Below are 72,089 nucleotides of genomic sequence, written 5' to 3'. Positions count from 1 at the left end.
GTGATGTGGGTTGTAAGGAACCTGAAAAAACAAAAATAAGAAAAAGAGGATATGAGGGTCCAGGTAGAGTCGAGCCGTATTGTGGACTTCATCTTTGATATGCCTTCATCCTTGCCCATGGTGTTTTCAATGCGTAGTTATGTACGTAGAGTACATATGTTGCGATTCAGTTGGAGCTAAGATGGAGGCCAAATTGCTAATCGAGCTACTGACGAGCTGGACTAACATTCTGCGGGGTAGTCCGGACTCGTCTGACAGTGTCCGGGGGCTTGACGGCCGTTGTAGGGTTTGGCTTGATAAGACCACCCTGTACTTCTGCTGCGAGGGCCACGGTGTGTTCCTCGGTATGGAGGGAGCACTCCATGTTTCCACTGATTGTTATAACACCAGGTGGTCCTGGCATCTTAAGTTTTAGATAGGCATAGAGCGGGACCGCATTGAAGCAAGAAAACGCGGTTCGTTCGAGCAGTGCATGATAGCCACTGCGGAAAGGGACGATGTCAAAGATCAGGTCTTCGCTTCGGAAGTTGTTCGGCGAACAGAAGACGACTTCCAATGTGATGGAGCCCGTGCAGCGGGCCTCTACACCGGGTATTACTCCTTTAAAGGTAGTTTTGGTGGGCTTGATTCTTGACGAGTCAATACCCATTTTGTGGACCGTGTCCTGATAGAGCAGGTTAAGACTGCTGCTGCCGTCCATGGGGACTCTTGTGAGGTGGAATCCATTGATAATTGGGTCGAGGACCAACGCGGCTGAACCTCCATGGCGGATACTGGTCGGATGGTCTCTGCGATCAAAAGTGATTGGACATGCTGACCATGGGTTGAATTTTGGGGCGACTGGCTCTATCGCATAGACGTCCCTTGACGTGCGCTTGCGCTCCCTCTTGGGGATGTGAGTAATGTATATCATGTTCATCGTTTTGACCTCAGGGGGAAATTTCTTCTGTCCCCCTGTGTTCGGTGGGCGAGGCTCCTCGTCATCGTCCTTGTTGGGCGACCCTTTCCCCTTATGCTCGGTGTTTAACTTACCGGCATGTTTAAATACCTAACAACTTCTGTTGGTATGGTTGGCAGGCTTGTCAGGGGTGTCGTGAATCTGGCAAGGTCGGTCGAGTATTCGGTCCAGGCTAGATGAACCATCTTTGTTTCTTTTCAATGGCTTCTTCTGCTGACCGGATTTGGAGCCACTGAATACGGCATTGACCGCCGTGTCTTCGGCATTGTCATTGTTGCTTCGACGCTTGTTTTTGTTGCATCAGGACCTGCCGTTGCTATTTCTGGGGAAGTTCCAGGGTCGCTGGTACTGTTGCCGCTACGGGCTAGCCAGCTATCTTCGCCCGGGCAAAAGCGGGTCATGAGTGTTGTGGGGGCTGCCATGGACTTCGGCTTCTCTTGCCCGAGGTGTCTGGCGAGCCATTCGTCGCGGATGCTGTGTTTAAAAGCTGCTAAGGCTTCGGCGTCCGGACAGTCGACAATTTGGTTCTTTTTAATTAGGAACCTGGTCCAGAATTTTCTGGCTGACTCTCCAGGCTGCTGGACTATGTGACTCAGGTCATCGGCGTCTGGAGGCCGAATATAAGTGCCTTGTAAGTTGTCTCTAAAGGCATCTTCCAAGTCTTCCCAGCCTCCAATAGAGTTTTTTGGGAGGCTGTTTAAACAGTGCCGAGCTGGTCCCTTAAGTTTTAGGGGTAGGTATTTGATGGCGTGAAATCGTCATCGTGAGCCATGTGAATGCGGAGAAGAAAGTCTTCAATCCATACTACGGGATCTGTTGTGCCATCGTATAATTCAATGTTCACGAGTTTAAACCCTTATGGGAACTGGTGCTCCATTACCTCAGCGGTGAAGCATAGGGGGTGTGCGGCGCCTCTGTATTGGGCAACGTCACGACGCAGTTTGAATGAGGTCCGTATGTGGTTTTAGGCCCGGGTGAGGTTGTGCTTATCGCGCCAGGCCTTATGGCCATCTTCTCGCGCTGGGACACGCCCCCTTGATCCGTAGATTGATCTGGTCTGACTGGCTCTATTGTCCAGGTCCTGTTATAGGTCATAAGTGTATCATGCAGCCGTTGTTTCTCTGCCTCTACGGTGGGGTGGTGCGGGCTAGTGTTCGGTTTGAGCTACCGCTCTGTCTTGGCCACATGGTGGTCGGTCAGGTCGGTCAGCAGCGTTACGCATTGGCAGTATGGGCTCCAGGGCCTCATCATCGCATTGGGATAGCAGCTTGCGCTTTGGGTAACTCTTAGTTGGGCGTTCGAGGCCGTATTCCTCGGCTGCCAGGACAGTAGTCCATCTGTCATTGAGTAAGTCCTGATCAGCTTGGAGCTGCTGCTGCTTCTTTTTCAAGCTTCTTGAAGTGGCTATTAGCCGATGCTTAAAGCGCTCTTGTTTGAGGGGTCCTCTGGCACGATGAAATCTTTGTCGCCGGGGCTCTCATCCTCTTCGGAGATTGGTAAGTAGTTATTATCCTCCGAGCCCTCGTTCCCGACAGGATCGTCGGGGTTAACTTGCCCATCCTCACAATCATCCTATTCGGATGTTGGTTTGATAAGGGCTTCTTGGTCTTCGGCGTTCTCCGGAGTATTATTGTCTCCGGTGCCGGTTGATACGTCCATTTTGCATCATGCTTTTATATCGATATCTATTGCATTATGGGCTGTTATTACACGTTATGTCACAATACTTCTGGCTATTCTCTATTATTTTATAAGGTTTACATGAAGAGGTAGAATGCCGGCAGCTGGGATTCTCGGCTGGAAAAGGAGCAAATATTAGAGACCTATTATGCACAACTCCAAAAGTCCTGAAACTCCACCAAAGTCATTTTTGGATTTAATAAAAAATACTAAGCGGAAAAAATACCAGAGGGGGGCCACCCACCATCCACAAGGGTGGGGGGTGTGCCCCCTTGCCTCGTGGGCCACCTGGCAGCCCTCCGGTGCCCATCTTCTACTATATGAAGTCTTTTACCCTGGAAAAAATCATAAGCAAGCTTTTGGGATGAAAATCCATTGCCACGAGGTGGAACCTTGGCGGAACCAATCTAGGGCTCCGGTGGAGCTGTTCTGCCGGGGAAACTTCCCTCCGACATATGATTTGTCCGATGGAAGATCATATGTTCAGATCCTTTATGCATATTAATACCCCTCTAATTATGAACATGGATATGATTTGTGAGTAGTTACGTTTGTTCCTGAGGACATGTGAGAAGTCTTGCTATTAGTAGTCATGTGAATTTGGTATTCGTTCGATATTTTGATGAGATGTATGTTGCCTCTCCTCTAGTGGTGTTATGTGAACGTCGACTACATGACACTTCACCATTATTTGGGGCCTAGAGGAAGGCATGGGAAGTAATAAGTAGATGATGGGTTGCTAGAGTGACAAAAGCTTAAACCCTAGTTTATGAGTTGCTTCATAAGGGGCTGATTTGGATCCATATGTTTGATGCTATGGTTAGGTTTACCTTAATACTTCTTTTGTAGTTGCGGATGCTTGCAGTACCCAAGCACCGATCCACCCACATATCAAATTATCAAAGTAACAAACGTGAATCATATGAGCGTGATGAAAACTAGCTTTACGATAATTCCCATGTGTCCTCGGGAGCGCTTTTCTCTATATAAGAACTTGTCCAGGCTTGTCCTTTGCTACAAAAAGGATTGGGCCACCTTGCTGCACCTTATTTACTTTCATTGCTTGTTACCTGTTACAAATTACCTTCTCACAAAACTATCTGTTATCGATAATTTCAGTACTTGCAGAGAATACCTTACTGAAAACCGATTGTCATTTCCTTCTGCTCCTCGTTGGGTTCAACACTCTTACTTTTTGAAAGGACTACGATAGATCCCCTACACTTATGGATCATCACCGGTATTGTTGTCTTTTTCGCGACGCGATTTTGAGCGACGCTGCTGACGTCGACACTTTGGTGGTGCCTCCGAAGGCTTGTCCTCGACTGGATGCTTCCCACCATCGTCGTCATCCTCTTTGGTTGTGTCCACCATGTACATGTCATATGTGGAAGTGGCCGTCCAGCATCCGGTGAACGGCGGGTCCTAACTTTGCTCATCTCCGGCATCGTCATCCATACCATCGATGTCTTCGGAAGCATAGTCGAGCATTTCGGTTAAGTCCTCGACAGTGGCTATGAAGTGGGTGGTGGGTGGGACATAAAATTCCCTGCTCTCAGCCCCTAGTATGGGTTGGGCATAGTTTGGCAGTGATTTTTCTTCAATGGCGAGAGATCGCATTAGGTCCAGGGCCTCGTTTAAGAGCGAGGTTTGGACGGGGAAGCAAGAGTCCGCAGATTTGGGCGGGACAGAAGTTCCCTGGCCAAGCTCACATGACGCGGACCTCGAGAGTTCGGAGCTAGTGTTCGAAGGAGAGTATGGCTTCATGAGGATAGAGGGAGCCTGGCGTAGCTCCGCGCCTGCCGGTGGCGCGATCCCTTCCGGTTCTCCAGTGTCAAGCTCTATAGCCGCAGAGGGTCCGGCGAGCTCTAAACTCCCGTCTTTGGACCTGGTGATGCGCTCCAGATCTAAGGCCAGAGCAGTGGTTGGGGCCGCGAACCCTTGGAAGATCAAGTCTCCTTGGATATCAGCGACATAGTTCAGATTTCCAAAACTGATCTGATGACCATGGGTGTAGCTGTCGATCTGCTCCAGATGGCCAATCGAGTTGGCGAGCAGTGCGAAGCCGCCATACGAAAATTTTGCCAGGGAAAAAAGTCTCCCTCAAGGCGGTATTGTTGTGGATGGTCGATGGAGCCATCGAGCCTTCTAGCGACGGCACAGTGGAACTCTCAATGAAAGCACCAATGTCGGTGTCAAAACTGGCAGATCTCGGGTAGGGGGTCCCGAACTGTGCGTCTAAGGATTGAAGGTTACACGAGGCAGGGGACACGATGTTTACCCAGGTTCGGGCCCTCTTAATGGAGGTAATACCCTACTTCCTGCTTGATTGACTTTGATGAGTATAGGGGTTACAAGAGTTGATCTACCTCGAGATCATAATGGCTAAACCCTAGATGTCTAGCTTGTATGACTATGATTGCCTCTACGGACTAAACCCTCCGGCTTATATAGACACCGGAGGGGCCTAGGGTTGTACAAAGTCGGTTTACAGAGAAAGGAAAATACATTATCTGAACGCTAAGCTTGCCATCCACGCAAAGGAGAGTCCCATCCGGATACGAGGGTGGGCCTCCTGTCTTGTATCTTCACGACCCATTAGACTGACCCATGTAACATAAGCCGGCTCCCCGAGGACCCCATAATCCAGGACTACCTCAACACCCACTTAGTTTCTTTTTGAGCTTTCATAAACTTATACATCTAGTGCATCTGTTGCCTAGCAATCCCTACTCGCTCACATTGATATCTATTGATGGGCATCTCCATAGCCCATTGATACGCCTAGTTGATGTGGGATTATCCTTCTTTTTGTCTTCTCAACAACCACCATATTCTATTCCACCTGTAGTGCTATATCCATGGCTCACACTCATGTATTGCATGAAAGTTGAAAAAGTTTGAGAACATCAAAAGTATGAAACAATTGCTTGGCTTGTCATCGGGGTTGTGCATGATTTAAATATTTTGTGTGATGAAGATGGAGCATAGCCAGACTATATGATTTTGTAGGGATAGCTTGCTTTGCCCATGTTATTTTGAGAAGACATGATTGCTTTAATAGTATGCTTGAAGTATTATCTTTTTATGTCAATATAAACTTTTGTTTTGAATCTCATGGATCTGAATATTCCTGCCACAATAAAGAGAATTACATTGATAAATATGTTAGGTAGCATTCCACATCAAAAATTCTGTTTTTATCATTTACCTACTCGAGGACGAGCGGGAATTAAGCTTGGGGATGCTTGATACGTCTCCAACGTATCTATAATTTTGTATTGTTCTATGCTATTATATTATCTATTTTGGATGTTTTATATGCTATTTTATATGATTTTTGGGACTAACCTATTTACTTAGAGCCTAGTGCCAGTTTCTGTTTTTCCTTGTTTTTGAGTTTTATAGAAAAGGAATGCCAAACGGAGTCCAATTGACCTGCCAATTTACGAAGATTTTTTATGGACCAGAAGAAGCCCCCGAAGCAAAAGAGTTAGGCCAGAAGAGTCCCGAGTCATCCACGGGGGTGGAGGGCGCACCCTACCCCCCTGGGCACACCCCCCTACCTCGTGGCTGACTTAGAGACCCCCCTGACGTGAAACCGACGCTAAAAATTCCTATAAATACAAAAACCCCTGAAAAGAAACCTAGATCAGGAGTTCCGCCGCCGCAAGCCTCTGTAGCCACCAAAAACCAATTGGGACCTTGTTCCGGCACCCTGCCGGAGGGAGTAATCATCACCAGTGGCCATCTTTATCATCCCGGCGCTCTCCATGACGAGGAGGGAGTAGTTCACCCTCGGGGTTGAGGGTATGTACCGGTAGCTATGTGTTTGATCTCTCTCTCTCTCTCTCTCTATCTCTCGTGTTCTTGATTTGGCCCGATCTTGATGTACTGCGAGCTTTGCTATTACAGTTGGATCTAATGATGTTTCACCCCCTCTACCTTCTCGTAATGGATTGAGTTTTCCCTTTGAAGTTATCTTATCGGATTGAGTCTTTAAGGATTTGAGAACACTTGATTTCTGTATTGCATGTGCTTATCTGTGGTGACAATGGGATATCCACGTGATCTACTTGATGTATGTTTTGGTGATCAACTTGCGGGTTTAGTGACCTTGTGAACTTATGCATAAGGGTTGGCACACGTTTTCGTCTCGACTCTCCGGTAGAAACTTTGGGGCACTCTTTGAATTTCTTTGTGTTGGTTTGAATAGATGAATATGAGATTGTGTGATGCATATCGTATAATCATACCCGCAGATACTTGTGGTAACATTGGAGTATCTAGGTGACATTAGGGTTTTGGTTGATTTGTGTCTTAAGGTGTTATTTTACTACGAACTCTAGGGCTGTTTGTGACACTTGTAGGAATAGCCCAATGAATTGATCGGAAAGAATAACTTTGAGGTGGTTTCGTACCCTACAATAATATCTTCGTTTGTTCTCCGCTATTAGTGACTTTGGAGTGAATCTTTGTTGCACATTGAGGGATTGTTATATGATCTAATTATGTTATCATTGTTGAGAGAACTTGCACTAGTGAAAGTATGAACCCTAGGCCTTGTTTCGAAGCATTACAATACCATTTTTGCTCACTTTTATTGCTTGCTACCTTGTTGTTTCTTATGTTTTCATATTACAAAAACCTATATCTACCATCCATATTGCACTTGTATCACCATCTCTTTGCCGAACTAGTGCACCTATACAATTTATCCTTGTATTGGGTGTGTTGGGGACACAAGGGACACTTTGTTATTTGGTTGCAAGGTTGTTTGAGAGAGACCATCTTCATCCTACGCCTCCCATGGATTGATAAACCTTAGGTCATCCACTTGAGGGAAATTTTCTACTGTCCTACAAACCTCTGCACTTGGAGGCCCAACAACGTCTACATAGAAGGTTGCATAGTAGACATCACTGTTCATCCACGGGCTCCTATTCATCCAGCCTCCACCGGCTACTGTTCAGCCAGCCCTCTCTACAGGGTCCTGTTCAACCACCCCTCCACGGGCTACTGTTCATCCATCCCTCCACCGGCTACTGTTCAACCAGCCCTCCACGGGGTCCTGTTCATCCAGCCCTCCACGGGGTCCTGTTCATCCAGCCCTCCACGGGGTCCTGTTCATCCACCCCCAACCGGTCGATCAATCGGGGTCCTGTTCATCCAGCGGCAACGACCTCTACTACCACGGGGTCCTGTTCATCCAACCCCACTGGGAACTGTTCATCCAACCCCCCAACAACGCTCACTGTTCATCAAGAGGCAGAAGGTTCGATTGGCTTCAGTTAGCGGCAGTAGCAAAGGAATCGCTCGATCGGGTTCAGTTAACAGCCAAATCGATCGATCGCTCGGGTTTAGTAATGTGTAGCCTATAGTGCAATCGCTCGGGTTCAGTAGGCGAATGCCTCGCTTGGGTTCAGTTAGAGCCCAATGCCTCGCACCCACGCGCGTACGTGTACGATAGAAATATGCACCGCTCAGCCCCGACCACCCACCGTAACCGGGAACTCCCCGATATTTTCCTCGGCCTCGCTTCTACCATGGTTTTTTCCGTCATGGAAGACCCAAAGAATGCCATGCAACTGCGTCTCCGGCCCGCCCAGGATAAAAAGCCCATTTTCTGTCATGATTTTTTGTCATAGAAGTATGAGCCCACCACATCTATGATGATACCGGGTTTTGTCACAATTATCGTCATAAAAGTGTCATAAGCATGACAGGGAAAAAATTCATTCGACCCAAAATGTCATGGATGTGTCTTTTTTTGTAGTGATGTTTTACCTAGGTTTGGGCCTTCTTAAAAAGGCAAAACCCTACATCCTACTTTTGTTATATTTGATTGTGGATGGGGTACAAAATACAGTAATCTACCTTGGGATCGTATAGATGAGTTCTAAGCTCTGAGACCTTGAAGTCCTCCCTATAGACTAAAATCACTCGGCTTATATAGGCACTTGAGGTATCTAGGGTTTACACATGGTCAGTTATAATCTAGGGATAAGCATGCCGATCATTTAGATATGCCTTGAAGTGTACGCCAAGTCTTCAGAGAATCAGTCTTGATCACGCCAAGGGCAAGGCATGTGGGGCCCATTCTTTAGTTATCGGTGGGTTCTCAGCCCGGCCAAGAATGGCGGGCCGACGTGGTGTGCACCCCATAGTCTAAGACACCATCAGTATCCCCTGAACTAGTGTTCAAGTCGAGGGCATCCAACATCTTCTTCAGGGCAACTTCATAATTTTTAAGTCTACGACTTCATAGACGAGTTCTATCTTCCATGTCGGCTCCCTATTCCGAGGATATTCTCGGCTCCGAGGTCTTCTTGGCCTTACTCTGGATTGCCGCCATGTGCTGATTTACTAAAGGTATTTGGGGTTATCTTTTAACAAAGCCATTTTCAACACAGCTTATTATACAATAGGACTGAAGTCTCCCTTAGCCTAGCTGTGAAGGTTTGTAACGAAAGGTAGGACGACCGGGTCAAACCCCGGCAGCTTTTTCGGCCGAAAACCAAAGTGTCACCACCAATGGCAGGGTCAGACCATCTCGTCAATAGACATTATTGGGTGTGGCATGGCCCCAACCCATTTCCATTGGTACGCCTCATCAAAAGAGATCGTGCCCCAGATTTTTAGTGATATCATTAATGAAATAATGCCTTAATATTCGTGCACATATACTGCACAATGTGTTGGGAAACGACGCCTTCATTTTGAGGTGAAGCAACCCTAGTCTTTGACTGACCTATAAAAAATGGAAACGGCTAATTGATTCCACCTATGCTCTCATTCCCTACTCCAACGCCAAGAACCTCATGCAATCCAATGGCTCTGAGATCCGTTTTGAGCTCTGACGCTTCCCTTCTTCTCCCCCACCGCCAAAGATGGACGGAAAGGGAGGGCAGTGGATGTATTCCAATGTCATCACCAGCACCATCACGAAGCTCCAGGCCGACAGATATCTTCCCCTTACGGTCAGGTGTCAATCCCCCATTGAGGTGGGCGCAAACCACTCGGCTTCTTCCATTCCCAGCCCTCACAAAGGGGAGCGGGTAATCTTTTTTTCCTACCTCGTCTGAGGTATGGGTTTTCCCCTTCATCCTTGTATGGGGTCTCATGTTTTATTATGGGCTGGATTTCCACCATCTTGCCCCAAACTTGATTCTCCACATCTCCATGTTCATAATCATTTGCGAGGCCTACCTTCGCATCGAACCACATTCGGGTTGTGGCTCTCGGCTCGTAGATTATGGCGGGGCCATGATCAGTAAACTCACCAATGTCATCTAACTGGAGGGCACATTTGTCGAGGCGGTGAAGCTCTGGCAACAATAATGGTTTTACGTGGCCGACCAATCCTCGGAGAATCAAGGAGAGGTCCATGTCTTCTCGGCTAGGCCACCGAGGAGGTTGTTCTCTTGGACAGACAAGGGCCTCGACTAGAGGAACCAGAAGGAAGTGAAGGCACTTCAGGGAAAGCTCAAGGCCGTGGTTGGAATGGGTGTCCAATTGTTGTACGTAGTCCATGTAATACTCCATCGCCAGATTCATCCGCTCCTGATCCGAGCTGCTCCTATATGGGAGTACAAGTCGGAAGACGGGGCAGTGTCCAGAGGTTTTTCCAAGGAGTGGACCTCGGCGGGATGTGGAGGCTTCTGTTCAAGCCCAAGAAGAACACATTTCCCTCCAAGTCCGAAGACTTTGATTTAAGCCATGCCAAGCTTATTGCCGAGGTAACCTCCACTCTTAGTTTGTTAAGTGTATTTCCACCATTCCTTTTTTCCTTAGAACAATGGCCGACTTTATGCCTTTTACACATATTTGGTGTGTGCGATCCGTGAAGATGAAGCCCTTGGCTCCGCTCCCAGAGGACCCCAGGACCCCTAAGGTGATGCTAAGCTTGCGATTGAGCCTGTCCATCACATGATTCTCCTAATGATGTGATCTCGTTATCAAATGACAACTCATGTCTACGGTTAGGAAACCTTAACCATCTTTGATCAACGAGCTAGTCTAGTAGAGGCTCACTAGGGACGCGGTGTAGTTTATGTATCCACACATGTATCTAAGTTTCCGGTCAATACAATTCTAGCATGGATAATAAATATTTGTCATGAACTGGTAAATAAGATTAAATTGCCTCTAGGGCATATCCCCAACACTATGATGACCACTTCATCTTGAAGGAAGACGCCGTCGAAGCTACTAGATTCTCTGGTTACAAGAAGTGCACGTATGTGTTGAGGATGCTTGCATATGGCATGTCCGTGAGTCATGGGACGAGTACATCCAGATGTCCGAAAGCACATGCCTTGAATCCATGGTCAGGTTTGCTACTACGGTAGTCAAGGTGTTTGGACCGAAGTACTTGAGAGAACCAACTACCGAAGACACCACGAGGCTCATGGCACTGTTAGAGGCAAGAGCATGGCCATGTATGCTCACATCCCTAGATTCATGCACCGGAAATGGAAGAATTTCCTGTATGCTCACCAAGAGCAATATCATGGTCATTATAAGAAGCACACCATCATTCTTAAAGTAGTTGCATCACAAGACCTCCAAAATTTGGCACTCTTTATTTGGGATGCTCGGGTCTCACAATGACATCAATGTGTTGCAGTGATCTCCATTGTTTACAAATATGTGCGCGGGAGAAGCCCCTCCATGCAACTATACCATCAATGGTCATTACTACAACATGGGCTATTTATCTTTGTGATGATATCTATCCTCCATGGGCGACCTTCATCAAGACCATCTCCAAGCCAAGGGGTGAGAAAAGATCTCACTTTGCCCAAAGACGAAGGAGCTAGGAAGGATATCGAGAGGGCATTTGGAGTGCTTCAATATAGTGGCGGAGCCTAGGCAAGGTAAGCCGAAGCGTATAATCGAGAAATAAAAATCAGGTATTCAAATACACAACATATACATACCACCAAGCTTCGGAATAACAAATCTGCATTAATAATCAAATAAAAACAGAACCATAATAGTCACTCAAAATTTAATTTTGAAGTGAGCTAATATATCATTATCCACTTCATACATCAAATAAGGTGGATACATGACAACAAAAAATACAGAGCCAGCTTGCATAGAGTAAAACTCGCCATACCATATGTCACTAGATGTGATTGTGTAGTTTCTTCCACCATGGTCAAAAGCATCTCTCACTTGTTCATTTTTGCCAAAAGATGGGCATACAATCAGCATTGCGTAGAGGCAAACTCGCCATGTTTGCAAAGGTCTTAGAAGGCACTACAATTTAAAAAATGAATTTGTAATTAAATAAATTTTGTTGTGAGATGTAAAATCGAAAGCATGCAAGAATATATATGGTTACATGAAACATACCGACAAGACACTAAAGAAAATCACAAGGCAAATACCCTTTCCAAGATCTCATTGCAGTAAATGTTCGAATAATATCCTTATCATCAACTGACTTGAATAACTCCCGCTTGGTGTAGCATATCATCAAGTCACTGAACCATTCATTATTGATCTTACTACGCAGTTTAGTCTTTATAATCTTCATTGCTGAAAAAGCTCTCTCAATAGATGCCGTTGACGCCGGCAATATCAACGCCAACTCAATAAGTTTGTATACCGACGGAAATACCAAATGTTTCTCAGTTCCAACCATCTTCATGGCCAAACTTTGAACATCATCACAAGTAGAAGAAGAAGCATGCCTTTTCACTTGACTTATATATGTGAGAAGTCGCTCTCTTATTGTTGCACGATCATCATTGGAAAAATTATCATGATAAATTTCAGCAAGACGCGCAAGCTTATCAACATTAAACTTGGAGAAAGAATTATTGGGGTCAAGACATGAGAAGCAATCAAGCACACCATTAGCTCCTTCACTAAAGAGGTGATCCATCTCCAGGCATATTTTGTCAATGGCAACATAAAAAATCTCTGCACAGTAATGGTGAAGATTAGTGACAGTCCTCCCCGCTCTCCTTGAATGGCCATGAACTGGTATTACTTCATCCATGTTTGGCACTGGAATACTATTAGCAGCACAAAGTTCTTGAACATCACAAAATAAATCATCCCAACCACTCTCTCTTAATGTTGCCAGTCAAGCTTTGACATCATCCACTAATTCCATGGAAAGCACAATATTAAGATCTTTTCTTTGCAAGACTTTTGAGAGCTCATTTGTGATGCCAAACAACTTCAACATAAGCTATAGAATGAAAGCAAATTTAAAGCTCTCCGTTTTTTCTATCAAACCTGCTGCTTGAGATGGCCCACGTCCATGTTCATCAACTGTACCAAGCACCTGTAACACGGAGGAGCACATTTGATTCAAACGAAGCAAAGTAATATGATGGGAACCCCATCTAGTATCACCTGGCCTAGCAAGAGTAGATGATTGGTGCAAGACCCTTCCTGTATATATCTCACCACTCTCAAGTCTGTGAAGAATATCTTGGTGTTGTGCCTCTGTCAATTCATCCCTTGTCTTGCAAGATGAACTTGTTGTAGTCATAATTAAGGAGATGTACTCAAAGAAATCATGAATATATGAGCAACTACTAGCAACAAAGACAACCACCAACTGCAAAAAATGAGCATAGCAATGAACATAGAAAGCAAAAGGGTTTTCATCTATGATCTTTCTCTGCAAACCATTAAACTCGCCTCTCATATTTGAAGCACCATCATATCCTTGCCCTCGTATCCTTGAAATAGATAACTTATAATGATCAAGAATTGCATAAAGAGCATTCTTTAGTGCCTCAGATGTAGTATCTTTGACATGATGCAGAGCAATAAATCGTTCCACAACCTTTCCTTGGTCATTCAAAAATCAATATAAAAACAAGGTTAGTTTACAACATCGAGAATAAATGGCAAGCAAATAATGAAAGTAAGAGAAATTACTAACCTCAACATCACTGCCATTTGCTCTTTCACAGATATATCACGTGATTCATCAATAAGCATAGAGAATTGTTTATCACCAAGCTCAGCCATGATCCTCTTGGTAAATTCATGTGCACAACACATTTCAAGCTCCTTTTGAATGTCACCAGATGTCATTGTGCAATTTCTTCCACCACGGTCAAAAGCATCTCTCACTTGTTCATTTTTAGTCTTTTCCAAATCTATCATCTCTCTAAAATTTCCCTTTGTGATGCCTGGATAATCAAGCTACAGTAAACCTTTGCTAATGATGCCATGTCACCTCGATTACTGTTGCTAATCTCGTGTTAGTTCGAAACCAATTATAATTCAAAATTCAAAATCAAGCAAACAATAAAAGTTTTCAAATATTAAAACTAACATGCTCAATAAATAGTAGATAAATCAGAGGCTACGATAAAATTGTAAACAACATTATTGAAATTTGATAAGTGACTTAAACAACCTCAAACAGTGACTAAAAACTTTATTTAATAACCTTTTTATTAATACAAAATAAATATGAAATGATATTTACCCCAAACTAGTTTTTGGTGGTAGGATTTATTGTGCTGTGATTTGTGGGTCAGCTCTCATATTTTACAAAACTCATTTGGTGCACAAATAATTAGCCAAAATAGAAAAGAATAAATAAAAGAAAATTAAATAAATAAAACAGAAAAATAAAAAGTTTAAAGGCCTATTCTACTGGCACTACGGCCCAAGTAGCAAACTAGCCGGCCTAGCCCACCTCGCTCCATCCCCTCCTCACACTACAGAGGACAGAGGAGGGTGTGGCGGCCATCTGCCGGCCATGGCCGCGCCAGGCCGTGCGTGGCGCCATCCCCGACCTCCCTGATGCCTTTAAGGCATCCCCCGCAGCCCCCCAAACCCTAGCACACCCTAGAACCACTTGCCTCTCGCTCCCTCTCGCTCTCCCTCTCGGTTCCCCTCCCCCACCATGGCTGTCGTCGACCTCGCGACCACCGTCGCCCCCGCGCCGAGCTTGGGAGCCCCGCGGATCCGCCTCGACGCCCTCTTTCTCCTCCCCAACGCAGGAGAGACCGGGCACTCTACATCGTCGCCATCGACTTCGTCTTCTTCGTCGGTGCCCGGAGCTCGCCACCGATGATTCACCGCCTTCTGCAGCTACTAAACTTCCACCGGCCTTTCTTGCGCCTCGTGGTGAGCTCCGCCAATAAATCCACCCTATTCCCCCCCCCCCCCCCCCCTCGATTTTGTCGCACTAGTTGTTTGTGCATCGCCATGGCCACCATGCCGAAGCTTCGTTCCCGCGCCCGGGGTGCTTTCTGCCGCCGCCGTATTGCTGCTCCTGCTGCCGCCCATGGAAACGCACCCGCGCACGTCCAACCTCGCCCCAGCCTCGCCTTGTGGCCTCCCCGCGCCTTGCAGGGCACGTGCCCGCATGGCCCACCGCGGCAACATCCCCTGGTCGCTCGCGCCGCTTCCCCCTGCCCCGTTCGCCCACGACAGTGCCCCTGGCTGCGCTCAACGCTCCCTGCCAGGCGCCCGTCCGCGCGGCCCCACTCCGGTGCCGCCTCCGGCTGCCGCGCGCACCACCGCGGCCTCGCCCCGCTCCGGCCATGGCCACGCCGTGGCCACCGGCCTCCCCTGTTCCCGTACCCTCCCCGGTCTGCATGGACCAGGGCGTGCGCCCGTTCGGGTTGTGCGGTGTGCCCGCAACCACTAGCGACCAGACCCGTTATGGCCCCTGGGACCTATGACTGATGGGCCCCACGCCCCTGGAATGTTTTATAAAAAAAGAAATTTAAAAAATATAATAAATAAAATATTATTAATTAATGAATTAACTTAATTAATCCTGATTAGATTAACCTAATCACTTAGGTTAGTTAATTAATCTGTTAGGTTAATTAACACTCAATGACAGCTGGGACCCACATGTCAGTTTGACCCAGTCAACGCCCTGTTGACTGCTGACATCATGATGACGTCAGCATACACTATTCTGGATAATGTTGAATTAAATCAATTAAATAAGTTTTAAAAATGATTTAAAACTTTAGAAAATCATATAAAATAAACTGTAGATCAGATGAAAAAACTTTGTACATGAAAGTTGCTCAGAACGACGAGACGAATCCGGATACGCAGCCCGTTCGTCCGCCACACATCCCTAGAATAGAAAACACGCAACTTTCCCCCTCCGGTTCATCTGTCCGAAAACGCGAAACACCGGGAATACTTTCCCGGATGTTTTCCCCCTTCATCGGTATCACCTACTACCGCGATTGGGCACACCTAGAATCGTTACTTGTCATGTCATGCATCGATATGCATCTGTTTGTATGGTATTCATTGTTTCTTCCCCCTCTTCTCTCCGGTAGACTACGAGACCGACGTTGCTGCTGCCCAGTTCGACTACGGAGTTGACGACCCTTCCTTCTTGCCAGAGCAACCAGGCAAGCCCCCCATTTGATCACCAGATATCGCCTATTCTATCCTCTACTGCTTGCATTAGAGTAGTGTAACATGTTACTGTTTTGATTAATCCTATTCTGTTGCATAGCCTGTCATTGTTGCTACAGTCATTGATACCTTACCCGCAATCCTAAATGCTTAGTATAGGATGCTAGTTTATCATCATTGCCCCTACATACTTGTCAGTCTGCCTTGCTATACTATTGGGCCGTGATCACTCGGGAGGTGATCACGGGTATATACTATACATATATACATACTATACAGATGGTAACTAAAGTCGGGTTGGCTCGTTGAGTGCCCGCGAGTGATTCACAGATTGGGGGCTGAAAGGACCTTTGTCCCGACGGCCCTTTGTGTGGATCTTTGTGGCGGAGCGATAGGGCAGGTTGAGACCGCCTAGGTGAGAGGTGGGCCTGGCCCTGGTCGGTGTCCGCGGTTACATCAATTAACACGCTTAACGAGATCTTGGTATTTGATCTGAGTCTGGCCATTTGGTCTATACGCACTAACCAACTACGTGGGAAAGATATGGGCACTCGACGTCGTGGTATCGGCCGAAGCCTTCTTGACGTCAGCGACGGAGCAGCGCACGCCGGATTGGACTGGAACGCCTGCTCTTGTATTAGGGGGCTAGGTCTGCTTGCGGCCGCCCTCGCAACGTGCAGGTGTGCAATGGGCGATGGGCCCAGACCCCTGCGCGCATAGGATTTAGACCGGTGTGTTGACCTCTCTGTTGTGCCTAGGTGGGGCTGCAATGTGTTGATCTTTCGAGGCCAGGCATGACCCAGGAAAGTGTGTCCGGCCAAATGGGATCGAGCATGTTGGGTTATCTGGTGCACCCCTGCAGGGAAGTTTATCTATTCGAATAGCCGTGTCCCTCGGTAAAAGAACGACCCGGAGTTGTACCTTGACCTTATGACAACTAGAATCGGATACTTAATAAAACACACCCAGACAAGTTCCACAGACAACCCGATGATCGCTTTTCCACAGGGCGACGAGGGGAGGATCGCCGGGTAGGATTATGCTATGCGATGCTACTTGGAGGACTTCAATCTACTCTCTTCTACATGCTGCAAGATGGAGGTTGCCAAAAGCGTAGTCTTTGATAGGACTAGCTATCCCCCTCTTATTCTAGCATTCTGCAGATCAGTCCACCGATATTGCCTCTTTACACATATACCCATGCATATGAAGTGTAGATCCTTGCTTGCGAGTACTTTGGATGAGTACTCACGGTTGCTTTTCTCCCCCTTTTCCCCCTTTCCTTTCTTCCTGAAGGAAATATGCCCTAGAGGCAATAATAAAGTTATTATTTATTTCCTTATATCATGATAAATGTTTATTATTCATAATAGAATTGTATTAACTGGAACATAATACATGTGTGAATACATAGACAAACATAGTGTCACTAGTATGCCTCTACTTGACTAGCTCGTTTATCAAAGATGGTTATGTTTCCTAGCCATGGACAAAAGAGTTGTCATTTGATTAACGGGATCACATCATTAGGAGAATGATGTGATTGACTTGACCCATTCCGTTAGCTTAGAACTTGATCATTTAGTATGTTGATATTGCTTTCTTCATGACTTATACATGTTCCTATTACTATGAGATTATGCAACTCCTGTTTACCGGAGGAACACTTTGTGTGCTACCAAACGTCACAACGTAACTGGGTGATTATAAAGGAGCTCTACAGGTGTCTCCAAACGTACATGTTGGGTTGGCGTATTTCGATATTAGGATTTGTCACTCCGATTGTCGGAGAGGTATCTCTGGGCCCTCTAGGTAATGCACATCACTATAAGCCTTGCAAGCAATGTAGCTAATGAGTTAGTTACGGAATGATGCATTACATAACGAGTAAAGAGACTTGCCGGTAACGAGATTGAACTAGGTATTGGATACCGACGATCAAATCTCGGGCAAGTAACATACCGATGACAAAGGGAACAAAGTATGTTGTTATGCGGTTTGACCGATAAAGATCTTCGTAGAATATGTAGGAGCCAATATGAGCATCCGGGTTCCGCTATTGGTTATTGACCGAGAATAGTTCTAGGTCATGTCTACATAGTTCTCAAACCCGTAGGGTCCGCACGCTTAATGTTACGATGACAGTTTTATTATGAGTTTATAAGTTTTGATGTACCGAAGGAGTTCGGAGTCCCGGATGAGATCGGGGACATGACAAGGAGTCTCGAAATGGTCGAGACGTAAAGATCGATATATTGGACGACTATATTCGAACTTCGGAAAGGTTCCGAGTGATTCGGGTATTTTTCGGAGTACCGGAGAGTTACGGGAATTCGCCGGGAGAAGTATTGGGCCTTATTGGGCCATACGGGAAAGAGAGAGGGGCTGCCTAGGGCAAGTTGCGCCCCCCCAAGTCCTAGTACGAATTGGACTAGGGGGAGGGGCCGCACCCCCTCCTTCCTTCCCTTCTCTCTTCCCTTTCCTTCTCTCCTACTCCTACTACATGGAAGGGTTCCTAGTTCTACTAGGAAAGGGGGAATCCTACTCCCGGTGGGAGTAGGACTCCCCTAGGGCACGCCATAGAGAGGGCCGGCCCTCCCCCTCCTCCACTCCTTTATATACGGGGGCAGGGGCACCCCATAGACACACAAGTTGATCTACATGATCGTTCCTTAGCCGTGTGCGGTGCCCCCCTCCACCATATTCTACCTCGGTCATATCGTCGCGGAGTTTAGGCGAAGCCCTGCGCCGGTAGAAAATCATCATCATCACCACGCCGTCGTGCTGACGGAACTCATCCCTGACACTTTGCTGGATCGGAGTCCGGGGATCGTCATCAAGCTGAACGTGTGCTGAACTCGGAGGTGCCGTACGTTTGGTACTTGGATCGGTCGGATCATGAAGACGTACGACTACATCAACCGCGTTGTCATAACGCTTCCGCTTACGGTCTACGAGGGTACATGGACAATACTCTCCCCTCTCGTTGCTATGCATCACCATGATCTTGCGTGTGCGTAGGAAATTTTTTGAAATTACTACGTTCCCCAACAGTGGTATCAGAGCCTAGGTTTTATGCGTTGATGTTATATGCACGAGTAGAACACAAGTGAGTTGTGGGCGATACAAGTCATACTGCTTACCAGCATGTCATACTTTGGTTCGGCGGTATTGTTGGATGAAGCGGCCCGAATCGACATTACGCGTACGCTTACGCGAGACTGGTTTTACCGCCGTGCTTTGCACATAGGTGACTAGCGGGTGTCAGTTTCTCCAACTTTAGTTGAACCGAGTGTGGCTACGCCCGGTCCTTGCGAAGGTTAAAACAGCACCAACTTGACGAACTATCGTTGTGGTTTTGATGCGTAGATAAGAACGGTTCTTGCTCAGCCCATAGGAGCCACGTAAAACTTGCAACAACAAAGTAGAGGACGTCTAACTTGTTTTTGCAGGGCATGTTGTGATGTGATATGGTCAAGACGTGATGAGATATAAGTTGTTGTATGAGATGATCATGTTTTGTTGAAGTTATCGGCAACTGGCAGAAGCTCTATGGTTGTCTCTTTGTTGCATAAGATGCAAGTGCCAAATGATTGCTTTATTTTATCGCTATGCGATAGCAATAGTTGCAAGAGCAATAGTTGGCGAGACGACCATGTGACGACACATTGATATAGATCAAGATGATGAAGATCATGGTGTCATGCCGGTGACGATAGAGATCATGACAATACTTTGGAGATGGAGATCAAAGGCGCAAGATGATCATGGCCATATCATGTCACATATTTTGATTGCATATGATGTTTATCTTTTATACATCTTTTTTTGCTTAGTTTGACGGTAGCATTTTAAGATGATCTCTCACTAATTATCAAGAAGTGTTCTCCCTGAGTATGCACCATTGCGAAAGTTCTTCGTGCTGAGACACCACGTGATGATCGGGTGTGATAGGCTCTACGTTCAAATACAACGGGTGCAAAACAGTTGCACACGCGGAATACTCAGGTTAAACTTGACGAGCCTAGCATATAACAGATATGGCCTCGGAACACGGAGACCAAAAGGTCGAGCGTGAATCATATAGTAGATATGATCAACATATTGACGTTCACCGTTGAAACTACTCCATCTCACGTGATGATCGGACATGGTGTGGTTGATATGGATCACGTAATCACTTAGAGGATTAGAGAGATGTCTATCTAAGTGAGAGTTCTTAAGTAATATGATTAATTGAACTTAAATTTATCATGAACTTAGTCCTGGTAGTATTTTGCAAATTATGTTGTAGATCAATAGCTCGCGTTGTTGCTTTCATATGTTTATTTTGATATGTTCCTAGAGAAAATTGTGTTGAAAAATGTTAGTAGCAATGATGCAGATTGGATTCGTGATCTGAGGTTTATCCTCATTGCTGCACAGAAGAATTACATCCTTAATGCACCGCTAGGTGACATACCTATTGCAGGAGCAGATGCAGACGTTATGAACGTCTGGCTAGCTCAATATGATGACTACTTGATAGTTTAGTGCACCATGCTTAACGGCTTAGAATCGGGACTTCAAAGACGTTTTGAACGTCATGGACCATATAAGATGTTCCAGGTATTGAAGTTAATATTTCAAGCAAATACCCGAGTTGAGAGATATGAAGTCTCTAGCAAGTTCTATAGCTAAAAGATGGAGGAGAATCGCTCAACTAGTGAGCATGTGCTCAGATTGTCTGGGTACTTCAATCGCTTGAATCAAGTGGGAGTTAATCTTTCAGATAAGATAGTGATTGACAGAATTCTCTAGTCACCATCACTAAGTTACTAGAACTTCGTGATGAACTATAGTATGCAAGGGATGACGAAAACGATTCCCGAGCTCTTCGTGATGTTGAAATCGATGAAGGTAGAAATCAAGAAAGAGCATCAAGTGTTGATGATTGACAAGACCACTAGTTTCAAGAAAAGGGCAAAGGGAAAGAAAGGGAAACTTCAAGTAGAATGGCAAACAAGTTGTCACTCCCGTGAAGAAACCCAAAGTTGGATCAAAGCCTGAAACTGAGTGCTTACACTACAAAGGAAATGGTCACTGGAAGCGGAAATGCCCTGAATATTTGGTGGATAAGAAGGATGGCAAAGTGAACAAGGGTATATTTGATATACAAGTGTTTGATGTGTACCTTACTAGTGTTTATAGTAGCCCCTGAGTATTTGATACTTGTTTGGTTGCTAAGATTAGTAACTCGAAACAGGAGTTACATAATAAACAGAGACTAGTTGAGGGGAAGTGACGATGAGTGTTGGAAATAGTTCCAAGATTGAAATGATCATCATCACACACTCCCTATATTTTCGAGATTAGTGTTAAAACTAAATAAATGTTATTTAGCGTTTGCGTTGAGCATGAATATGATTTGATCATGTTTATTGCGATACGGTTATTCATTTGAAGTTAAAGAATAATTGTTATTCTGTTTACATGAATAAGACCTTCGATGGTTATACACCCAATGAAAATAGTTTGTTGGATCTCGATCGTAGTGATACACATATTCATAATATTGATGCCAAAAGATGCAAAGTTAATAATGATAGTGCAACTTATTTGTGGCACTGCCGTTTGGGTCATATCGATGTAAAGCGCATGAAGAAACTCCATAAAGATGGATTTTCGGAATCACTTGGTTATGAATCATTTGATGCTTGCGAACCGTGCCTTTTGGGCAAGATGACTAAAAACTCCGTTCTCCGGAACAATGGAATGAGCTACTGACTTATTGGAAATAATACATACCGATGTATGCGATCCAATGAGTGTTGATGCTCGTGGAAAGTATCGTCATTTTCTGACCTTCACGAGATGATTTGAGCAGATATGGGTATATCTACTTGATGAAACATAAGTTTGAAATAGTTGAAAGGTTCAAAGAATTTCAGAGTGAAGTGGAGAATCATCGTAACAAGAAAATAAAGTTTCTACGATCTGATCACGGAGACGAATATTTGAGTTACGAGTTTGGTCTTCAATTAAAACAATGTGGAATAGTTTCACAGCTCACGCCACCTGGAACACCACAACGTTATGGTGTGTCCGAATGTCGTACCGCACTTTATTGGATATGGTGCGATCTATGATGTCTCTTACTGATTTACCACTATTGTTTTAGGGTTATGCATTAGAGGCAGCTGCATTCACGTTAAAAGGGCACCATCTAAATCCGTTGAGACGACACCATATGAACTGTGGTTTAGCTAGAAACCCAAGTTGTCGTTTCTTAAAGCTTGGGGCTGCAATGCTTATGTGAAAAAGTTTCATCCTGATAAGCTCAAACCCAAATCGGAGAAGTGCGTCTTCATAGAATACCCAAAGGAAATTGTTGGGTACTCCTTCTATCACAGATCCGAAGGCAAAACATTCGTTGCTAAGAATGGATCCTTTCTAGAGAAGGAGTTTCTCTCGAAAGAAGTGAGTGGGAGGAAAGTAGAACTTGATAAGGTAATTGTACCTTCTCCTGAATTGGAAAATAGTTCATCGCTGAAATCAGTTCCAGTGATTCCTACACCAATTAGTGAGGAAGCTAATGATGATGATCATGAAACTTCAGATCAAGTTATTACAGAACCTCGTAGGTCTTCCAGAGTACGGTCCGCACCAGAGTGGTACGGTAATCCTGTTCTGGAAGTCATGTTACTAGACCATTATGAACCTACGAACTATGAGGAAGCGATGATGAGCCCAGATTCCGTGAAATGGCTTGAGGCCATGAAATCTGAGATAGGATCCATGTATGAGAACAAAGTGTGGACTTTGGTGGACTTGCCCGATGATCGGCAAGCCATAGAAAATAAATGGATCTTCAAGAGGAAGACGGACGTTGATAGTAGTGTTACTATCTACAAAGCTCAAATTGTCGAAAAAAAAAGTTTTTCGACAAGTTCAAGGTGTTGAATACAATGAGATTTTTCTCACTCGTATCGATGCTTAAAAGTCTGTCAGAATCATGTTAGCAATTGCCGCATTTTATGATTATGAAATATGGCAGATGGATGTAAAAACTGCATTCCTGAACGGGTTTCTGGAAGAAGAGTTGTATATGATGCAGCCAGAAGGTTTTGTCGATCCAAAGGGAGCTAACAAAGTGTGCAAGCTCTAGCGATCCATCTATGGACTGGTGCAAGCATCTCAGAGTTGGAATATATGCTTTGATTAGTTGATCAAAGCATATGGTTTTATACAGACTTTTTGAGAAGCTTGTATTTACAAGAAAGTGACTGGGAGCTCTGTAGCATTTCTAATATTATATGTGGATGACATATTGTTGATTGGAAATGATATAGAAATTCTGGATAGCATGAAAGGATACTTGAATAAGAGTTTTTCAAAGCAAGACCTCGGTGAAGCTGCTTACACATTAAGCATCAAGATCTATATAGATAGATCAAGACGCTTGATAAGATTTTTCAATGAGTACATACCTTGATAAATTTTTGAAATAGTTCAAAATGGAACAGTCAAAGAAGGAGTTCTTGCCTGTGATGCAAAGGTGTGAAGTTGAGTAAGACTCAAGACGCGACCATGGCAGAAAATAGAAAGAGAATGAAAAGTCATTCCCTATGCCTCAGTCGTAGGTTCTATAAAGTATGCTATGCTGTGAACCAGACCTATTGTATACCTTGCTCTGAGTTTGACAAAGGAATACAATTTTGATCTAAGAGTAGATCACTGGACAGCGGTCAAGAATATCCTTAGTGAGGACTAAGGAGATGTTTCTCGATTATGGAGGTGATAAAAGAGCCCGTCGTAAAAAGTTACAATGATGCAAGCTTTTACACCAATCCAGATGACTCTAAGTCTCAATCTGGATACATATTGAAAGTGGGAGCAATTAGCTAGAGTAGCTCCGTGCAGAGCATTGTGGACATAGAATATTTGCAAAATATATACGGCTCTGAATGTGACAGACCCGTTGACTAAACTTCTCCCACAAGCAAAACATGATCATACCTTAGTACCCTTTGGGTGTTAATCACATAGCAATGTGAACTAGATTATTGACTCTAGTAAACCCTTTGGGTGTTGATCATATGATGATGTGAACTATGGGTATTAATCACATACAGATGTGAATATTGGTGTTAAATCACATGGCGATGTGAACTAGATTATTGACTCTAGTGCAAGTGGGAGACTGAAGGAAATATGCCCTAGAGGCAATAATAAAGTTATTATTTATTTCCTTATATCATGATAAATGTTTATTATTCATACTAGAATTGTATTAACTGGAAACGTAATACATGTGTGAATACATAGACAAACATAGTGTCACTAGTATGCCTCTACTTGACTAGCTCGTTTATCAAAGATGGTTATGTTTCCTAGCCATGGACAAAAGAGTTGTCATTTGATTAACGGATCACATCATTAGGAGAATGATGTGATTGACTTGACCCATTCCGTTAGCTTAGCACTTGATCATTTAGTATGTTGCTATTGCTTTCTTCATGACTTATACATGTTCCTATGACTATGAGATTATGCAACTCCCGTTTACCGGAGGAACACTTTGTGTGCTACCAAACGTCACAACGTAACTGGGTGATTATAAAGGAGCTCTACAGGTGTCTCCGAAGGTACATGTTGGGTTGGCATATTTCGAGATTAGGATTTGTCACTCCGATTGTCAGAGAGGTATCTCTGGGCCCTCTCGGTAATGCACATCACTATAAGCCTTGCAAGCAATGTAGCTAATGAGTTAGTTACGGAATGATGCATTACGTAACGAGTAAAGAGACTTGCTGGTAACGAGATTGAACTAGGTATTGGATACCGACGATCAAATCTCGGGCAAGTAACATACCGATGACAAAGGGAACAAAGTATGTTGTTATGCGGTTTGACCGATAAAGATCTTCGTAGAATATGTAGGAGCCAATATGAGCATCCAGGTTCCGCTATTGGTTATTGACCGAGAATAGTTCTAGGTCATGTCTACATAGTTCTCGAACCCGTAGGGTCCGCACGCTTAACGTTACGATGAGAGTTTTATTATGAGTTTATAAGTTTTGATGTACTGAAGGAGTTCAGAGTCCTGTATGAGATCGGGAACATGACGAGGAGTCTCGAAATGGTCGAGACGTAAAGATCAATATATTGGATGACTATATTCGGACTTCGGAAAGGTTCCGAGTGATTCGGGTATTTTTCGGAGTATCGGAGAGTTACGGGAATTCGCCGGGAGAAGTATTGAGCCTTATTGGGCCATACGGGAAAGAGAGAGGGGCTGCCTAAGGCAAGCTGCGCGCCCCCCCAAGGCCTAGTCCGAATTGGACTAGGGGGAGGGGCCGTACCCCCTCCTTCCTTCCCTTCTCTCTTCCCTTTCCTTCTCTCCTACTCCTACTACATGGAAGGGTTCCTAGTTCTACTAGGAAAGGGGGAATCCTACTCCCGGTGGGAGTAGGACTCCCCTAGGGCACGCCATAGAGAGGGTCAGCCCTCCCCCTCCTCCACTCCTTTATATACGGGGGTAGGGGGCACCCCATAGACACACAAGTTGATCTACGTGCTCGTTCCTTAGCCGTGTGCGGTGCCCTCCTCCACCATATTCCACCTCGGTCATATCGTCGCGGAGTTTAGACGAAGCCCTGCGCCGGTAGAACATCATCATCGTCACCACGCCGTCGTGCTGACGGAACTCATCCCCGACACTTTGCTGGATCGGAGTCCGGGGATCGTCATCGAGCTGAACATGTGCTGAACTCGGAGGTGCCGTACGTTCGGTACTTGGATCGGTCGGATCGTGAAGACGTACGACTACATCAACCGCGTTGTCATAACGCTTCCGCTTACGGTCTACGAGTACGTGGACAATACTCTCCCCTCTCGTTGCTATGCATCACCATGATCTTGCGTGTGCGTAGGAATTTTTTTGAAATTACTACGTTCCCCAACACTTCCTGGTTGTCGCAACCAGATGCTGGAGCCCAGGAGCCGGACGCAACCCGTCGATAATGACTACTACACTGGAGGTGCCTACTGCTACGTGTAGGCCGCTGACGACGGCCAGGAGTAGTTTAGGAGGATCCCAGGCAGGAGGCATGCGCCTCTTTCGATCTGTATCCTAGTTTGTGCTAGCCATCTTATGGCAACTTGTTTAACTTATGTCTGTACTCAGATTTTGTTGCTTCCGCTGACTCGTCTATGATCGAGCACTTGTATTCGACCCCTCGAGGCCCCTGGCTTGTAATATGATGCTTGTATGACTTATTTATGTTTTTAGAGTTGTGTTGTGATATCTTCCCGTGAGTCCCTGATCTTGATCGTACACGTTTGCGTGCATGATTAGTGTACGATTGAATCGGGGGCTTCATAAGTTGGTATCAGAGCTGACTTCCTGTAGGAATCCCCCTTTCCAACTCCTTGGCCGAAGTTGAGTCTAGTCGATGAAAATTGTTTTACTATCTTGGCTGTGAGGCCCATGGGCCCACGTCGCCAGTTGGGTGGTATTAGGATCTTTTATTCCTCGACCTATACTCTGGGACTCTAATATCTCCTCTATTCGGGTTAAATGATTTTACTAAATCTGACTCTAGGTTCTCGTAACTACTTTCTCCCGGAGAGCCCCTAATCACAGATGATCACCTACTGCGTCAGAAGATTTTGAAGATACTCTAGGATGTTCTCCCGAGACGCTTGTGCCCACCGCCTTTGCAAATTCCCTACCACTGTTATATCCTTATGGATAACTGCCATTCTTACATTCGATCCCATTGAGCTTTTTATTACAAGGTGCAACGAACTGCTCTTCGTTGTTTCGAGAATCCTTTGAGCTTACTGCTTTACGGCTCTTTGCCACAAGAATACCCATATGGATAATTCCTTGCACTTATCGAGTATCCGCTCCTTCTTAGTTGTTCAGGTATTTCACATAAGCCTTTGAAATACTATTTGATCTTTCAAAAATCCTCAACAGCCTGTTGTTCTTGAAATTCTTGCTTGCTTGCATTATGGTTAATCCCATAAGCATAATAATCTTATTGGCATCCTTTGTCACTATCATTTTTGAGTCCATTGATTCAATAAGTTGTGAATGTTCACAATCATCAGTCGAATCCTAGGATTATCCTTCCGGCTCAGATGACATTTGGATATGAGCTGGTTCTTAACCAATCAATGCCTTGATCGGTTGTGCTTCTAACTCTATCGAACTTATTCATTTTCGATCAGAACGGTTGCTTCTGATCCCTTAATTTGGAAATCATAAAATTCTTTGCATTAAGCTTTGAATTAGTTAGTTATTTCTACAATCTGATGCCTTGGAATTCCTTCTTCCTCTGATTGAGTACCGATACTCACATCAACCCCGTTGTGGACCGCCATACCCATTACCGGGTTATTATCCGACAGTGTCCTTCACAACCAAAATTCTTATGAGTTCCTTACTCGATACATAATACCTTTGGTAAATTGTATCCTCTAATGTTGTCAACCATGCTCTACTTTTGAGCTTGTGTTATTTCTCCTGAAGGTCATGGTATATGTTCTAAGAAGCCCCGATGGGTTGAACCTATGCCTTCCTTAATCAGTGTGAACTCGAAAGTTTTAACGGGTCATACTCCTCTGGTAATTCACCAGCTAGGTTTTGACACTGAAATCATTTTTATCTAGAGCAGTGAATGAAAGGTTATGCATTGAAGAAGTGGGAGTCGACCTTGAACTTGGTGTTCATGCCCATGGACACGATGTAGATCCTATCATGGAAGCTACTCTTAAATTAATTATTCCTTTGGTATAAGTTCATCTTATCTCTGGGATCTGGCCTTTTGCAATCGTGGTTCCGACCATGTTCTCCTTTAAATACCATTTCTTGTGCAAGTTTAAGCACTTGTCTTCTGCGGAATAATACCCCAGTCCAACCTCTACTTTGATTTGTCGTCGAGTATTACCCCCTGGTATCTCAAGATTATCACGGAACTGCATAACTTCTTATGAGTTCTTCATCAAGTGCTACATTCTCATTGATTCCATTTTTTCACGGGCTCTGAGTTATTAAACACTCAAAGACACCGATAACTGACTCGAGTCCGCATCGCGATTAAACAACTCTTGGTAACCTTCATTACTTACGAGTTTGAACTCAATCACGTCATTCCTAGCCTGTTTGGCTATATCCTTGTCGTGCCGATTTTAACTGTGCTACCTGGTCCTTCTTCCCAGAGCACAATTTTTGACGATGAGCTAAGCTTACGTCGATCTTCCTCATCATATCATTTCGCTTTGGACAGCAAGCTTGCTTTGGAGTTTGTGTCGTACCCATGGTTTCAATAACCTTTTTGCTTCATCATTCCTTTGACTTGATGTCATCGCCAATTGATTACATCTTCATGAATTCTCTCGACAAATGTGTCATGCTCATCATCAGCATTCTGAGCTCTTCTAGGATAACAATCAAATTCTTGATGAGAAATACCATCCTTGCCCCTCGATGATTTGTATTATCATCACCGACATCATTGCCTTCCCTCCGACACAAACTTGATCATGTTATGGAGCTCCTTGCTATCCAGCTTATGTTATGTCCCACCTTGGATTATTATCATCTTTTATACCAAGGATGTTGTGAGAATTGCTCCACCTCTTAAGAATTCTTGATATAATAGTACGTCTTGCCATCTCTGTTCATTCCTTGGTCCTCGTGTCTCCGTTCATTCCTTGGTCCTCGTGTTATTTCTAACCAGAAAACCGACAATCGAACTATGATGTGCGACTCCCAAACTTCTAGCAACCCTATTGCTTTGAAGTTAATGGTCGATATTTCATTCTTAGACCATTGGTTATCGAACCACCATTCTAACATTGATCATGCTACTTAAGCCCATATTTCGGGTGCACCTTTCAACCAATGTTTAACTGTGTATGTTTTCCTCGAACATACATCATTATATCATTTGATCCGACAACTGTTATCTCCTTGTTCACATAATTGTGGAAATCCATCTTGTTGGAATCTTGATGAATTGTCGCTGAGTCCATCAGCCACCTCCTCATCCCCTCCTTGTTTTAGTGATGAACTATTGTTTCAGGAACTCGCTCCCCTAGTTCATTTCTCGAGAATCTTGCAATGTCATTTCGTCGATTTGTGTTGCACCTTTTCTTCTCGGACATCCTGAGTCTGAGGTATCATGACACCAATCGGATCTGAATCTCGGTCAGATATGATGGTTGGGACAACTGTCCAGGAGTTATGATGTTGGTCCTTTGATGACCCGGTAATATGATGTCATGCCTAGCACCCATGGTTGGAGGACATATCCTTATAATTTCTTTGCTAGGATAACCATTCTTCCAGGAGGAAATTGTAAGACTTATTCTATAAGTTGCTCCTGATGGATCTCTGGCCCTTGATTGAAAAACCATATCATTGCTACCTCAAAGCATGACTATGACACCCCGCTCTTCAACAAGAACATTGGAGGCGTGATGCTAAATGTTTCTTGGTCAGTTATCCAAACACCGTTGTATGGGTGACATCTTGATTAATGCTTGCCTCTTATCTGAATGGTTGGGTACTTGCTCTCCTACCATGTATGCCATGTTCTGCTTGTACATGGGAAGGATATACTCCTAATAATTGTGTGTAATCACAATTTTCCTTTCCATTCTTCTGTTTAGTCTGATAATCGAGTTTTCCTTTCCATTCTTTTGTTTAACCTTTCCTGAATCTGACTTAACTGAGCAAGGATAATTCCCTGCTTAGGTAGGCATCTTGTTGTACCACTCTGTCTGTAAGGCCTTGTTACTATTGTGGATGACATTCCGGTAACCACCAATGGATGAGAACTTTGCCAATTGGTTCGCCTTGTTCAATGAGCAGGAAAATTCTCTCTTCGTTCCCCGCCCTTGGTACCGACATTGTTGCCGGCATAGTTGACAAACTATTCACTGACATGCCTCCCTGTCGCGGCTGTGCAAGATGTCACCACCCTTCCTACTTTAAACCCGCATGGTGGGCCCATAACCCACAGGTCCACTGGATCGAAACCTGACTCTTCTTTATAACTCGGATTCTAATGTATCCTTTGCACCTGGCTTCGTATATGATTCATGAGCTCCATGCTATACCATTATTCATTCTGGAATCAAACACCATGTTATTCTCATTATTCAAACCCCCATTCCAGCTTCTGTCTAGTCATCGAATGATTGTCTACCCGTTTGAAACTTTGGTACCATCGTATGTTGCACTCAACGAATTCACTGAAATACAACTCGAGGGGTACCTTGTGTATTTCCCATTGAGTTCACCGTCAGATGCCCAGCTTTGTGGAGATGCGTTCTTCCAGAGTTTTTCCCCTTGGTCGCGTTCGTAGGATGATGGAGATCCCGGAGAAAGAATGATGACTTGATCATGGTGATTTGAAGCAGAGAAATGAAGACATCAATGAAAGGGATCAACCTCTTCGAAAGGGCAGACAAGGCCGAGAAGACTCGTTAGGTTTTTCGCTACCAGCACCTTTCCCCCCTTACTCCACCGCTTAAATCTCGGGACGAGATTTCTTGTAGTGGAGGAGAATTGTGACGCCCGGATAATCAAGCTACAGTAAACCTTTGCTAATGATGCCATGTCACCTCGATTACTGTTGCTAATCTCGTGTTAGTTTGAAACCAATTATAATTCAAAATTCAAAATCAAGCAAACAATAAAAGTTTTCAAATATTAAAACTAACATGCTCAATAAATAGTAGATAAATCAGAGGCTATGATAAAATTGTAAAAAACATTATTGAAATTTGATAAGTGACTTAAACAACCTCAAACAGTGACTAAAAACTTTATTTAATAACCTTTTTATTAATACAAAATAAATATGAAATGATATTTACCCCAAACTAGTTTTTGGTGGTAGGATTTATTGTGCTGTGATTTGTGGGCCAGCTCTCATATTTTACAAAACTCATTTGGTTTAAAGGCCTATTCTACTAGGCACTACGGCCCAAGTAGCAAACTAGCCGGCCTAGCCCACCTCGCTCCATCCCCTCCTCACGCTACAGAGGACAGAGGAGGGCGTGGAGGCCATCCGCCGGCCATGGCCGCGCCAGGCCGTGCGTGGCGCCATCCCCGACCTCCCTGATGCCTTTAAGGCATCCCTCGCAGCCCCCCAAACCCTAGCACACCCCAGAACCCCTTGCCTCTCACTCCCTCTCGCTCTTCCTCTCGGCTCCCCTCCCCCACCATGGCTGTCGTTGACCTCGCGACCACTGTCGCCCCTGCGCCGAGCTTGGGAGCCCCGCGGATCCGCCTCGACGCCCTCTTTCTCCTTCCCAACGCAGGAGAGACCAGGCGCTCTACATCGTCGCCATCGACTTCGTCTTCTTCGTCGGTGCCCGGAGCTCGCCACCGATGATTCGCCGCCTTCTGCAGCTACTAAACTTCCTCCGGCCTTTCTTGCGCCTCGCGGTGAGCTCGGCCACCAAATCCACCCTATTCCCCCCTCGATTTTGTCGCACTAGTGTTTGTGCATCGCCATGGCCACCATGCCGAAGCTTCGTTCCCGCGCCCGGGGTGCTTTCTGCCGCCGCCGTATTGCTGCTCCTGCTGCCGCCCGTGGAAATGCGCCCGCGCACGTCCAACCTCGCCCCAGCCTCAACTCGTGGCCTCCCCGCGCCTCGCAGGGCACGTGCCCGCACGGCCAACCGCGGCCTCGTCCCCTGGTCGCTCGCGCCGCTTCCCCCTACCCCGTTCGCCCACGACAGCGCCCCTGGCTGCGCTCAGCGCTCCCTGCCAGGCGCCCGTCCGCGCGGCCCCACTCCGGCGCCGCCTCCGGCTGCCGCGCGCACCACCGCAGCCTCGCCCCGCTCCGGCCATGGCCACGCCGTGGCCACCGGCCTCCCCTGTTCCCGTACCCTCCCGGGTCCGCCTACACCTGGACGTGCGCCCGTTCGGGTTGTGCGTTGCGCCCGCAACCCTTAGCGACCAGACCCGTTATGGCCCCTGGGGCCTATGACTGATGGGCCCCACGCCCTGGAACGTTTTATAAAAAAAGAATTTTAAAAAATATAATAAATAAAATATTAATTAATTAATTAACTTAATTAATCCTGATTAGATTAACATAATCACTTAGGTTGGTTAATTAATCTGTTAGGTTAATTAACACTCAATGACAGCTCGGACCCACATGTCAGTTTGACCCAGTCAACGCCCTGTTGACTGCTGACATCATGATGATGTCAGCATACATTATTCTGGATAATGTTGAGTTAAATCAATTAAATAAGTTCTAAAAATGATTTAAAACTTTAGAAAATCATATAAAATAAACCGTAGCTCAGATGAAAAAACTTTGTACATGAAAGTTGCTCAGAACAACGAGACGAATCCGGATACGCATCCCGTTCGTCCGCCACACATCCCTAGCATAGAAAACACGCAACTTTCCCCCTCCGGTTCATCTGTCCGAAAACGCGAAACACCAGGAATACTTTCCTGGATGTTTTCCCCCTTCGTCGGTATCACCTACTAGCGCGATTGGGCATACCTAGCATCGTTACTTATCATGTCATGCATCGATATGCATCTGTTTGCATGGTATTCATTGTTTCTTCCCCCTCTTCTCTCCGGTAGACTGCGAGACCGACGCTGCTGCTGCCCAGTTCGACTACGTAGTTGACGACCCCTCCTTCTTGCCAGAGCAACCAGGCAAGCCCCCCCTTTGATCACCAGATATCGCCTATTCTATCCTCTACTGCTTGCATTAGAGTAGTGTAGCATGTTACTGTTTCGATTAATCCTATTCTGTTGCATAGCCTGTCATTGTTGCTACAGTCATTGATACCTTACCCGCAATCCTAAATGCTTAGTATAGGATGCTAGTTTATCATCATTGCCCCTACATTCTTGTCAGTCTGCCTTGCTATACTATTGGGTCGTGGTCACTCGGGAGGTGATCACGGGTATATGCTATACATATATACATACTATACAGATGGTAACTAAAGTCGGGTCGGCTCGTTGAGTGCCCGCGAGTGATTCACGGATTGGGGGCTGAAAGGACCTTTGTCCCGACGGCCCTCTGTGTGGATCTTTGTGGCGGAGCGACAGGGCAGGTTGAGACCGCCTAGGTGAGAGGTGGGCCTGGCCCTGGTCGGTGTCCGTGGTTACATCAATTAACACGCTGAACGAGATCTTGGTATTTGATCTGAGTCTGGCCATTTGGTCTATACGCACTAACCGACGTCGTGGGTTATGTGGTGTTAGCCGAAGCCTTCTTGACGTCAGCGACGGAGCGGCGCGCGCCGGATTGGACTGGAACGCCTGCTCTTGTATTAGGGGGCTAGGTCTGCTTTCGGCTACCCTCGCAACGTGCAGGTGTGCAATGGGCGATGGGCCCAGACCCCTGTGTGCATAGGATCTAGACCGGCGTGTTGACCTCTCTGTTGTGCCTAGGTGGGGCTGCGACGTGTTGATCTTCCGAGGACGGGCATGACCCAGGAAAGTGTGTCCGGCCAAATGGGATCGAGCGTGTTGGGTTATGTGGTGCACCCCTGCAGGGAAGTTTATCTATTCGAATAGCCGTGTCCCTCGGTAAAAGGACGACCCAGAGTTGTACCTTGACCTTATGACAACTAGAACTGGATACTTAATAAAACACACCCAAACAAGTTCCACAGACAACCCGGTGATCGCTTTTCCACAGGGCGACGAGGGGAGGATCGCCGGGTAGGATTATGCTATGTGATGCTACTTGGAGGACTTCAATCTACTCTCTTCTACATGCTGCAAGATGGAGGCTGCTAGAAGTGTAGTCTTCGATAGGACTAGCTATCCCCCTCTTATTCTGGCATTCTGCAGTTTAGTCCACCGATATTGCCTCTTTACACATATACCCATGCATATGTAGTGTAGATCCTTGCTTGCGAGTACTTTGGATGAGTACTCACGGTTGCTTTTCTCCCCCCCCCCTTTCCCGCTTTCCTTTCTTCCTGGTTGTCGCAACCAGATGCTGGAGCCTAGGAGCCGGACGCCACCGTCGACAACGACTACTACACTGGAGGTGCCTACTGCTACGTGTAGGCCGCTGACGACGGCCAGGAGTAGTTTAGGAGGATCCCAGGCAGGAGGCCTGCGCCTCTTTCGATCTGTATCCCAGTTTGTGCTAGTCATCTTATGGCAACTTGTTTAACTTATGTCTGTACTCAGATTTTGTTGCTTCCGCTGACTCGTCTATGATCGAGCACTTGTATTCGAGCCCTCGAGGCCCCTGGCTTGTAATATGATGCTTGTATGACTTATTTATGTTTTTAGAGTTGTGTTGTGATATCTTCCCGTGAGTCCCTGATCTTGATCGTACACGTTTGCGTGCATGATTAGTGTATGATTGAATCGGGGGCTTCACACCCTTGTTCAGAGAAGTAGAGGATTCATCATGTCCACGGAAAGCCAAGCCTTGTGCGATGATATATCTTGAACAACTTACATAACAAGTCAAGCGGATCTTATACATTTCTTCTGATTCCTTGTTTGTTCTAGCAAAATTGCTTGCCACACTTTGTCTCTGATTATTATAATCATCATAATGCTTGACGCAACAATTGTGCTTACTACCAGGTCCACCAATATGATCTTTGAAGGCTTTAGATGCATGCTTCCAATCAGTGAATCCTTCTTTGGTGAATACATCATAACCAAAGTGCTCAGGCATTCTAGGTTGCTTAAAGAGAAAGCAATAAAAACAATAAGCTGCCTTCCTCCACTCACTGTATTCAATCCATGAATGCTTTTTGTACCAAGATTTAGAAAATGCTCTTGATGAACATGAACTTCCAAATTCAGTACGAGGAAATTTATTCAAATCTGGTTGCATTGGACCCTTCAATACATATGCTCTTCTCATTTGATCTTGAATATTAGGAGGATACTCACAATTTTTCCCTCTTTCCTGGATCATGCTCAATATCATTTGGATTAAATTCATTGCCAATGTCAGGAGGTGGTTGTGCCTCCACTTCTATTTCTGATTGCACACCATTCTCATTTTCAGTGCTTACTCTATCAATCAAGAACCTCCTCATTTCTGAAATTTAATGATAAAGTTTGAGGTTAGTTGTTAAACAAGTAAATAAGAAAAATGAGCTACAAACAATTGACAGGTTCATAGTACAGAACTACATGAAAATAGTTGCTACTTAGTTACTTCTACTACAGATTAATTGACTTGAAAATAAATACATATACATGGTATGTTGAGGAAAATCATATGAGGATCAAAATGTTAGGAGGTCCTGACCTAAAAATAAGCACAGCGTAATCCGTAATCTATTTTATCTTCCCTTCTAAAGTTCTACTTCAAGATGTTGTTCAGTAATGTGAGCTGGCGCAACAAGCTCTCGTTCCAATTAATTGTGAAAGAACAAATGAACAATTCATTCCCTAGCCAACAATTATTTAGAGATGAGGGATCCCTAGCCGGCTAACCCTAATTATGATGGAGGATTTTAAGTTAGTTAGATTCTTACCGAACGAACCCGAAGCGAATGAGAAGGAGGGGGTTGAGGAACGACCGGACGAGTACACTGCCTGAGCCACTGGGCGCCTCGCGTCCGCTCGCCGCCGGCCGTGTGTCTAGCTGTCTAGGGCTCTAACGCCAGCCGCCAGGCGCTTGCCGCCTGTGAGAAAACGAAGAGATAGTCGAGCGATTGATCCCAGGCTCGCTCTCGTGTCTTCTGTATCGGCTTGGGCTGCAGAGTGTAGAATATTGTATTGGGCCGCTGTGAGAATCGAAGGCCCGTTTTTTGCCTGGGTAAACCAACCCACGGAACGTGTTTTTCCCTTTAGAATTTGGATAGATCGCTACTGTCCAGGACAAGCGAGCCCGGGCAAGTGCCCAGGGTCGCTGGGCGGTGCCTCCGCCACTGATTCAAGCCCATCTTGCGGTTGTTTGAGGATCTGCAAAAACTATGGGGTGCAGAGAAATTATGGGTGGTGATGACATCTTATGTGATCATGTACAACATGATTGTGGAGGATGAGCATGACGGGGTTTACCACAGTTTGGAGTTTGAGCACATGCGTGATCCTATCCAACTCCCAAAGCAGAATCTGGCCGAAGCATCTCGGAGAACTTTGTCAACGCCACAAAAAAGGTGCAGTGCTGCCACAACCGCAAAACGCCCACCCTGCTGCCAAAACTTGACTTCGCTAAGGCGTTCGACTCCAACTATGAAAGCTTGCAGGGAATCATGGGGGCATGCGGCTTCCCCGACCTCTGGTGCGAGTGGATGGATTTAATCTTCCATTCCTCACGCTCGATGGCCGGGAAATTGTAACAAATACATTGTAATAAAAAGAACCGATACATCTACTGGCTGTCAAGGTGAGTTCACATGTGCTCAACCAAGTCATTTTGGAGTTGAATATGAGTTTGCCAACCACGCATTTCATGATGAAATTGGGTGAACTATTCAAACATTTCCATTTCTCCATGTTTAGGCACAACTTTTTCACCCCAAAATAGAAATCCCTGGTCAAAGATGCTTCATAACACTCAGCCTCCACGATCAAGTTGTGCATGATCACACAAGTGGTCATCACCTCCCCTAGCTTCTTAGTGCTCCATGTTCTAGCAGGGCATCGAATGATAGACCATCGAGATTGAAGCCACCAAAAGCACACTCCATTCCTAGCACTCTCTTGTGCTTGGGCAAATCTTTGCCTCTTGTCTCCTACCAGATTGGATATTGTCTTCACAAGAGTTGAGCACTGAGGATAGATACCACCAACTATGTAGTACCCCTGTTGTAGTGGTGGCCATTGATCTCAAAGTTGACCTCTGGGTTGTTGCCTTCTTCAAGTCTTGTGAACACTAGAGAGTGTTGAAGCACGTTGATGTCATTGTGAGGACCAGCCATGCCGAAAAAAGGGTGCCAAATCCATAGATCTTGTGAAGCCACTGCTTAAGTATGACAATGTAAGCTTTCACATGCCCTTGTACTGCCCCTGCTAAGAAAATGGATAGTTCTTCCACTTCTAGTGCATACAATCTATGCTACCAAGCATTCCTGGAAAACATATATCTGCATTGATCACCAACAGCTGGGTTATATCTGCAACATTTGGCTCGCTTAGGTACTCCGTGCCAAACACTGCTACCACAACCTTGCAGAACTTGTACAATGATGCGAGACATGTGAACTCACTCATGCGGACGTAATCCACACGATCACCAGGATTTCTGTATGCAAGCATACGAATATCCGTAGTGCAATTATGATAAGAGGAGAAGCCAACCTTTCCAAGGGCATCCTCCTTGCACTCAAAGTAATTATCATATGCTACAACTCCCTTCCGAATACGACTGAACACATGTCTAGCCATCCGGAAGCTCCACCAGAAAAGTTTGGGATTGAAGAGTGGAAATGTGCACTGAAAGTAATCAGCGATAGTAGGCAATGGCCCCTCTCTCTATTGCGGTTCAACGCCGGAGAATGGTCAAAATTGATCCCTTGTACCCCGGCCTAGCTATGTGTTCATTGACGACCAAAGCCACAAGCACAAGTTTCCTCATCATCCGATGATGAATCGTCTGGCAAACAAATGAAGTTGTTGAAAAAAAACTCATCCCCATTATCCATTGCACCTTGTGGGCAAAGCATCGAACAACTTGCGGCCTTGGTGGAGATGTAGCTGGTGAAGAGCAGCTAGGCCTCCCCGTACAAGCAGCAGGTTTATCAAAGCGGAGAGGAGGATGATAGGCGACTGTGGAGCGCGAGGCCGGTGGTACTGGAGAAGATGGGTGGTGCCGACGGTCGTGGTTTCTCATGGACCAGCGACGGCGAGAAGAGGCCACCAACTCCGACAAGAACTGCCTCTTGATGTGGTGGTGAGGCGGGGGGAAGGTGTGCATGCTGACGACGGCTTGGGCAGCGTTCGAGCGCTAGAAAGTGGGCGGTCGGCGAGGGATGGAGGGTGTTTGGTTTGGGAGAGGGGAAAATAGCCTACGAGACATCGACGGGTAGGCAGGGGGAGGACAAGAAGAGCGTCGCGTGCCTCTGCTTTGTGCCTGCGTCAACCCAAATTGTGCCCAAATTTGAGCCGGAAGGTCGTAGACGGACAAAAAACGGGCGCCTGACTATTTGGGTCGCCGCGTTGGCCATGACTTTTTCCATTTAAACGAACACGCGTGGACCAAATGAGTCGTGCGTTGAAGTTTTCCTTACAACTACTTCACTAACTTCCTCTCCAAACTAAGGGCATCTCCACACAAGGCATCCAATGCCGACCTGTATCGGTCCGCGGGGCGGTCCGGACATGATTTCTCCTGCAAATTGGAGACAAAAGGGTGGGAGGTTTGTAGGAGTCCGGACACCCAAAACGCAGGACTCCATGTTGGAGATATGCCCTAGAGGCAATCATGCACGATGATATTTCCTCTGTGTTTATGAATAAAGATAGTCCTTCGACATTATCAGTGATGTGTATCAACAAGTACGTGACTTGTTTGTGGAACTATGCATTGTATGATGACTGTCCTAAAAGGTCCCTAGTCGAAAGGGCTATGTGGACGCACAACCAACTAGACTAGCATATGACACGGTGGATGGCTCGGTCTCACTAGCCATGGAGCATTCGGTGCTAACCAGATAATATGGAATCAGAAGGATCTGGTCGGATTCGACGTAGTTGGATCCGAGTCAAGATAAGGTCCGAGTCGGACAGACCCACCTATGAGACGTAGCGATATGTCATCTGTGAGTCTCTAGTACAAGATATGTTCTATGTCATAAGACCTGAGCTGGCGCATGTACTCGGGATGGTGACAGACCTGCTTTGGGCTGACCAAACTGAAAGGATCGATATGGTTGACTAGAGGGGGGGGGGTGAATAGGCAACTAACAATTTTAAGCTTTTCTTTACCAAATTAAACTTTGCAACAAAATAGGTTGTCTAGATGTGCAACTAAGTGAGCAACCTATATGATGCAATAACAACTAGCACATAAGCAAGCAATGGATGTAACACAAGTGGGCTTGCAAAAGTAAAGGCACGAATTAACCAAGAGTGGAGCCGGTGGAGACGAGGATGTGTTACCAAAGTTCCTTCCTTTTAAGGGGAAGTACGTCTCCGTTAGAGCGGTGTGGAGGCACAATGCTCCCCAATAAGCCACTAGGGCCACCGTATTCTCCTCACGCACTCACACAATGCGAGATGCCGTGATTCCACTATTGGTGCCCTTGAAGGCGGCAACCGGACCTTTACAAACAAGGTTGGGGCAATCTCCACAACAATTGGAGGCTCCCAACGAAACCAAGAAGCTTCACCACAATGGAATATGACCTCGAGGTGACCTCAACTGTCTAGGGTGCCCAAGCACCCAAGAGTAACAAAATCCACACTAGAAAGTATGGGGGAACCAAATATCCTTTGGTGGAAGTGTAGATCTAGGTCTCCTCCTTCAAACCCTAGCAAATCAACAAGTTTGAGTGGCTAGAGTGAGAGATCGGGTAAGAGAGCTTGAGAGCATTAATGGTGGAGTGAGAGAGGTAAAAGGTGGGCGTGGTAGGTGGAAGAACCACCTTATATAGCAGCCCACTTAAATCCAACCGTTACTGTGTTTTCAGTACTGCAGCGGTACAACCGCTCCTTCTCCTGGTACAACCGGGACTCACGATGTAGCTGCAGAACCCTACCAGGCGGTACAACCGGACCATCGGGCGGTAGTATCGGTCATTAGCAAATAACCAGACCAACCGCCCAGCCACCGCACAACTAACGCACCGAAACAGAATGGAGTCACCCTTGAGGGCGGTAGTTGGGCGGTGCAGGGTCGGTGTAACCGCCTGGCCTTGAGCGCTTGAGCGGCTAAGGTATGAGCGGAAGAACCGCTCGAACCTCCGGTTGTACCGGTTGATAAGGAACAACCGGACCTACCGGGCCACCACCGCCCAGCCACCGCATCAAAACAGAAGCCTGACCGGTACATGGGCGGTGCATGGCCGGAACAACCGCTGCTAGTCTTTGCAGAGTCAGGTGGCGGTACCACCGCCCGGAGGCAGCGGTACCACCGCTCGACAAAGGCAGAGAAGCGTCAAGAGCCAGCGGTACAACCGCTCGGACGAGCGGTACAACCGCTGGGAAAACACAACAAAGATTAGATTAAAAAGGGGGGCACTCTCTCGACAAAAGAGGGGTGATGGAGGTGTGCGTGATTGGAATCCCCTATTCTTCCCAAAGAGGATTCCCTCTTGATAGTATGGGATCCCTACGACCAAAGAGAAAAAATGCTTAGAGGATTCCGTCTTCAAACGATTCCTTCGAGAGAGAACCACTAACCGATGAAAGCCTAATCATTGAGAACCTGAAACATTTAGCACAGGATTAGACCAACAAAGGGTTGTCATCATCATCCAAAACATAAGGTAGGGAAATGCCCTTTCAATCTCCCCCTTTTTGGTGGATGATGACAACAACACGATATAAGATAGAAGACTATAGAATCTAGACGGAGCTCCCCCTAGATGTGAGCCCCAGGTCGAGACTCCCCCTAGATTTTATAGGCTGGCCATATAAAGCTTATAACATGAAAGTAGCTAACACAAAGAAACAAGAGCAAAACTGCCAATAAAGACCAACAAGCATAAAGATAAGATAGCAGGAGTGGCACAAAATCCACACAAAGAAAGTTCAACTGGAGACCACAGACAAGTTCAACACGAGACACACACTACGCAACCACCCATGCAACTCCCGAGTCCTATCACACTCTCTCCCCCTTTGGCATCAGGACACCAAAAAGGAAGAGAGCGAAGCTACCGCCCCAGGCTCAGTCGTCCTCCTCTGACTCCTCGGTAGCATCTGGATCTTCATCATTGTCAGAATCTTCACCATTATCAGAAACTTCATCATCGTCCCGATCAGAGTCCTCCAAGATATCATCAGCAGCAGAAACGGTGGTGGAGGGCTGAGGAGGGGCTTCATCATTAGTCCAGGTGTTGTGGGAAGATATCCAACGCTCCTCCGGTGTGATGCTCTTCTCAGAGCCACTCTGAACCGACATGCTGAGGTGCCTCATCATAGCAATTTGGCGACGCCGTGCAAGCTTCTCATTGACATGTGCCTCATACATCCTCTTCTGGATGTCAGACTGAAGGCAGAAAGTCTTCTTCACCTTGGCAGCGAGCTTGTCCACCCACGAGGGCTTGGCCCCTGGTTCCAACTCAAAATCCTCATCATCAGAAGTGGCATAGACATCCTCAGGAGCATCAGCAGGGAAACGTGGCTCGGCGTGCTTCTTCTTCCTAAGGAGCTTGACTTCGTGAATCGTAAGATTGTCAGGAGAGGTGAGGGGCTCTCCAGGACGGCGAACTTCCCACACGGAGTTCAGAAAGCACATGACAAACGGAGCATAAATGGGGACCTTCCTGTAGATGACCATGTTGTACATCTCGTGCCACAGCCAGTTGGACACATCAAACGTCTCCCCAGATCCCACCTTGGTCTTCATAGCAACCATCAAGTCAACAAGATAGCCATGGATTTCATCTTGATTCCCCACTTTGGGCAGAAGCACATTGCGAAAAACACGATGCATGATGTCATAGACCTTCACCAAATCCTTAGATTCACCAATAATACCACGGCCCCGAATGTACAGAGGGGCAAGCTTCTCCTTAGGCATGGGGTCAAGATGAGCGTGGGGGCGAATGCCACACCTTCCTTCCAGACTGGTATCATCATACCCAATAGCATTGCAGAAGGTCCTCCAGGGAACTTGAAAGAGCTCATCACTACACATGAAAGTGAGGGTGCGCACGTCATCTTCTCCAAAGTGAACGGTGGCATAGAACTGATGGATGAGTTGAACATCAAAGTCACAGTTGACGGACATGAGCTTGACAAGATCAAACTCCTCACAAAGAGCCAAAGCCTCACCAAAATACTCCAGGTTGTTCCGCCAATGATCAAGATCGATGGTCCACTGCTTGGCATATCTGTTCTTGTTGTGCTCAAAGAGTTCATGAACAATTCGTACTTGCATCTCATTCCGAAACTGAACAGTGGTCCAACGAGGAGCTACGGGAACCACATAAGGATTCTTTGAGCGGAAGGCTTCCCAATCCTTGGCTTTCCAACGGTGGAGTGGCATTACGACACGTTGCTTGGCAGCGGCAGACTTTTCACGGCGAGTGGGCTTGGTGGGGATCACAACTTCCTCTTCAGACTCAGCCGGGCGTGGAGCCCTTCGAACCCTCTTCTTGGTCTTGCGAGGAGCAGAGCGAGAACTGGAGCCACCTGAACACAAACACGAAGGGGACACACGAAAACCAACAAGAATGAGAGGAAAGCATATGAAAAACGCAACACCATAGAAACCAGAACAGCATTGTGTGGTGCATACATTCCGGTTGTACCGGCTCTCCCACCGGTAGAACCGCTGACAGTGGCACTACCAGGGTAGTTAGATCTGTTCAAGACGTGCTACTCACCCAAGCAATATTCGGAGTTCTAGGTACTGCATAGACACAAGAAAAACAATGATCTCTCCCAACCAAAGAACGAACACTAAACTAGGAGGGTAAAGTAATGCCCTAAAACAAGAAGAAGACCTAGAACAAAGAACGAAGAACAAGGGCATTACCACCATCCATGGGAGAAGATCGGAAGGCTTCCACGGAGAGAATCCACGGAGAGCCCTTGGGTCCGAAGCGTGGGGCGCACTCCGGGGTGGGGCAGAGGTGACCGGCGGCTAGGCAAGGAGGAGGCGAACAGGGACGAAGAGGAAAAAGAAAAACCCTTCGCCCCGTCGGATATAAATAGGCCCATAGCCGCGCGGCGGTAGAACCGCTCCTAGGACCGGTTGTACCGCAAGTCAGGTGCTGACAGATTGTAGTGGGCGGTACTTCCGTTTCCTGAAGGGCACCGGAAGTACCGCCCGGAGACAACCGGTAGAACCGGACGGAGAAGCCCCAGTGAAAATGGGCGGTATAACCGCCAAAGCACCGAAAGCAACCCAACTGGGGCAGCACAACCAGGTATCAGCAGTAGAACCGCGCGTGACACCGATTGTACCGCCCGACCACCAAAGACCAGACCAAAAAGAAGAGAACAAGACAAACGGGACAACAAAAGGAGAAACCAAACACTAAGAACAGGGAAAAGAACGAAGGGAAAACAAAAGCAGCCGCAGACAAGCAGAGCGAGCTCAGTCCTCTCTCTTAAGAGAGGGCGATGGCCGAAGCCACCTATGTTTGAGTCAAATGGTATGGCACCGCGAAGAATTATCCTTGGGCCCAAGACCAAAACTCGTCTTTGAAGCACAAGTACCATCAAAAATGGCTAATGTGAAAGAGGTGATCGATTTATGCATGATGGGGGGAGGGAGAGCTCATTGAGAGAACAACACTCCCCCTATGTCCATGCCTACACCTAAGCTAGACAACACGTTGAGTGTGGTGGTGGGTGCACGGGTTCAAGTCACATTGCTCAAATCAATGATATTTAGCTCATGCCTTAACTCGCGAAATCTTGCTTCATCCAAGGGCTTCGTGAAAATATCTGCAAGGTTATCATGAGTTTTGACATACTTGAGCTCGATCTCCCCTCGCCTAATGTGATCCCGGATGAAGTGATACCGAATCTCAATGTGCTTCGTCTTGAAGTGTTGTACCGGGTTGAGAGAAATCTTGATGGCACTTTCATTATCGCACCAAAGAGGCACTTTGTCACAAATGACACCGTACTCCTTTAGAGTTTGCCTCATCCATAGGAGTTGAGCACAACAACTACCTGCCGCCACATACTCCGCTTCGGTGGACGAGAGAGACACACAACTTTGCTTCTTGGAAGACCAACTTACCAAAGAGCAACCAAGAAATTGGCACCCTCCGGAAGTGGACTTCCTATCCACTTTGTCCCCCGCCCAATCGGAATCCGTGAAACCTTCAAGCTTGAAATTTTCTCCTCTTGGGTACCATAAGCCAAAGTTTGGGGTATGAGCCAAATATCAAAAGATTCGCTTGACCGCCACATAGTGACTTTCCTTTGGTGCGGCTTGAAACTGTGCACACATCCCCACACTCAACATGATATCTGGTCTAGATGCACAAAGGTAAAGCAAGGAGCCAATCATGGAGCGATATACCTTTTGATCCACCGCTTTACCATTGGGATCGATGTCAAGTTGGCACTTGGTAGGCATTGGTGTAGTAGCCGGCTTGACATCACTTAGCTTGAATCTTTTAAGCATGTCTTGAGTGTATTTGGCTTGGTTGATAAAGGTTCCTTCTCTTCTTTGTTTGATGTCAAAACCAAGGAAGAACTTCAACTCTCCCATCAAAGACATCTTGAACTTGGAGGTCATGAGAGCGGCAAATTCCTCATTGAAAGCTTTGTTAGGAGAACCAAAGATAATATCATCAACATATAGTTGGCATACAAACAACTCCCCTTTGACCTTCTTAGTAAAAAGAGTGGGATCGATTTGTCCTACTTCAAATCCACGATCTTGTAGCAACTCGGTAAGGTGGTCATACCACACACGTGGGGCTTGTTTAAGGCCATAGAGTGCCTTATCGAGTTGATACAGATGATCCGGGAAGTAGGGGTCCTCGAACCCGGGGGGTTGCTTGACATAGACCAACTCATTAATAGGACCATTAAGAAAAGCACTTTTCACATCCATTTGTTGCAACTTAAAGTTGTGATGGGAAGCATAAGCAATCAACAAACAAACGGATTCAAGACGAGCAACGGGAGCAAAGGTTTCACCGTAGTCGATACCCTCGACTTGGGAGTAGCCTTGTGCTACCAATCTCGCCTTGTTGCGAATGATGTTCCCCTGAGCATCTTGCTTGTTCTTGAAGATCCACTTGGTTCCAATGACGTTGTGGTTCCCCGAAGGTCTTGGCACCAATATCCACACCTTGTTGTACTCGAAGTTGTTGAGTTCTTCATGCATGGCATTGAGCCAATCCGAGTCTTCGAGCGCCTCATAGACCTTTTGGGGTTCAACACAAGAGACAAACGCATGATGTTCATAATAGTTTGCTAATTGTCTACGAGTGCTCACCCCTTTTCTTAGGCTTCCAACCACGTTTTCCATGAGATGGCCTTAGGTGGTGAGCTTGGAAGCAATCTTCGCGGCACGACGCTCTAATTCCTCCTCGGGTGTGGAAGGAGGAGGGTTAACTTGATCATCTTGAGCGCCGTCTTGAGCTTGTTCTTGATCTTGAGCTTGCTCATGATATTGAACTTGCTCGAGGGGGAGAACTTGACCTTGGGCATCATTTAGAGGTTCACCACCATCTTGAGGTTGATCTTGCCCTTGGTCTTGTTCATGAGGGTGAGGGCCTTCACTTTGTTCTTCGGAAGCGTGTGGGTCTTCGGGAGGTGATGGCTCCACTTGAGTGGAGCATTGTCCTTCTCCTTCGGCCACAAGGGGTTCCTCAATGGGTAGGATATGACCAATACCCATTCTTCTTATGGCTTGGGGAGGAATTTCATCACCTACAACACAAGTACCACTTTGCTCCACTTGGGAGCCGTTATTTTCGTCAAACTCCATGTTACACGTCTCCTCAATGAGTCCGGTGGACTTGTTGAGGACACTGTAAGCATGAGAGTTTGTAGCATAACCAACAAATATGCCCTCAAGAGCTCTAGCCTCAAATTTAGACAAACGAACACCTTTCTTGAGAATGAAACACTTACAACCGAACACTCGGAAGTACTTGAGGTTCGTCTTGTTGCTGGTAAGTATCTCATAAGGAGTCTTGTTCAAGCCTTTGCGAAGATAGAGCCGATTGGATGCATGACATGCGGTGTTGATGGCTTCGGCCCAAAAGTTGTATGGAGACTTGAACTCCACCATCATGGTCCTAGCCGCATCCATCAACGTCCGGTTCTTCCTCTCCGCAACACCATTTTGTTGAGGGGTGTATGGAGCAGCATATTGGTGCTTGATCCCCTCATCACTAAGAAACTCATCCAAGGTGTAGTTCTTGAACTCGGTGACGTTGTCACTCCTTATTGTCAAGATCTTTGCATTGTGTTGACGTTGAGCTTCATTTGCAAAGTCGATGACGGTTTATTGAGTCTCACTCTTCCTCTTGAAGAAGAATACCCAAGTGTATCTTGAATAGTCATCCACAAGCACCAAGCAATACTTTCTACCTCCAAGACTATCAAAAGATGGAGGCCCAAAGAGATCCATGTGAAGGAGCTCCAAGGGTCTCTTCGAGTAGATGATGGTTGATGGAGGGTGAGCCTTTTCATGAAGCTTTCCTTCGATACAAGCACTGCAAGCACGATCTTTGGCAAAACTAACATTTGTTAGTCCACAGACATGGTCCCCCTTGAGAAGACTTTGCAAAGATCTCATATTGACGTGGGCTAAACGGCGATGCCAAAGCCATCCCACGTCAACTTTAGCCATTAGGCATGTCGCGGTCTTAGTGGGTCACTCCGAAAAGTTAATCACGTAGAGACCGTTCTCGACATGCCCAACAAAGGCTACTTTAAGAGTCTTGCTCCACAAGAGGGCCACGGTATCAATGTCAAAGAATGTAGCAAAACCCATGAGTGCAAGTTGACGAACGGAAAGCAAATTGTATGCAAGGGACTCAACAAGCATGACTTTCTCGATCGTAAGATCATGAGAAATGACAACCTTGTCAAGACCCAATACCTTAGAATGTGATGCATCACCCCACTCGACATTGGTGGGCATAGATGGAATCTCTTGCATGTCCACCACCAAGTCCTTGCTCCCGGTCATATGATTTGTTGCTCCACTATCGAGCAACCATGATCCCCCACCGGAAGCAAACACCTACAAGAGATCAATGCTTGGTTTTAGGTACCCATTTAGTAATGGGTCCTTTGATGTTAGTAACAAGGGTCTTGGGAACCCAAATAGACCATTCAATGTACTCATAGGGAGAACCAACAAATTTAGCATAAACATGTCCATCACTAGCACGGCACAACACATATGACGGGTTAAAGTCGCCGGCTTTGTCGGGGGAAATGCTTTTGCCCTTTTGAGTGTCAACCCCCTTCACTTTTTCCTTCTTCTCCTTAGAAGCACCCTCTCCCTCTTTTACAAAAGTTTGCTTGAGAGGAGGAGGATGTTTGATCTTGTCATTCTTCTTCTTCTTGCTCTTGGACTTAGGTGCAAATCCAATTCCTTCCTTGGCCACAACTTCCTTTTGATTGCTCAAGAGGTCGTTGAGGTTCTTCTCACCTTGAATGCATGAAACAAGGCCTTTCTCAAGTTGATCCTTCAACTTGGCATTCTCCTCCACAAGATGCACATGCTCACAACACGGGTTAGTAGCACATGCATTATCAATTAATACCATATGAGGAAAGGTGGCTTTTTCCTTGGTTAGGTTAACTTGGAGTTGAGAATGAGACTCTTTGAGGTTAGCGTGAGCACCCTTCAAGACCTTGTGAGCCTTGTCAAGTATCTCAAATTCCTCTTTGAGTCTAGCATGATCAACCCCAAGTTTAGCCTTCTCGGAAGTTAGCACACGAGACACGACAAGAGCATGATCAAGATCTTTCTTTAACTTAGCATGGTCATCATTGTGTGACTCCTCAAAAGTCAAACGATGCACACGCTCTTCCTCAAGAGCATTAGAGAGATCTGATATCTCATATGCATAGTCACGACTATGACCTTCCATCTTAGAGATGGTTTCTTCGTGAGCCTCGATCATGTCATTGGCCTCACCAAGTTGTTCCAAGAGAGCAACAAAATGCTTCTTGGACTTGCCCTTGAGCTTACTCATAAAAGACTCAAACTCATTCACTTCTTCATTAGACCCATCATGTTCATCAATGCAATCCTCCATGGAGGGATTAGTAATGATGGTGGTTTTAATGTTCGGGGTTACCTTGTTTGAAGCTTTAGCCATGAGGCATTTGGCGGTGATGTTTTCGTTGGGTGAGTCAAAGAGAGACACCCGGGGAGTTGTAGCAATGGCAACGGATGCCATGGCCATTGCTTCTTCATTTTCATCATCATCGTCATCCTCTTGGTATTCTTCTTGAACCACCAACCCACGAGTGGGAGTCTTTTTGGCGAAGTTGTTCTTGTTGGGGAAGGACTTGGCTTTGTCTTTTCGGATGAACTTGCCATCATTGTCTTCCCGCTTCTCGTAAGGACAATCCGCAACGAAATGGCTCACATTGCCACAGTTGAAGCAAGTTCTAACTCGTTGCTTGCCCTTGACGCCACTTGAGTTGTTCTTGTTGAAGTTGGATCTTGAATTCTTCTTGCTCCAAAATTGTCTTGAAGCAAGGGCCATGTGCTCATGGTAATCAAATTTGGTGTCTTCGGGGTTGCTTTCCTCATCTTCCACTTCTTCCTCTTCTTCCACAATAACCTTGGCCTTCAAAGCAAGGTTGGGCTTCTTTGCCCTTTGAGAATGGAGCACCGCATTGTTGGCGGTCTTGTACAAGATGCTCATTGCAACGAACTCATCCAACACTTCACTTGAGGTCATGGAGTGGAAGTCCGATCTTTGACGAATGACGGAGGACATGGCCTTGTTGTAGGGCATCATGGCCTTGAGGAACTTTCGCTTGATCCAATTGTCATCCGTGTCCTTGCTTCCATGATCTCGGAGAGCGACCACGAGTTTGGTCACTCTTCGAAAGAGCTCACGAGGTTCTTCATCTTCTTTCATTGCAAACTCATCGGCTTCATCTTGCACCACTTCATAGTTGGAGCGTTGAATGCTAGCACTTCCTCAATAGAGACGCTCGACACATTTCCATGCTTCTTTAGCCATGACATGAGGTCGAAGATGAGGAAGATCTTCAGGAAGGATAGCATCTTGGATGATGAAGAGAGCACTCTCATTGAATTGATTGTCCACTTCTTCTCGAGGGGTGAAGTTGCTTGGGTCATGAGGATAGAAACCTTCTTCAATGATTCTCCAAAGGTTAGTATTCACATGTTTTAAATGACGCTTGAAGCGATAAACCCAAGAATCAAAATCTTCATTTTTCACATATTTAGGAGGAGGGCCGGCATGATTTAAATGAGTGGAGGGAATCGGTCCTCTATAGATAGGAGGTTCCACATGGGCAAAGATGCCGGTGCCATTTCTACCACTAGTAGATGGACTCTTTTCATTGTTAGCTTCCCCCTTATCGGAGTTAGCATCCGTCACCTTGTTAGTGGGATCACCCACTTTCATTGGCGAGGTAGATAGTTTAAGTCCCTCTAGAAATTCAGTAAACATGCTTTTAACCTCGGCCGTCATGGAGGTTTTCAATGTGTCTAAAGCCACATTGAATTCCTCACGTGAGACCGAGGTTCCCCCTTCGGCCGAAGACGAGATGGGATTCACACCGGAGTGTTCCTCCGCACCATCATTGGTGTCAACCATACTCTTCGGACGGCAAAGTCCTTAATAAAGAGACGAGGCTCTGATACCAATTGAAAGGATCGATATGGTTGACTAGAGGGGGGGGGTGAATAGGCAACTAACAATTTTTAAGCTTTTCTTTACCAAATTAAACTTTGCAACAAAATAGGTTGTCTAGATGTGCAACTAAGTGAGCAACCTATATGATGCAATAACAACTAGCACATAAGCAAGCAATGGATGTAACACAAGTGGGCTTGCAAAAGTAAAGGCACGAATTAACCAAGAGTGGAGCCGGTGGAGATGAGGATGTGTTAACGAAGTTCCTTCCTTTTAAGGGGAAGTACGTCTCCGTTAGAGCGGTGTGGAGGCACAATGCTCCCCAAGAAGCCACTAGGGCCACCGTATTCTCCTCATGCCCTCACACAATGCGAGATGCCGTGATTCCACTATTGGTGCCCTTGAAGGCGGCAACCAGACCTTTACAAACAAGGTTGGGGCAATCTCCACAATAATTGGAGGCTCCCAACGAAACAATGAAGCTTCACCACAATGGAATATGGCCTCGAGGTGACCTCAACCGTCTAGGGTGCCCAAGCACCCAAGAGTAATAAAATCCACACTAGAAAGTATGGGGGAACCAAATATCCTTTGATGGAAGTGTAGATCTAGGTCTCCTCCTTCAAACCCTAGCAAATCAACAAGTTTGAGTGGCTAGAGTGAGAGATCGGGCAAGAGAGCTTGAGAGCATTAATGGTGGAGTGAGAGAGGTAAAAGGTGGGCATGGTAGGTGGAAGAACCACCTTATATAGCAGCCCACTTAAATCCAACCATTACTGCATTTTCAGTACTGCAGCGGTACAATCGCTCCTTGTCCCGGTACAACCGGGACTCACGATGTAGCTGCAGAACCCTACCAGGCGGTACAACCGGACCATCGGGCGGTAGTACCGGTCATTAGCAAATAACCGGACCAACCGCCCAGCCACCGCAAAACTACCGCACCGAAACAGAACAGAGTCACCCTTGAGGGCGGTAGTTGGGCGGTGCAGGGCCGGTGCAACCGCCTGGCCTTGAGCGCTTGAGCGGCTAAGGTATGAGCGGAAGAACCGCTCGAACCTCCGGTTGTACCGGTTGATAAGGAACAACCGGACCTACCAGGCCACCACCACCCAGCCACCGCATCAAAACAGAAGCCTGGCCGGTACATGGGCGGTGCATGGCCGGAACAACCGCTGCTGGTCTTTGCAGAGTCAGGTGGCGGTACTACCGCCCGGAGGCAGCGATACCACCGCTCGACAAAGGCAGAGAAGCGTCAAGAGCCAGCGGTACAACCGCTCGGACGAGCGATACAACCGCTGGAAAAACACAACAAAGATTAGATTAAAAAAGGGGGCACTCTCTCGACAAAAGAGGGGTGATGGAGGTGTGCGTGAATGGAATCCCCTATTCTTCCCAAAGAGGATTCCCTCTTGATAGTATGGGATCCCTATGACCAAAGAGAAAAAAAGCGTAGAGGATTCCGTCTTCAAACGATTCCTTCGAGAGAGAACCACTAACCGATGAAAGCCTAATCATTGAGAACCGGAAACATTTAGCACAGGATTAGACCAACAAAGGGTTGTCATCATCATCCAAAACATAAGGTAGGGAAATGCCCTTTCACAAATGCTACTCTGTGACTGGGTAGTTACAAAGGTAGGTTTCAGGCTTGTCCAGGCCCATGCCGCGAGACATGGTTGACCAAGATGGAATTTGCCCCTCCGATCAGGATAGATATACTCTGGGCCCCTTGTGTGATCCGACCAAGATAAGCATGGCCATGCAACAAGGATTATGAGATAATCTGGTTTGTGGTCGGCATCACTGGAACGAGAAAGAGGTCGAGCTAGCACAAAGATGACAGACTCGCCTTGAACCCGACAACATATATCGTGTGGAAAAGGGAATAGAAGTGTGACACATTGTACAGGTTCACCTAACTAGCTTCATCGGACACTTGGAGTCGGCACACTTCACTAGAGGCCGCTACCGACTAGACGAGCCGGATGTGATCTGACTCGCGACCAAGTGAACGAGAACCTAAGGGGTCGCGTGCTTAAGGGAAGGAACCTATGATGCCTGATCCGACTCCACGAGTCAGATGTAATCCTACTCGGACTCCGATCCAAGCTGAACAGACTTTGGGCTTTAGGATCCGTGCGAGGCCCAAGTGTTGAGCCTGTGACGGATTCTTATATATAGTGGGGGTGAGGCACACTCATTTGGTTGATCGCTTTGGTGCCATCACTAGGGCTTTGCATGTGTTGCAACTAGCTACCTCCACTCGTCGCTCGTTGTGTGATCGAACCGAGCAGTCCGCCACACGATGTTCCTCCTGCATGCGTAGATACCATTAGTGGCGGTGCACCTGCGCCACTCCGGCGAACCTGTTCGTGGGATCCAATCGGCTATGTGGGAGATCGACGAGGAGGAGACAACTCCGGAGACGCGCTGCCCCAACTCTACTTCCGCTGCAGACACTTCGCATCTAGTGGTAATGATCTGTGATCCATCTCTTGTAGCATGTTCTTGGTTGTTCTGCGTGTAGAATTTTTTTAATTTGTAGTCGACACACCCTACCGTGGATCTCAACACTCCGACACCCCCGGCCCACCCAATCCCCCTCCCGGTCTCATTTCCTTCCACTCCACCCCTTCTCCCCTTGCTTTGCATCTGCACCCTCCACCTCCGCCGTCGCTGTTGTTCGTCTCCGGTCGCCACAGAGGCATTGTCGGGCATCCGCAACCAGCACCGACGCGCTCGCTCGCTGTTCAGACAGAGCTTTCAGCCCTGGAGCTATTTGTACCCACGCACACTCTGCCCCTGTTGATGACCTCCATGGCGGACACCACGCCCAGTAGGTGTTCGGTCAAATGTCATTGAGCTTATTTTCAAATGCTATGTCGTTTTTAGAGTACGAAGGATGGTGAGCTACTTGACCATGGAGGATGAGTTGTTATGCGATGCGTGGTTGACCATATCCGTGGATTTCATAGGCAAGACCAAAGGGCCACCCTTCTTGGAGCAAGTGCATGAAAGTTTCAGGCAAGAAAGCACATTGCGCCCTACGACGTGTACATCATGCTACCACGCAACGTGAGCTCGTTGTCGTATCCCTGGTACGCTATCCAGATCAGCGTCATCAAGTACTACAACTTGATCAGGCAGCTCGAGGCAAGATGACCATTGCACGCGGGCATGGAAGAGATCGTAAGTTTTACTTCGTCTTGCTAAACTTGTTGATTGATTGATTCATTCAATGTTGATTTACACATTATATGTAGCCCGCACACGCTGCCGTGTTGTACCACAGGTTAGCGGGACGTCCATTTACGTGCACACTGCTAGATGAAGCTGAAGGGAAGTATGTGTGGGAGGACATGATCCGTTCGTGAAAAATTTGTTGGACATCCACGAATTTGAGACCTTGTTGTACTAGACTTAATTTGGATGCTATGTGTGGATGATTTATGCTATTTTATATCCGAACTTCGATGAATATCAGCCGATTTGGATGAATTTCGTCCGATTAGTTAAAATACGGTTTGAAATGTATGCTGCTAGCGTTGGATGACTGCCTCCCGCATTCGTGTCCGCAGACTGATCCCTTATCCGTGGACGGATGCGGAAGATTTTTTGTGAGTTCCCGTTGAAGATGCCCTAAGGCCAATTCTTTTCGCCATGATTCCGGAGAATCAGATTCTGGAAACTTTCGACAGAATCACCTGCCACCAGAATCAACCGTCAGTTCTCTTCTGAGATTCTAGATTGTTGTATGAGTTGTGTGCTGAAATGTGGTTAGATCGGAACTGAGTGCTGAAATGTTAACGGTTGGTTATTTCGGACAGTTTCACGTCTAATGTAAACAACTTGCAACTAACGCTTGAAGCCGCAGTCTTCTCTTCTTCACACTTTCCTCACCGCTGCCGCCCCGCTGCTCCCGCAGTCATGCGCATCTTCCTTCTCTCAGGGCAGAGCAACATGGCCGGCCGCGGCGGCGTGCACCACCGACGGTGGGACGGGGTCGTGCCGGCGGAGTGCGCGCCGGACCCCTCCATCCTCCGCCTCTCCGCCGCGCTCGCATGGGAAGAGGCCCGCGAGCCGCTGCACGCCGACATCGACACGACCAAGACCTGCGGCGTCGGCCCCGGGATGGCCTTCGCCCGCGCCATTCTCCCGCGGCTGCAGCCCCCAGGCACCGCCGGGGTCGGGCTCGTACCGTGCGCCGTCGGCGGCACGGCCATCCGGGAGTGGGCCCGCGGGGAGCACCTGTACGAGCAGATGGTGCGGCGCGCGCGCGCCGCGACCGAGTGCGGCGAGATCGAGGCCGTGTTGTGGTACCAGGGGGAGAGCGATGCAGAGTCCGATGCCGAAACGGCGGCGTACCAGGGGAACGTGGAGAGGCTGATAGCAAATATCAGGGCAGATCTTGGGATGCCGCATCTACCATTCATTCAGGTGATGGCCGCGCTCGGTAAATAGTGTCATTTGTCTTCATTTTTGGCATGGCTGTTGTGAACTGAAGTTTATAGAAACTGAACTGGTCATCAATCTGGGCATTCATACAGGCTAGCAATTTTGGACAAATGAATAGTAATTTTATGAAAAATAATAATGCACGTGAAGATTTTTTTTTTAAAAAGGAGGATGGCCCCGGCCTCTAAGAGATGCATGCAATCATTTTATTAATTATTCACAAAGATCTTACAAAGTACTCCCTCCGTCCGGAAATATTTGTCACCAAAATGGATAAAAGGGGATGTATCTAGACTATTTTAGTTCTAGACACATCCTTTTTTATCCATTTTGATGACAAATATTTACGGACGGAGGGAGTAATACATCAGGAAGTCTGAAGCAACCATCTTGGCAACATCTGTCGCTACTCCTATCCACTTGATGAAGGGGTCCCGATTGTCTGAGTCAAATACCAAACATACCTCACACCAAAGCCTAACATCTAAAGCCGGAGGCCCCAACCAAGCCACATTGCCGGGTCTAGGGCACACACCCGTCCAGTGCACTCTCAGTCTCAGACGCGCCGCTGTCTTCCACCGGTCCATCTTCAGAGCAGGTACTAACACATCGACCTTGTCAGGCCTGTCGTCAACGCCACCACGGTGCCAGACAACGCCACCACCCTACTCGCGCCCATTATCACACATCCGTCGCCGAGACCCTACCACGCCATGCTGCCGAGACTCCACACCGTCGACGCGTGACATGTAACGCTGCTCCATCGCTAAAACCGTCCACTGGTCCCTCGAGCCAATGTACACCTCCAAGAATGATGCCCCCAAGGAGGGAGCAACACAAGAGCACCCCATCATCCGATCAACTGATCAAGGATTTCACCGGGAGGTAGCAGGAGGAGTTGGGAGCTTCACCTCGATGATGCCTTCATGAAGGAAACGACGCTAAGGGTCTGTCCCAAGAAAATCCAACTGACAACTTGTGCATCGTCCAGACCGCCTTCAAAGCCCTAGATCTAGTCGTCCAGATTCGACGACTATCCACAACAGCACTGCCACCGTGGGAGCCCTGGCACACCGGCCACTACCTGTGTGTGCCACCACTGGAGTCTGGGAGGAGGGCCGCCACCCCACCTCGCCAAACCGCGAGAACCACCGAGAGGGATCCGGCACGCTCGTCACCGTCTCTGATCCGAACCAATCCGAAGCCAAAGCCACCAGATCACCGGCGCAGATCCGCCTTGGACAGGGATAGCACCACGCCATGCCGCCGCAGGAAGCCCTAGCTTCACCTGCTGCCATCGTCGAGGGCCGCCGCCCCGGGATACAGGCCGAACGTCGTCGCCGCCGCCGAACCGCCGAGCTGCCGGCGACCACAGCCATGGCCGTCGTGACCACGCGGACGCGCCGAGCAGCCAGCACCACAAGCTCTTCCACGTCGCCTTGCAGCTCCGCCACCTCTGCCCACCACCACGTCGCTTTGCGCCGCCGCGCAGCCGCACCCAGATCCGGGAGAAGCGCCCCGGCGTCATTATGTGACCCGCCTCACTCGATCTCGGCCCGGGAAGGAAGAGGACCTCTGCCACCACCATCGGCCGCCCGGCGGCTACGGAGGGGAGGACGGGGATGGAGGCGGCCCGGCGGCTAGGTTTAGGGTCTCCGCCCGAGTCGCCCGAGCGGGGGGGGGGGGGGGGGCGCGGGGGACTCGGGCAGATAACTATTGTTCAATGCACGTGAAGATGAAGTATTACTGTTTCCATTCAGAAAATTTGATTGTCTATGCTCAAACTTCACCATAATTTTTGCTCAATGTTTTGTTCACTAGTACTACAAAATAGCAACCATAACAAAATACTTTTGAATACAAACTTTATTAATGAACTAACTTTTGTTCAACGCTGTAGTTGAAGAGTCAAAATGTGTCCTATGTTTCTGAACAGAGAGAGCAATCATATGCGAAATTTTTAGGAATACTTAATTACAGTCCTGCATGAGTAATGCAGCATGATTCCTTTTTTTTCTGATGGGCAGACACAGCAGACACAGACTTAATTAACTAGATGATACCCCACACGTTTGCTACGGGAAATTATAGCAATGTATTTTGATGGATTTGTTGTATGGAATATGAATATATGATTTAGTGTATTAATTATTGAGGTGGGTCTTTTTCATGCATGGTGGCATGTGTGCATGTGGAGATAAATAGGTTAGTGAGGATTAACTATTTAGTTATATATGATTAAAATTCATACATAGTGTTCTGTATGCAGCATTAGGCCAAGTAAGTGGCTCTACTTATACGATTAAGATACCCGTTCTTGGAACAAGTTTGAGACATGCGTAAACAATATTTGCACATGTTTATATTACGAGGAGAAGCAAGCATAATGCAAGAAGCGGGACACCTTGGCCAAACACCAGCTGTGAAGCCAATCGAGATGAACAATACACGTCTAGCCTAATCTCTTATGGAGGTTGTTACAGCCAGTGAAAAGTATAATTTTGGTCCCTCAACTATAATTCCAGGAAAACCTATTCCTTCAACTCTAAAACTGTATAGTTTTAGTTCCTTATCCTGGGTTACGTGGATTCAGTCATGACATGGCACGGTTTGACTCACTCGGACCTGACACCGTGGCACAGTCTGGTTATTGGCATAATATGAAAAATAGACCACTATATAAGCAAAAAGAATCAGAATTTAAAAAATAAAAGATGGAGTTGTGAATGCACATTGGTTGTAGATGGATGACAAGGAAGCATACAATTGTTTGTCTTGTTTCAGTTTGAAAAACGTACAGGCAGGCAGCTGTGTAGTAATTGCTTACTTTCTCAGGCCATGAATATGCATAATTGTAATTTTTTTTGGATTTACAATCAGGTATTTTTACATCATAAGTATATCCAAACTAACTTCTATTTTCATTTCCCTACTGATCAGATTAGTTTAAATTGATGTTATTGGTTCACGAAAATAAACCACAAGATGTGATTCAAGACATGAAAACATGTGTATTTTATTTCACCAATTTTATATCCTCAAGTAAAAAGAATGGTTGATTCTAAAACTACTTAAATAATATATTCTTATCTAACACCTTAAATCTTTCACTAATTGATTTCACTCTTTCTTACAAAAATGCTGGTTGCTTTGCCAAGTGATCATATTTTCATTTCTGTGATATTATTTGCTATGAAGATTACCATTTCTCTCATGATTATGTATGCACTAAAACAGGTTGCTCTCGCATCTGGGAATAAAAGGAACATTGAAAAAGTGAGGGAGGCTCAGCTTAGCATTAACTTGCTGAATGTTGTAACTGTGGATGCAATTGGTCTGCCCTTGAACGAAGATAATCTGCATCTTACCACTGAAGCACAAGTAAAGCTTGGAGAAAGTCTTGCACAAACCTACATCAGTAACTTTTTACAAGCAACCTGCTAGGAGACCCGCAAATGTCATGATAGGTAGAATTCTTGAGGCTCCTTTCGTACAACCCTTGATGTTTGGTAATAATTTTATCATGATATTGTGTTCATTTTTTATTATGATATACCTATAAACTCTACAAGAGAACCAAATGAGTCAAACGTCTTTCTGCAGGTGAAATTCTTCATTGTTTTGTTAGCTGTACGCCTGTACCCTGTCTGTGTTTCTTCTTGTATAGATATCGTGAAAGTTTCAGCATTCATTGTGCATAAACTTACCTATCTCTCGTATCTGAATTAGAACAATATAGTGTACATGATAATAGCATTTTTATTTCAAACTGGAAAATTTGGTTTCTTTTTCAAGATAAGCAAATCATATGAATACTTTTCTCACTGGTGCTTGAATTTCTTGTGAGAGGTTTCTTTTAATGTATTCTTTAAATGAATTAGATTGGTGCGCAGTGTGGACCTATTGTTTTCTTTCCTTTTAGTTGCTCTGTGGTAATTTAGGCTTTTTTTTTTTCAATTTGTGTCCTATCTCTTGCTCCGGGTTGCCCCCTTTGTTTCCTATCTCTTGATAATACACTTTGGGTGTTGGGATTCAAAATTTCAGTTTCCTTCCTTCCGGTTAGCGTCACTTTGCTTGATCTTTTAAACTGTTGTGACCTCCAGAAGTATTGTTCTTATTTGCTTCCCAATTTTGCAGGGCTGTCCCATCTTCATTCCACGGCACATATGTTTGACAGTACCCTTGCAAGACTGTCATGACAACCTTTTATATTTGGAAGGCATTGTAACATTTGCACATCCACAGTACAAAGCGAATAAAAATCATGTAAATGAAAATTTGCATGGATTCCAAATGTATTTCCTGTTTTAAGGTACTTCATAATGTTTTCCATGTTTCTGCAGTAATGAAAAGGATGCATTTTATATTTTCAATTACATCGACACGACAACCTTGTGTGCGCGCAAAACAACATCAGATCCCTCTAGGATCCGCAAGAACCTACACTTGATGCGACCATGCGTACCTCAAATACTGATGATGTGGGTGGTGTTCCTCTTTCGGGGGAATGGATGGTGTTCCTCTTCATGTAGCATAGCACGCAGTACTTGATGTAGCATGGCATGCATCCCCTGTGAACCGGGAGGTAATTATTCAGCTCTCCTACTGATGCACTCAGCCCTCAGCCGGTTGACATGTCATACGTGTCTCCAGCCTTTCTGAACGTTTGAAACCTACTGGGTACTTTAGTGATCTAAACGCTCTTATATTTCTTTATGAAGGGAGTACATACGATCTTAACACATGAAAACAAACAACACTTATGATATGGTAGAATAAAATGAATACAATCAAAAGATGTGTCTGGAAAACTTGAATGGAACATCAAAATATCTTGAGTCATCTCATACTCTATTATCTGCATCATGGTGTCCATTTAGTGTGATACAAGTTTTGAACGTCTAGTCCGCTGGTTTCAAAGAGAAATGTCTAGGACAGGAGAAGTTTCAGCCTATTAAAGATAAGTTCCTGAAGTTCTTTATCACGTGCAGCAAAGGAAGTTCTTTATCAAGTCTGTGGTGTAAGCCCTCCCAACGTATGCCATGAGCATTTTCAAGTTCTCGAGTGGGCTGTGCAAGGAATCAGCGAAGCTCACTCGTAACTTTTGGTGGGGCGAACCTTGGAAGCAGTCGACAGGATTGTAAAACAGTCTGGCCAACGAGGGGAAAACAACATTTTCAACTCCACTGATCAGTTTCAAACAACATTTACAAAACATGTCATCCCCAAAAGAGTTGCGAAAATATTTTGCCCTTGAAAGCAACTTCATGACATAGCGAGAAGTTAGCAAAACATGTAAGGCCTAACGGCCAGGGTCTCCTCTCTTCTACTGATCACTCGATCAACATTGTATTCCACTCCTTTCTGCCAAATCAATGAATGCCAGCAATTTGCTGGGTCTTTCAAAAAAAGAAAACTTTTGGTGGGGCGATGAATATGATCGAAGGAAGGTTCACTGGATGGCTTGAGACAAATTGACGAAACCTAAATACTCCTACAGAGGCATGGGCAAAATATTACCCGAGTGGAGAACTGATCGATAATTCATTTATTCGCAACTCGTCTCCTTGCTGGCATCGTATATGTAATGAGATTAAGTTGTTAAAGAAGGGAGTCCATTTGGAGAACTCGCTCGGGTAGAGATAACTAGATGTCGTACGGCGGCGCTCGACGCTGGCGGCATGGGGGTAACTCGCGCCGCCGCCGCCGCCTGGAGTTCTCCCTTCGCTCACTCCCCGCGCCACCGCAGGGACGGCCGGCGAAGCCACGCCGGTCCCTAGGATGATGGCAGCCGAGCAGTTCCCCCTACCCCCACACGCGCTGCGCCCCTCCCTCCCCAAGACGGGGCGGCCTGGTCCCCTCTAGCGCACCCTCCTCCCTGCCGGTCTGGCCAGGCGCGGTCTGGTCATGGGCATGGTGGTGGTGGAGTTGTTTTCCTCCCCCATGCACTGCGCCCCTCCTCCCCTAGATTGGATCTTGTGTGCGTGTTGCCCCCCTCCGGCTGCCCCTTCCCTTGCCGATTTGGCCGGCAGGCCTCCTGGAAGCTCACCTCTGCAACCCCTTCCCTTCCCGTGGATGCATCCAGCCTTGCTGCTGGTGTTGCGGCTTGCCGGGGTGTGGAGGTGGATGTTGCGGCCGGCCGCGCCCTGGTGGGTGCTGCCCACCTCGGGTGCCCCCTGAACCGCCTCTCCGTTCTATAAATTCCCAAATATTTCAAAACCCTTCGGGGTAGCCCTAGATCGGAAGTTCCGCCGCCGCAAGCCTCTGTAGCCACCAAAAATCAATCGGGACCCTGTTCTGGCACCCTGCCGGAGGGGGGAATCATCTCTGGTGGCCATCTTCATCATCCCGGCGGCCATTATGATGAGGAGGGAGTAGTCCATCGTCGGGGCTGAGGGTTTGTACCGGTAGCTATGTGTTTAATCTCTCTCTCTCTCTCTCTCTCGTGATCTTGAGATGTCACGATCTTGATGTATCGCGGGCTTTGTTAATATAGATGGATCATATGATGTTTCTCCCCTCTCTACTCTTGTTGTGATGAATTGAATCTTTACCCTTTGAAGTTTTGTCTTGTCGGATTGAATGTTCAAATCTGAAAACACATGATGTATGTCTTTCCGTATGAATACTTGAGGTGACAATGGAGTATCATATTGATTCACTTGATATATGTTATGGCACTCAACTTGCGGATTCCCGCGGTGACATTAGGGTAATCTATGCATAGGGGTTGATGCACATTTTTATTATCTTTTCTCCGATAGAAACTTTGGGGTCCCCTTGTAGTTCTTTGTGTTGGATTGAGCATTATGAATCTGAAATTGTTTGCTACATATAATATAATTAACTCACGGGTACTCGTGGTGACATTGGGGTATCTAGGTGACATTAGAGTTGCTTGATATGTGTCATATGGTGTTATTTTAGTACGAATTCTTGATTAGATCGATCAAAAAGAATAGCTTGCTGTTATTTTAGTACAAACTCTAGGATAGATCAATCGGAAAGAATAGCTTTGAGGTGGTTTCATACCCTACAAACAATTTCTATCTTTTGTTCTCCGCTAATAGGAACTCGGGAGTGATTCTTTGTTGCATTTTGAGGGATAGTCATATGATCCAACTATGTTAGCATTGTTGAGAGATTGCACTAGTGAAAGTATGCACCCTAGGCCTCATTTTCCATCATTGCAATACCGTTTTTGCTTCGTTTTACTATTTACTACCTTGCTGTTTTTTATTGTTCGCACTACAAAAACTCATATCTACTATCCATAGTACACTTCTATCACCATCTCTTCGCCGAACTAGTGCACCTATACAATTTGCCATTGTATTCGGTGTGTTGGGGACACAAGAGATTTCTTGTATTTGATTGCAGGGTTGCTCGAGAGAGACTGTCTTCATCCTACACCTCCCACATATTGATAAACCTTAGGTTTATCCACTTAAGGGAAATTTGCTACTGTCCTACAAAACTCTGCGCTTGGAGGCCCAACACGATTCTACAAGAATAAAGTTGCGTAGTGGACATAAGCAACCTATCAAATATTCTTGTCTTGAGTCCTCGCAGCACTTCAGCGTTCACCCTCTCAGCTTGTCCATTGCTTCTGGGATGGGCAATAGAAGCGAATGAAACCTTGCTTCCGAGGGTTTGAACGTTTATCGCGGCTTGTGAATTGGGTGCCGCCGTCAGTGATGACTTTGGCGGGTACTCCGAAACGGCACACTATTCCTTTCAAGAACTGGATAGCTGATTGTGCGGTTACCTTCCTCACGGGCTCCAGTTCCGGCCACTTTGAAAACTTGTGGATTGCAACGTGCAAGAATTCAAAGACCCCGGTAGCATAGGGGAAGGGGCCCAAGATGTCGAGCCCCTAGACCAAAAATGGCCATGATAAAGGAATCGTCTGGAGAGCTTGAGCAGGTTGATGGATGTTCTTGGAGTGGAAGTGGCAGGCTTCACATCTGGTGACTAGTTCGATTGCATCTTGGAGGGTCGTGGGCCAGTAGAAACCATGTTGGAAAGCTTTTCAAACCAAGGCTCTTGATCCAATATGGGACCCGCACATGCCTTTATGTATCTCTGCCAACAGTTCCTTCCCTTCTTCTCGGCAAATGCACTTCAATTTCACATTGTTGGGCCTCCTTCTGTATAACGTTTCGTCGACGAACTGATACATACTAGACCTCCGGGCTACTCTGTCAGCTTCTTCTTGCTCTTCGGGAAGTTCTCTAGTTTGGAGGAAATGGACTATGTGCTGTGCCCAAGTAGGAGCCTGGGGCCCGACAAGAAGGGCCAATGGCACCTCCTCATTCGTGGGAGCGCATATTTCAACCGCAAGAACTGGTAGTTTGGCGGGAGGATGCTTCTCGCCATGCGAAGTGGAGTTGTTCCCTCCAACCTCTCTACTGGGGGCTTCAGGAAGCTCTTCCGGGAGGGGCTTGTCGGAGTCTGGTTTCCTCCTCTTTCTAGCCATTGTTGCTGGGGATACTGAGGGTTGAGTCAGGTGGAGAACAAAAGTCCCTAGTTCCACCGGAAGCTTTTGCACAACCGATGATCAGCAATGTTGTTTTCCGCATGTGGCACGTGCTTGTTTGCAATGCGTCAAAACGCTCCTCCATCTTTCTCACTTCCTCCACATATGCCTCCATCAATGGGCTTTGGTAATCCTTGTTTACTTGTCTCACCATAAGCTATGAGTCTCCACAAATGATCAACTTCTTAATTCCCAATTCTGTTGCAAACCTGAGCCCGACAAGGAGTCCCTCATATTCTACAGTGTTGTTGGTAGCTTTCTCCCGTGGAAAATGCATTTGGATGACATACTTGAGGTGCTCTCCAGTGGGTGCGACAAGGAGCACACCAGCTCCTCCACCTTATTGTGAGAAAGCACCATCAAAGTACATGATCCACTCTTGGGGTGCTTCATTGTTGGGGATAACTGTTTCTGGCATCTCTTCGTCCGGAGTAGGCTTCCATTCTGCAACGAACTCCTCCAATGCTCTGCTCTAAATGGTTGAGGTACTTTCATACTTCATTCCAAAGCTTGACAACTCTAACGCCTATTCAACTATTCTGCCGGTGGCCTCAGGGTTCCTCGATATGCATTGTAAAGGGAAACGGATGACAACCATGATCTCGTGGGCTTGGAAGTAGTGGTGCAGCTTCGTCGAGGCCATGATGAGGCCGAAGATCAATTTTTGAACCCCAGAGTACCTTGATCTAGCCCCCTGCAATAGGGAGCTAACAAAGTAGATTGGTCGTTGCACCACTTTCTTCCTTGTTGTAGCCTTGGGATTGCCTTCACTATCCCGCTCTTATTTCCCCTGATCTGCACTCAACCTTGCTGTGGTTGGTTCATCTCCTTCTCCGGGAGGACAGTAGCTGTAGCTGCCCCTTTCCTGCATTTCCCGTTGTGCCACCAGTGCTGCACTGGCCACTTGGTAGGTTGCCGCCAGATATAGCAGCAACGGCTCTTGTGGTTTAGGAGCGACCAAGTTGGGAACAGAGGAAAGGTAAGCTTTTAAGTCTTGCAGCGCTGCTTCCGCCTCCGGGGTCCACTTCATGGGCCCTGCCTTCTTCAAAATTTTGAAGGATGGCAGGGCGCGCTCGGCAGACTTGCAAACGAACCTGCATAGCGCGACAACACATCCAGTCAAATGCCTCGCGTCCTTGACTATTTTTGGTGCTTGAATCTGCTCGATTGCTCTAATCTTGTCGGGGTTGGCCTCTATCCCCCGGTAAGACACGAAGAAGCCAAGTAGCTTGCCGGAAGGAACGCCAAACACACACTTCTCTGGGTTGAGCTTCAAGTTGATCTTGCGCAGGTTTGCAAAGGTTTCTTCCAAGTCCTGAATGAGTGTTGATCTGTCCTTGGTCCTGACCACTATGTCATCCATGTAGGCTTCAATATTCCTGTGCAGCTGAGACTCAAAACCAATTTGCACTGCTCTTGCAAAGGTGGATCCAGCGCTCTTTAACCCAAAGGGCATCCGTACAAAGCAATACGTGCCACATGGGGTTATAAACACGGTCTTCTCTTCGTCTTCCTTGGACATGAATATCTGGTGGCACCCAGAGTAGGCATCCAAAAATGAAAGCAGATCACAATCGGAGGTGGAATCCACAATCTGGTCGATGCACGGCAAGGGGAATGGGTCCTTAGGGCATGCTTTATTTAGATATGTGAAATCTATGCAAAGCCTCCACTTCCCATTCGCCTTGCGCACTACCACTGGGTTCGCCAACCATGTTGGATGCACTACTCCTCTGACCAAACCAGCTGCTTCAATTTTCTTGATCTCTTCGGCAATGAACTGCTGCTGCTCCAAGGCTTGTTTTCTGACCTTCTGCTTGACGGGCCGGGCATGAGGGCAGATAGTAAGGTGGTGCTCGATTACCTCCCTGGGAACACCGGGGATGTATGATGGTTGCCAAGCAAACACATCGACATTCGCCCATAGGAAGGTAATGAGCGCGCTTTCCTATTTGTCGTCAAGGGTGGAGCTGATAGTGAATGTACCATCAGCGCCAACCAGCCCTGCTGGGACCCTCTTCACAGTAGGTGCAGCAACCTTGGACCTCTTACTAGTGGAACTCTCCGGTAAGTCATCGATAGGTGCAGCGCACTCTGGAGAGGTGCGCTTCCCGGATTCTTCGCCGGGATCCCTGCTAGCTTTTCTTCCTTTCTTGTTTTCCTTGGCGGGAACTATGGCCTTGGCAGCGACCGCGCCCTGGTACATCTTATCCACGCATATAATTGCGTCCTTCTTATCTGATGGGATGGAAATGACGCATATTGGTCCTGGCATCTTCAAGGTGTTGTAGGCATAGTGAGATGTCTCCATGAACTTTGCCAGGGCAGGTCGGCCAAGTATCCCATTGTATGGCAGAGGAAGCTCGACCACGTCGAACACAACCCTCTCTGTCCGATAGTTCAATTCTCCTCCGAATGTCACCAGTAGCGTGATCTTCCCCTTTGGACGACTCCTGTCAGGGTTGATCCCTTGGAATGTGCCAGTAACCTTGAGCTCTTCATCTGATATCTGCAACTTGTTGATTACCTTAGGGGGGATCAGATTCAACCCAACCCCGCCGTCAACCAACATCTTTGTGATCTTGAGGTTGCAGATTGTTGGCGAGACCAACAATGGAAAACACCCTACCGCGGTGGTGCGATCATTGTGATCCTCTTCAAGTCTTCATCAAAGATGATGGGCGTGCAAGACCACTTGAGTGGCTTTCGGGAATCTGTCGCTGGCTCCACAACATTGACCTCCCGTGCCCACTGTTTAAGCTGGCGGTGAGAGGAGTGCAAAGATGCACCTCCCTCAATGCACAGGGCGTCAGTGGCTTTCTGAAATTCTTGCTCACTAGTTTCCTCTTCACCCCCCCCCATCGCCTCCGTCATCACTTTCCTTCTTCTCACGACCTTTAGCAGGTTTTTCTTGAAGTTGAGGGACCTTGTCGGGGCGGCCTCCTCTGCCACCTCGACCCTTCCCGTCAACGCCATCTTGGTCTCTTTCCTTGTCACACTTCTTGTACTCAGCCTTCTGCTTCTTGACGAGTTACTCAACTTGATGACACTCTTGGAGATCATGGCCCTTGGTCTGATGGATCTTGCAATACGGTATGTCAGCCTTCCCAGACTTCTCGGTCACCGCAGCTTCGCGACAGTCAGTGCACACGGTAACTTCCTTGCCAGGGGCTTCGTTCTTGGCCTTCTTGCCGGTACTAGGAGTGCCAGATCCTTCGACAGCCAGCACTGGCTTCTCTTTGCGCTTCTTGTTGCATTTGTTGTTCTTCTTCTTCTGGTCGACAGCATCGTCGTCATCCTTTCAGTCAACTTCGATGCCATCTTCTTCTCCGGGGAGTTCCCTCCCCTCCTCTGTACGGGCACACTTATTCGCCAAGGTGTAAAGCTCGTTCACAGTCTTGGGCAACCGGACATTCATCTTCGAACGGATCCTGCGGTTGCACACGTTGGACTGGAATGCGACAATCATAGCTGCCGGGTGCCGGAATGTTCCTATGCACCCGGACCTCTGCATGTACTTCCGCAAGCTCTCCCCTTCCTTCTGTGGAAGGAGCTGCAGATCACTGGGCCGGCCTAGTTCTTGATGGCCACCCGTGAAGACGCCAACAAACTCATGGCACATGTCAGCCCATGATGAGATGGAATTCTCCGGAAGGTGCATCAGCCATGACCTCACATTTGGCCTAAGGGCCAAAGGTAAGTAATTGGCGAACACCTTCTCATCTCTTCCTCCGGCGGCTTGAGCAACGATGGTGTAGATGCTCAAGAACTCTGCCGGGTTCAACCTTCCATCATACTTTTGTGGTATCTCTGGCTTGAAAACGTGGTCAGATGGCCGAAGGACTTACCGCAGCTCGCGAGTGAAGGCATGGCACCCGACCTCGAAAGGCAAGTATCTGCCTTCACTGGGCACGGGTTCGTCGACGTGGGGGCCATTGCGTCTATCAGACTGGCGGTGGGTTTCGCGGCATCGTTCTATGGTGACGCGCGCGTCTTCCCTTCGCCTATCTTCCAGGACCTGCCGTTGATCTCGACGGGCCCGAGGATCAGATGAAGCCATCGACACCTCGTCGGGCCCTTGATCGCATGGTTCTGGATGCAACCCCTACGCTGGCTTCCATGGCGGGGCTGCACCATCAGGATGGCTCCCTCGACATGGTCAACAGCCCGGGTCATTGTCGCCGCTTGTGGGTGTCGTGGCGGGTCCGCCCGCTGTGATCCTCCCGCCTCAGCAAAACCAATCAAAATTTGAATGGTGGCTCTCCACTCATCCATTTTCTTGGCCGATGGCAGGAATCTCAGCAGGAGCTGGGCTCGCGCCATGGCTTCTAATGCTGTGATTGGCATGGACGACGATGCAGACCGCGACGCTGCCCGACTTCTGCCAGCACCGGTAGTGGTGGCATCGTGCTCTCACTGCCGCAAGCCAGTCGTCATGGCAGCATGACGAGGAGAAGAGTGCACCTCGGGGTTGACAACCCCATTCGGCGCTTCGTCTTGATGACCTTGGCCTGGGGAGGGCGTGTGCCCTATAGCTGCACCCATAGCAGGGACAGCCAGGGGGTCACGACTCGCGCCAGAGCGGGTGCCATCGCTGCGGCCGCGCCCTCGAGGGAGGTGGAGAGGCGGGGACTGGATATTCTCCCCACATGCGCTTATGGAACGTGGCTGCCGGGGTGCTGCTGTTGTCGCCCTACTCTGGCGTCTTCCGCTCCTGCTTCGGCCGCGGGACGAACGATGACAGCGCCGCTTGCACCGATCGTTTTATTCTGGTGTCCTCGTACCCCGATGCCACAGCAGCCCCCATGGTATTGGTGGCTGCATGCGAGGGGGCCTTCGAGGTGGAAGGGTGAGCTGTTGCACCAGACTTTTTCTTGGGCGCCATGGATGATGAAGCCACCGATGAAGAAGGTGATGAAGAAGATCAACGCATTGCCTACAACCTTGGGTTCGCGCAAACGATTTCCCCTACCTGGCACGCCAAAGATGTCATGGCAAAACACGATCACCTATGGGGCCATCGGCCCCTTGTGGTTCTGCAAGGGGGAAGGGCGCATTGAACATAGAGTGGAGGTCGTCGAACAGCACGACAATGGTGACGCGGGTCGTTTTTACCCAGGTTCGGGCCGCTATGAAGCATAAAATCCTATTCTTGCTTTGGTGCATTGATATAGGGACCGTGAAGAACGAGCATCGCTCAAGCCCGGCAAGATAGCCTTGGGGAGAACAGCTACGCGCGTATGAATACCCCAAGGTCCGAATCCTTTCTAAGGTTGCCACGGTCCTCCTTTTATAGGTCAAGGGGTTACCACAATGGCAAAATGGTCATTATCATCAATTAGATAGCAAAAAGTGCTATCATACCTAACTCTGGCAGTTAGGACAAAGCGCATTAAATGCGCTGCTAGGTGTCATGCTGTGGAGGCGGCCTGGCAAGCTTTCCACGCCGCTTAGTCACCTTCCACCTGTCTGCTTGACACGCCTCTGGACAGGTGGCATATAGAGGTGATCTTCCTCCTAAGTGACAGCCACGTGCCAAATGACATTCACTTAGTTATCTGGGGGCTCAACACTGCACCAATGGGTGACTTGCATTGCAATGTGGTGGAGCGGTGGAGTCTTGGCAGGGGTGCAGGCCACCAGCGGCCCCGGCAGCCCTTGTCAGGGAAGTCTTAGGACTTGTCTTTGGGTGGCCTCGACCTGACCAGGCTCGCCTGCCCGAAGAGGGAGGTTTTTCCTTAGTGATATCTTGTATCTTCGGCTTGTCTTGGTCTTCTTGATCTGCCCTTTGATTTCTCAAAGATCTACCTCTCTCTGGCTTGGTCTTGTCTTGTCGCTGCAATCTTGCCTCTACGCCTGTGTACAGTCTGGGCAACACACGCCAAGGTTTGTTGCATCGAGACTGCCTCTTTGGGGACAAAACCAATGCAACTTACAAGGGGAATCAAAGAACGCCATGTAGATCATGTTTGCATTGCCCTTTAGTCTCTGAAATTTCATCTTTCTTTAACTATGGTGGATTCCAAAGTACTGAAGCACTTCATTAATCTGCCGTGATCGCGGATTGCCAGAACTTTGTGAAATTCCACCATGACGTCAAGATTAGAAATACGCAGATTCAAGGGAAGCAACAAGAACATTAGGTAATATATTTCATCTACTACCCGCACAATTAATTTTCAGCAATGGAACTCACCTACTACAAGATTATTCTGTGCAATACCCATACATCTCATGTATTCTAGATCATAACCTGCACTACACATAACATGGCTCTTGATGCCATTCTAGGGTAACGCATCAAAAAACAAAATATGGTCATACTGCGTACACGCCCAGGACCACTATGAAGATGCATACAAGGTTTGATCTGATCATTACCGACTCGTAGCACAGCAGAAGGAGAATCGGTGGAGATCATTGGTGCAGATCCCTGTAGCTAGGATTTTACAACCTCCCAACCGCGAGAATGTTCTCTATCAGACAGTCTCCTGGATAGCCCTTCGGGAGGCCCTCAGACAGAAACTCGACCAGTCACTTCGGGAGGCCCTCGAATAGCCCTTCAGGTGGCCCTCGGACAGAACCTCAATGTATCTCCCGAACTAAGATCGAAACTACGACCTCTCTACCGGGTTGCACACATCCAGTATCAACTATCCAGCAGGGCTTCGCCATCTAGAACTAGGACCTACCGAAGACTAGACAATCTTTCAGCTATGAAACTATTTCGTGGAGAGGGGGATAGAAAGCCATATCATTGCATTGCATGTTGAAAGGATCGAGAAGAGGTGTCTAGAGGGGGGTGATTAGACACGAAGTACCAAAAGTTGTAGTTTTTAACTTCTTTAAGTTGGAGTGGAGTTTAGGCACAAGTTTAACACTCACAGTACATATCAAGCAAGCATGCAAAGGGTATATGAGCAGCGGAAAGTAAAGCATGCAACTTGCGAGAATGTAAAGGGATGGGATTGGAGGATTCAAACGCAATTGGAGACACGGATGTTTTTGTCATGGTTCCGATAGGTGGTGCTATCGTACATCCACATTGATGGAGACTTCAAACCACGAAGGGTAACGGTTGCGCGAGTCCACGAAGGGCTCCACCCACGAAGGGTCCACGAAGAAGCAACCTTGTCTATCCCACCATGGCCGTCGCCCACGAAGGACTTGCCTCACTAGTGGTAGATCTTCACGAAGTAGGCGATCTCCTTGCCCTTACAAACTCCTTGGTTCAACTCCACAATCTTGTCGGAGGCTCCCAAGTGACACCTAGCCAATCTAGGAGACACCACTCTCCAAGAACTAACAAATGGTGCGTTGATGATGAACTCCTTGCTCTTGTGCTTCAAATGATAGTCTCCCCAACACTCAACTCTCCCTGTCTCACACAGGATTTGGATTTGGTGGAAAGAAGATTTGAGTGGAAAGCAACTTGGGGAAGGCTAGAGATCAAGATTCATATGGTAGGAATGGAATATCTTGGCCTCAACACATGAGTAGGTGGTTCTCTCTCAGAAAATGTATGCTGGAAGTGTAGGTTCGTTCTGATGGCTCTCTCCATGAATGAAGAGTGGGTGGAGGAGTATATATAGCCTCCACACAAAATCTAACCGTTACACAAAACTTGCCAAACTCGGTGGGACCGAATTGAAGAACTCGGCCGGACCGATTTAGCAAATCTAGTGACCGTTAGGATTTTCGGTGGGACCGACATGCAACTCGGTAGGACCGATATGGTTAGGGTTAGGGCATAACGTAATCTCGGTGAGACCGATTACACAAACTCGGTGGTACCGATTTTGGTGATAAGCTAACCAGAGAGTTGGTCAGGCAAACTCGGTAGGACCGATTACACAAACTCGGTTGGACCGATTTTGGTAATAAGCTAACCAGAGAGATTGCATTGTAATCTCGGTAGTACCGATTACTCAAACTCGGTGAGACCGATTTTGGTAATGGACATACATAGAGAGATTACAATCCCATCTCTGTGAGACTGAGATCCCTATCGGTGAGACCGATTTGCCTAGGGTTTGTGGCAGTGGCTAAGACATCTGAACTCGGTGACGCCGGATAGAAAGAATCGGTAGGGCCGAGTTAGACTTTTTGGTTTAGGACATATGTGGATGCGGGAAAGTAGTTGAGGGCTTTGGATCATATCACTAAGCACTTTGAGCAAGTAAGCCATTAAGCAACACCTCACCCCCTCTGATAGTATTGGCTTTTCCTATAGACTCAATGTGATCTTGGATCACTAAAATATAAAATGTAGAGTCTTGAGCTTGGAGCTTGAGCCAATCCTTTGTCCTTAGCATCTTGAAGGGGTTCCACATCCTCTAATCCATGCCACTCCATTGTTGAACTTGTCTGAAACATACTAGGTAAAAGTGTTAGTCCAACAAGAGATATGTTGACATTAATTACCAAAATCACCCAGGGAGCACTTGTGCTTTCAATCTCTCCCTTTTTGGTAATTGATGACAACATACATCAAAGCTTTAGATAAAGATATAGAGAATAGCAAGTAAAGCTTTGGAAAGACATGTAACATGCATAGGCTCCCCCTACATGTATGCAATCATGTGAACATGGAATATAGGAGCATGTGAATGCATAAACATGACAAAGTAAGCAATGTGTTACATGTATCTTGGCTATATGCATCAGAGCAAATGATGTGAATATGGGAAATGTACCTTCATGCTCATGAGTCCTTCTTGCAAACAATATGTACATCAACACGAATTTCTCATACACATGATTGTGATGCATATACTTACCTTGTAGTCTTGAGTTGGCTTAGGATGGAATGGACCTGTGAAAATAAGGTTAGATAACACAGATACACTTGCTGGCCAGAGCAAACAAAAGAAACCACAAGAGTACCAAGACTGGGATGACATGTAGAGAGTGAGTACTAAGTACCACATTTGATATAGACATGTCCCAAAAGGTAAAGATGTGCAACAAATTTAAAGAGTTTCTTGCCCTTAGATGTCTTGCTCCCCCTGAATCTAGCATGGGATGCTGGGAGAAGATAGGGAACAGAAAATCAGAGCTCTAAGAAACAAATGAACAGAGCTAATGCAAATAAGCACATATGAACATGTCTTTCCCCTCAATAAGACATGTGGCATCTCTCCTCTTGAACACAAAGCATCTGGGATCCTTGAAGATTACTCTCTCCTTGGGTATTCTCTCCCCCTAGAGATATGGTTAAGCTTTGATGTGATCTCTCTCTCCCCCTTTGACATCAATTTCCAAGAAAGGCCTTTTGGAATTTGTCGTGAGTGGATTTGGTCCTTGAGTCACAGCACAAAGCACTAAGGTAAATGTGATGCTTGTAGAGGACAAGATTCATTGAGTGGAGCTGGATCAAGAGTAATGCAGGAATAAATGGCAAAATGTCTTTTCCGTAGTGAAATCGGTGGCACCGAGTGGTATGCTTCGGTTGCACCGAAAGAATTCAGTTGGACCGAAAACAGGAGACCGGTGTGACCGAGTTCATCACAGAGAAAACACTTGTCACCTCAGCTCACTAGACAAGTAAGATCTCACAAGAATTTGCAAGGAATAAACTGAAAGATTTGCAATGAATTTGATGCAGGGAATGCAAAACAAATAGAAAAGAAATCAAATCTA

The 72,089-nt window shown here is 46.8% G+C and overlaps 1 protein-coding gene across 1 annotated transcript; it reads left to right on the top strand.

Moving 5' to 3' along the window:
• The first annotated feature begins 53,293 nt into the window (after nucleotides 1-53,293).
• LOC123045175 (probable carbohydrate esterase At4g34215) lies at nucleotides 53,294-58,281 on the top strand. The gene is made up of 3 exons (XM_044468121.1): nucleotides 53,294-53,890; nucleotides 57,146-57,375; nucleotides 58,046-58,281. The coding sequence occupies exons 1-2, from the start codon at nucleotides 53,381-53,383 to the stop codon at nucleotides 57,350-57,352; spliced, it is 717 nt and encodes a 238-aa protein (XP_044324056.1). The 5' UTR covers nucleotides 53,294-53,380; the 3' UTR covers nucleotides 57,353-57,375; nucleotides 58,046-58,281.
• Nucleotides 58,282-72,089: the final 13,808 nt, after the last annotated feature.

The sequence above is a fragment of the Triticum aestivum genome, chromosome 2B (genome assembly GCF_018294505.1).
Source record: "Triticum aestivum cultivar Chinese Spring chromosome 2B, IWGSC CS RefSeq v2.1, whole genome shotgun sequence".
In the NCBI taxonomy this organism is placed as follows: Eukaryota; Viridiplantae; Streptophyta; class Magnoliopsida; order Poales; family Poaceae; genus Triticum; species Triticum aestivum.
The sequence above is the reverse complement of the archived record's forward strand: the minus strand, read 5'-3'. Positions and strand labels throughout refer to the sequence as shown.

Excerpts from the sequence above, each read along its gene's own strand:
- LOC123045175 (XM_044468121.1), top strand. The coding sequence starts at position 53,381 with ATGCGCATCTTCCTTCTCTCAGGGCAGAGCAACATGGCCGGCCGCGGC. Across the intron at positions 53,891-57,145 it reads CGCATCTACCATTCATTCAG|GTTGCTCTCGCATCTGGGAA; the intron begins GTGATGGCCGCG and ends GCACTAAAACAG.